General features: G+C 38.8%; 1 protein-coding gene across 2 annotated transcripts; it reads right to left on the bottom strand.

Annotated features, from left to right (window-relative positions):
- Positions 1–6,493: 6,493 nt before the first annotated feature.
- On the bottom strand, positions 6,494–31,320 carry LOC135200813 (tubulin beta chain-like). Of its 2 annotated transcripts, none has more exons than XM_064229480.1 (5): positions 31,151–31,320; positions 11,571–11,683; positions 9,774–9,895; positions 8,867–9,111; positions 6,494–8,664 (listed from the first exon to the last, which is right to left on the bottom strand). In XM_064229480.1, the coding sequence occupies exons 1-5, from the start codon at positions 31,205–31,207 to the stop codon at positions 7,840–7,842; spliced, it is 1,362 nt and encodes a 453-aa protein (XP_064085550.1). In that variant the 5' UTR covers positions 31,208–31,320; the 3' UTR covers positions 6,494–7,839. The 2 variants fall into 2 exon arrangements, with proteins under 2 accessions (XP_064085550.1, XP_064085549.1); XM_064229479.1 differs by lacking the exon at positions 9,774–9,895 and adding an exon at positions 11,077–11,198 and having other exon boundaries at positions 31,151–31,318.
- Positions 31,321–62,500: the final 31,180 nt, after the last annotated feature.

Genomic DNA, 62,500 nt, shown 5'->3' with positions numbered 1-62,500 from the left:
TTAGTCGATGGTAATGCGACAGGTCTGCAGTAATATAGGTTTCTTTTATGTGATACTGACGGACTTGATTCTCTTTGTAACGCCTTACTACTTTCGTTTAACTTTTTATTTTTTTTTGCGCCTTTTCGTAAAATAAGTTATTTCATCGAATATTTATGGTGTTCATTTTCATCTTCAGGGAGGAATTTGGTTTCCTGTTATATTCCTTGGGTTTTGTTTTGTTTCTGTTGATATCTTGAGATTGACATTTGAATCTGTATGGCAAAAATTATGCAGTTAAAGTATGAACGTTACAGTGACCGTTGTGTCATTTCTCTGAAGCCAACCGTTGTTCGGGGGGACATTTCAGTAGTGAACAATATCCCAGTATACACATGCATATATCTATAATTCGGGTAGGATAGTTCCACTACTATGCGTGATTTTAATGGAATATCACGGTTGTCATTCAGTAGAGGTTGTTCTGTTTTGTTAGGTCTTTTTATTTTTCTACCTATGGGCTTTTAGATTTATGAAACGTTGATTCGTAAGCAGATCATTGTTTATTCCGTTTGAGCCAATGCAGATTTTGTGACAATAATAGTAAACACAAGCGTTTTTTTACATGGTCTCGTAATGAAAAATAAACCCACAGTTATATGCTTTTGATATCTCGTGTGCAAGGAAGCTTTCTTCGCGTCAATTTGTTGGCCACACCCGACTAAGAAACGCATTATGAAAATACGAATACGTAAAAACCCACAATATACTGCCGAGTTGAATGCACATCAACGGAATTATTTTGTCTCTCGCATGATTGAACGTTTATGCCGATAATGCCGCTATAATCCTGACTTATTATATACCTTCCAAGGTCTAGACCTTGATACCTTCGGCCTCTCGTGCGCGATCGTGTCGTCCGCTATTGGTCGTCCTTCCTCCTGCATATGTCGGTTGAGGTTGGTATCCCTGAAATGGAATGATTATTTTTATTGGTTACCAACTTGATTCTTCTTCACCGTCATGATAACGATTTCTGAAATTTGCAGGTGTTATAAATCCCTGGTCCCCGTAACGGGTGGAAGTGCCGTCAGTGTACCACACATGGTGCATTGTAGGCATTACTTGATGGGCTTTGTAGCGTCCCTTCGGCCTCCTGGCTTCAACCTCTCTCATTGCTTTTACTTTACTTCCATTCGTATTCTATTTGCTCCGTAGGGGGTTAGTGCCGTCAGTGCACCTCAGTCGGTGCAATGTAGGCATTACTTGAGGTTCTTTGCAGATCCCTTCGGCCCCTAGCTGCAACCTTTCATTCCTTTTACTGTACCTCCGTTCATATTCTCATTCATCTTATTTTACACCCTCTCCGATAACAGTTGCTTCATAGTGCAACTGCGAGGTTTTCCTCCTGTTAAACCTATCACCTCTTTTACTGTAGGTTTCTATTTCAGCACTGAATGGCCTAATAGGTCCCAGTGCTTGGCCTTTGGCCTAAATTCCATATACAATTCAATTCAATTCATATTCTCTTAATTCCATCTGATTTTCCACCCTCTCTCAAAAATTATATCCTCGTGCAACTGCTTTGAGGTTTTCCTTCTGTTACATCTTTTAAAACTTCTGTCAGTTTCCCCTTCAGCGCCGAATGATATCATAGGTCCCAGCGCTTGGCCTTTGGCCGAAATTCTGTCAGGTCGTCCGAGATCTAGATTACTGTTAGTAAGCTTTTATCGTTTATGATTTTATATTCAGATTTTTGAGTCGAAATAATTTTATCCTTTATTGGGCAAACCTACATACTATAGCAATTAAGCAGATAGAATATATACTTGCATTCGCACACGTAGGTATGTATAGCTGTGACTTGATAAACGAAACCAGAATAGCATCGGGTGCATTCGTCAATCTATATAGTCTCTCTAGTGTTATAGTCTCTACGTCATCATTATCTTATCTTTTCTGCTGAGCCGCGCCTTGCTAGGGAAATGGCTTAATGATATATATATATATATATATATATATATATATATATATATATATATATATATTACAATATGTATATTCATACAGTTACAATGTATATATATGTGTATTAGAGCCACGCCTTGCTAGGGAAATGGCTTTAATGTTATATATATGCATATACAATATTTATTTAGCATGTATATTTGTGGTTTGAGGCAACGCCCTTGCTAGGGAAATGTTTATGTTATATATGCATATACAATATGTATATTCAGCATGTATATTACATGTGTTTAGAGCTACGCCTTGCTAAGGAAATGGCTTAATGTTATATATATGTATATACAATATGCATATTCAACATGTATATTATATGCGTAGAGAGCCACGCCTTGTTAGGGAAATGGCTTAATGTTATATATAGTATATTCAACATGTATATTATGTGTATAAAGCCACGCCTTGCTAGGGAAATGGCTTAATGTTATATATATATATATATATATATATATTATATATATATATATATATATGTGTGTGTGTGTGTGTGTGTGTGTGTGGTGTGTGTGTGTGTGTGTGTGTGTGTATACAATATGCATATTATATGTTTATATAGTTATGTGTGAATAATTATCATATCACCGTGATTCATATAAAATATCCGAGCTACAAATGTCCTTTAATATCTAATTTGCTCTACCTCGGAATTGATATATTTTCATATATGTAAACCGAAGGGAATTATATAGTTGATAATAATTTCGTCACACACACACACACACGCACAACGCTTGTGAATTTTCCATTATATACCAGGCAAATACTTCTGCATGCTTCTAAAACACAGCAATTGCTTGAGATTAAAATATCAAGTAACTCACAGTACCGCATCCAGAACTTGAAGACAGGGTTAAATAAAGAGTTAAAAAAAGAAAGAAGTTAAAGGTCGCCCAAACTAAGCCACCCATGTAATGTCTACTTTAAGGGTATTGTGTTGGGGGGGCTTGTTGTGCATTGTCCAATTGCTAGAGGGAAGGTAGGCGGCGGCTAACTATCTCTAATAGGGTAATTGGCAAAGCTTGTGGGTGGTGGGCGGCTGGGGCATTTAACAAAAGGAAAGCTTCGTTACAGTCTCTCTTCTCCGGCTGGTCCTCTCATTCATTTCTTTTATGTCGGGGGCAGCAAGTTACACTCTTTCACATTTACAGGGATACCTACCTACCTACCTACATACCTCCGTGTTCATGTTCTCTCTCTTCCATCTGACTCTCCACCCTCTCTAACAATTGTTTTCTCGTGCAATTACAATGAGGTTTTCCTCACGTCAAAGTTTTCAAACCACTTGTTTGCTAATTTCCCTTTCAGTGGTGAATGACCTCATGGGTCCCAGCTCTTGGTCTTTGGCCTAAATTCTATATTCTATCTATCTATCTACCTATCTACTCTCTCTCTCTCTATCTATCTATCTGTCTACTCTATCTATCTATCTATCTATCTATCTATCTATCTATCTATCTATCTATCTATCTTTCTGTCTAATCTCTCTCTCTCTATCAATCTATCTATCCATCTATCTATCTTGTAAATTCGAGGTTACACCTGGAACCGCCCCAATAAGGAAGCAGACACATCATGTTAATATTTACTGTAGCGCGGTCGTTACACCGCTGGTTGCTCAATCAGGGAAGTTCTGTGAAGTTGGGATCTGTACAGTCTTTGGATTGGTGACCATTAACAAAAAAATTCATCAAACAGAAAAATTTAATATGTTCCTGTATAACGTTCTTTCATTCATTGTGCTGGTCGCCGTTTTCTCTAGGAGTTCCACCTCACATTTATCAACATCCCCCCCCCCCCCCCCCCCCCCCCCCCCCTGCCCTGTAAAAAGATTACCCTCGTAGGTAGGTAGTGCCGTCAGTGCACATCATGCGGTGCACTGTAGGTATTATTTAAGGTTATTTGCAGCGTCCCTGCGACCCCTAGCTACAACTCATTTCATTCCTTTTACTGTACCTTCGTCTATATTCTTTCTTCCATATTACTTTCCACCCTCTAATAACAACTGATTCACAGAGCAACTGCTTCGAGGTTTTCCTCCTGTTGCCCCTTTTCAACTCTTTTGACTGAATTTCCGTTTCTTCGCTGAATGACCTCATAGGTTCTAGCGCTTGGCCTTTGGCCTAAATACTGTGTTCTATAAAAAGATGGCATTATTTAGGAATTAACCATTTTCAGTTTCAATGGCCTTATAGTGCATCATAACCTCCCCAACTCCTGGGGCTCACCCTGGCTTTTGTGGGTAGTCCCATTCTGTTGTAATTGATTTCCAGGCTTCCTTAGCGGTGCACTGTAAGCATGGCCTAGGGTTCTTTGCAGCGTGCCTTCGGCCCCTAGCTGCAACCACTTTCGTTCCTTTTACTGTACATTCTTTCATATTCTTTTTCTTTATCTTACTCTCCACCCTCTCCTAATACTTGATTCATAGTGCAACTGCGAGATTTTCCTCCTGTTACACCTTTCAAATCTTTTACTGTCTATTTCCATTTCAGCCCTGAATGACCTCGTAGGTCCCAGTGCATGGCCTTTGGCCTAAAATCTATATTCAACTTAACTCAATCCAGGCTTCCCTAGGACCAACAGAAGAGGCGACCCCTCTTGCCAGACCAGGGACACAAGGGTCCCTTTGGAAGCCGTAGAGGATTTTGCTTCTGGTATTTAATTTGGTTTCCTCTAATCCTGGAAAATTCCAGGTGTGTCTTCAAGGACCCACGAAATTGGAGCCGACTTGTCTACCTTTTGTCAGTTTTGTTTGTTTGTTTGTAAGGTGTTTTTACGTTGCATGGAACCAGTGGTCATTCAGCAACGGGACCGACGGGTTTACGTGACTTCCGAACCACGTCGTCTATCACCAGAAATGCACATATCAGACCCCCTCAATAGAATGCCCGAGAATCGAACTCGCGGCAGCCGAGGTGGCAGGCCAAGACCATACCGACCATAACACACTTACTTTGATACCACCATTAGTAAAGCATTCAGTGACAATAAACCTCTATAAATCTACCTGAAGCTTTCTTTATTTTACTTCGATATCGCTATTAGTGCAGCATTCATTTACATTAAAACTATAAATCGCCTCGACATGGCTGCAGATCTACCTTCCTTTGTCTCGAACCAAAACCCAGCACTGATTGATTTAATAGCACTAGATAGCGTCACGTAAGTCATCAACAATATGCCAGACGCCCAAACAGACACCCCTCTGGTCATTTGAGGAAAATAGGTAAGGTCTCGAGTCGCCGAGTTGTCGTAAGGCTTCGTCTTAGGAGGAGGAGGAGGAGGAGGACTTCTAGTTTGACCTTCTTAAGGGAGAGTCTCACAGAGAAAGAAACGACCTTCATTTCACAGCCTTTGTGAAAGCTGCTGGTCGTTACTTCAAGGCCTCGTCCCCAGGATTGATCTGGGTCCTGTTACGTGATCCGAAGCCGTTGTGTGACGTTACGCCGCCGGTGTTGTCGTATATGCGCTGTGAGGCGCTGGAAAAATAAAAAAGGAAGACTGCGCCGCCTGTTCTTATTGAGTTTTTGAAATTCTGCGGTTATTTGATGTCATAGTTTACGTAAAACGTAAATCAGATTTGTCTGTCGGATTCAGGATTAAAGTAAGACATTCCCTCATAATTGGATTTGTAAATAAAATTAGCCTCATCCTGAGAAGAAGTGACCTTAATTTTAATCAAGCAGTTGGGCAAAAATAATGTTCTTACAATCTATATTTACTCTAGAAAGTAATTGAGAGAGAGAGGCATAGTAGTCACATACTGCACGCCAACCAGATCATGTGACAAAACCGGGTCTCGAACATTAACATAATCATTCTTATCAAACCCTTTATCATCATTAAATACCACACGCTGTCGTGCCCCCGAGAATCTTCTGAAATTCCCTCAAGTTCCTTTTAATCCGATTATGTTTCTTTCTCTCCGTTGAGCAGCCACCACGCTAAGCGTATTTGGAAGACCAAAAGGTAGTTCACATGCCATTCTTCAGAAGAGAGAGAGAGAGAGAGAGAGAGAGAGAGAGAGAGAGAGAGAGAGAGAGAGAGAAACCCAGCAGATATAATCCGTGTTACACGCGCCCCGTGATTTTGACACGGAAGCAGCCGGCGGCGGTCGGAGACGGCCTTTGGTCAATGTCAGTCGACTACTCTTGGTCTCTCTCGCTTTGTGTATGCGTGTATGTATGTATGTATATGTCTTCTATACATAATCACTGGCTGGCTTCTGTGCTAAGTAACCTGCTCTTTTGTCTCTTCTGTAGAGACAGAAGAAACTGGTTTGTCCAGTCATCGGGTTAATCTGAATACCTCGAACCTCGATTTCTACTCCGGTTAAGAAAATTCGTCCATTTGAATTGTCTTTTGGCAAATTTGATTTACAAATATATGAGAGAAAAATCGCGTCATACTCAAGACTTGTTTCTGGTGATTTACCCGCGGCACTGAACCTCCAGTCTTTAAAAAATGGGGAAAAGGGTAATGAAAAGAACCATTTAGAATTTTGTGACTTTATTTGTGCCGTATTAGACTGGCGTGAGCGTCAGATAGGCATGGCAACATGGGTGGGTCTCCCGGTTGATGATTCACCCTTTCAACCCCCGTCCATTGCCATGGGCCTGAAACGCCCACACTGAAAGCTCCTTGTAGCGCGAGGAATGTGAAGAGGCGTATAGTAGTGTGTTGGCGTCGACCAAGGCGATAGTCTTGACCCTTCTCTTGTCAAGTGGGTGGAAGAGCAGGTCCATACTGCCCACAGTTCCAGGGTCAGGATTCCTTTTATAACATTAGCGTAGGTGGGAAATTGGACTGGGATGTGAATACGTGTATTAAAGGGACTTTTAATGATGGTCTGGGCGGTGGGATGGAAAAGATAGCAGCCTTTCTCTTGACGTGTGTGGGAGGGACAGGTCAAGGGAACCATACCTGGTTTTTTAAAACTTTCTTTTAAGGTTTGTAGATGCCATTCAGTGAAGTTTAGGAGGAACTCTAGTAGCTACTCCAGAGGAAAGGGAATGGAGATATCCTAATCAGAGGGATGTCTGGAGGAATTGCCTCAGGGTCTATGCCTACCATCCTCACAGGACCAAGGTCAGCACACACTGCCTTCCTGGCATATTCTTTGAAGGCTTGACAAAGTGGAGAAATCCGACATCAAAACCGTAACATAATTTGTATAAAAGCTATATAATTCTACTCTTGTTTGATAACTCACTTAGATTAAAGCACAAAGGGAACGAGAAGGACTCCTGCGCTGCTGTGAGTTAAAGCGACATGAACCTTCGACTTATTGCTACAGAATCAAATAACGATGAGCGAATGAGAGATCTGAACAGCCACTGGCTCAACCCTTCATCCTAGGCTGAAGCACAAAGACACCATCATCTCCAACTTTTTATTTCTATCTTACTATTTTTTCTCCAAAGACAAAGCTGCTGATGATAATGGCAGTGATGTAAGCAACACCCACGAAAGAGAGGGACATCGCCAAGAGTCCCTGAATGGGTCATGGCAAGTAATCCTCTTCTCGGTAGAAAGTTAGTGTAGCCGTTTGCTAGTTGAAGACTGAACCAATTGAAAAAAACTTCCTGGCTAATAAGAATGATCTAGTGTATTATGATGTTTATGAATGATAATTAGCAAAAAGCACATCGATTTACGTACTTGGTATATGAAGCATAAGTAAAATGTCAACATCTGCCATGCTTGAAACAAACTTATGTCTTTCTTTTATAGTCAAGGATGACAGAATATTTTAGATTACTAAATGCAAACTTGGATTCAGCACAGCAAATCTATGTGACAGGTTGCCATTCGAGTTTGATTAATGCAGCTTTTAGTTTAGGCAGTTTCTGGTTCAGCATCTTCTTCGTATTCGCCAATGTCATCTTCATCGTCAACGCTGGCTTCTTGGTACTGCTGGTATTCAGATACCAAGTCATTCATGTTAGATTCTGCCTCGGTGAACTCCATCTCGTCCATTCCCTCACCAGTGTACCAATGAAGGAAAGCCTTTCGCTTGTACATAGCAGTGAACTGCTCAGAGATGCGTTTGAAGAGCTCTTGAATAGCGGTTGAGTTACCAATGAAAGTGGAGGCCATCTTGATGCCTCTTGGTGGGATATCACAGACAGCAGTCTTGACATTGTTGGGGATCCATTCCACAAAGTAGGAGGAATTCTTGCTCTGGATGTTGTACATCTGTTCGTCGACTTCCTTCATGGACATCTTGCCTCTGAAAACTGCAGCGACAGTGAGGTAGCGGCCATGGCGCGGGTCACAAGCCGCCATCATGTTCTTGGCATCAAACATCTGTTGGGTGAGTTCGGGGACTGTGAGGGCACGGTACTGCTGTGACCCTCGGGCAGTGAGTGGAGCGAAGCCTGGCATGAAGAAGTGCAGACGGGGGAAGGGTACCATGTTCACAGCCAGTTTCCTAAGATCTGCATTGAGCTGTCCAGGGAAGCGGAGGCAGGTCGTAATACCGGACATTGTGAGTGAGACCAGATGGTTCAAGTCACCATAGGTTGGGTTCATGAGCTTGAGAGTTCTGAAGCAGATATCGTAGAGAGCTTCGTTGTCAATACAGTAGGTCTGGTCAGTATTTTCTACCAACTGGTGAATGGAAAGGGTGGCGTTGTAGGGCTCAACGACAGTGTCTGAGACCTGGAAAGAAAAGGGATATAACATGAAGCTTTGAAAGTTGCCCAGACAACACAGTATTCAATGAACTATGTGAGTTGCAAAATGCACTGCAGACATTTTGCAGCCTTTCATTGTACTTGCTCCCAAGTCCTCATGTTTAATTTACAATACTAAACTAATAAAAACAAATTTAGCTTTTTTCCCCATAAATTGGGTCCCTTACCTTAGGGGAGGGTACGACAGAGAATGTGTTCATAATCCTGTCGGGGAATTCCTCTCGGATTTTAGAAACGAGGAGGGTGCCCATTCCCGATCCGGTGCCTCCACCAAGGGAATGTGTCAGTTGGAATCCCTGTAGGCAGTCGCAGTTCTCGGCTTCTTTCCTTACAACATCTAATACAGAGTCGACTAATTCAGCACCTTCAGTGTAGTGACCTTTTGCCCAGTTGTTACCAGCACCAGACTGACCTATGAGGAATCAACACGAGATGTATTAGTTACACATTCTGAGAAAGTTATCCGTGGTATAAATTGATTAGTCTACTGTGTCAATTTGGACTGCATTATTATATACATTAGAGAATAATACATTCTGCAGATTCTAAACTATGGGAATGTTTAAACTCAGTGTAAGCCTCTGGAAACACAACGACATACTTCATGAAGGGAAGTTCAAAGTGAAGTTTAATATATTAAACGTGAGACGTGTTACACAAATAAACATAATCTTTCATTGCTAAATAGTCATGCACTTTCTTAAACTATTAAAGCCAGCATCATCAGTCTCAGGCACGAGCTTAAATACTATACATGCATTTGTAAAATATCTGCTAATTGGCAAAAATCTTATAAGAGTTATCAGATGATGCAAGGATTTCATTTAATAGGAATTAATTTTAAAGATATTCTTAGGGCCATTAAGAACCTTTCGGTTAAAATTTGCTCAAAAGAAATTATTAGTGTTTTTGCAAAATTTGTAATTGTTCTGTTAAGAATGGTATCAAAGAGGAATGAAAAGACGCAACAGTTTTGAACACGTTGCACCCGAAGGTAAAAAGGACTTGACAAATGGAATTCAGGCTGCTCACAAAGTTGCCCCATTCCGAGGGGCAGCTCGACTTTCTACTAACCAAAGACGATGTGCTCGGGCTTAAAGAGGGGTCCAAGAGGTCCAGATCTGATGGAGTCCATGGTGCCAGGTTCCAGGTCTACCAGGACAGCGCGGGGCACGAACTTGCCCTTGTTCCCTTCGCTGTTAATAAGCAGTAATAAAATCTCAGACCGTCTGCTCTTGGAATCTTTAATTACCCATTTGTGGCCGTGAAACATTGCCTTTGCCGTTGATGCACAGTCTATTGTTTGGAAGCCAGTCTAATGTGATCTACTATCTCACTATGCACTAAGTCCTATCAAAGTATAAAACCCTTGCATTTTTCTTTGTTTTGTAAGTCCATGCAATACATCATCACAGCTACTGAATCTTAAAAGAACACCAATAGGCAGCGTTCTGGTTGGGACTATGATCTCCTGGAAGATGGTGATAACTGTATGTTTTTTTGTAACATCCTTGCAGGCAGAAAGACTTAAAGGTTGTGTTATTTTCCACTGAAACTGTCTTACTAAGATCAATCTCGAATCTAATTAAACCAAATGTTTTCTATGTCAAAGATGCTACTCGTGTGTGGTCAGGCGTTTTTTTTTTTATACAATTACATGCAACAAGTAGACAAAAAAAAAAATGTGCTTAAAATTGTGTATCATTCAGTAACACTATAGACTGTGCTCACAGCTAAAGCAATGTTACACAGGTCATTATAATGCAAGCTGCTTCAAACACCTCCAAACAAATATAGAGATAATTGTGTATAATGAAAGGTGACAGTGACCATACTTGGGGCATCACGCTGTTCAATAAAGGAAAGTCTCCGTATTTTAGAATGTAAGATTAAAACCATGATTTCTAATCTGTTTGGAAGTACATGAAGGTATTAACTGACATCTAGTAAAACATTTAAAGCTGCAAAGCAAACTAAGATCTAGATTAGTAGAACATATTAGAAATGTGTCGAAGGCCTTGAATGTTAAACCACCAGTCAACAACACCTGTTACCCATCAAGGGGCTCGGAGGGTTTTTTAGTGGTTTGGTCATTAAGGACAATTTTAGTGTCGTTATTGTAAACTCCCGGAAAGGTCCGTTCCCGTGAGTGAGTGTGCATTAAGTGCAATTGTTAAAAGGATTATGACCCCTGCTGAGTTCAAAAGACTGCTGAATTCCGCAGGGGTCGGGTATAGAGGTTTTAGACATCGCTTAGTGGTTACGATCCCTAGAATTTCCATAGCTCCTCGGAAAGTGTTAGGTCATTGCTGTGTTAACATCCACCAGAGCGGGGCTCGGGGAAGGGGCGTGGTGACTGACAGCAGCTGTGACATACCAAAAACAAAGTGGCTTGGTTTGAAGAGTTCTCCCAGAGGTCCTGCTTTGACAGAGTCCATTGTGCCGGGTTCAAGATCCACCAATATAGCCCTGGGCACATATTTCCCGGGGGCACCCTCACTGCGAAGGGGCAAAGGTTATTTCTCATGGGAAAATGGGTAGCGCACCTCGAAACATTGTGATACAAGTACAGATTTGAATACTAGGATCAAGAGGAGTGAGGGGAATTGGGTAGGGGTGATATAGAGGGTATGATGATTTCTAATAGTCTTTAGTTTGTGATGCGCTAGTCATCCTTTGTACTATTTAGTTCCAAGTAATACGTTGAACTTAAGGGTAATATAAAAATGGATGTAATAATTCACATTGACATAAAACAATTCTATTAAGGCCTAATGAACTGCATTGACCAACGCTACGAAAACATTGAGAGAGGAAATCTATATAGATATGATATGAGGAAACAAGAGACGTCTTGAACTGCTGCATTACCTGTAGTATACATTGATTCTTTCTAGCTGCAGTTCTCTAACGTCGTGGGGCACGTTCTCCCTCAGGGTACCCGCAGGGGTGAGGCCATGTTCGTCACTGATGATCTCCCAGAACTGAAAAGAAGAAGGAGGAGATATATTTAGTACAATTGTTTATACCTTATTCCTTCAGCGCATGAAAATGTGAGACTGAGATAAATGTGTAATATGAAATTCATCCCCCAAGTGCACGAATGAATCCCAGCAAAATTCCCCAGCATGAGGAGCTAGACAAAAACACACAGTTCATTCTCCCCAAATTTACTCGGACATTACTCCTCTCCCCACCCACCACTACCTCTCCCCCTACCTCTCCCCAAGGGACAATAACATTACAAGCTGGGTAAAGGCGTATCATTTCTAACACCTCTATAATAAAGGTCCATTCTTCAAACTCCACGAAACTGCCTTGGATTATAGTGGCAGGCTATTCTACCAAACAAAGGGAAGGTACGTGTAATTTTAAACGAAAACAAAAAACGCGATTTGCAACATATACTTTTTCTCCTCGTGTCCGTGAGACAAAGTAAATACTCGGCGTTTAAGACAACATGTCTTGAAAATGTAATGTAATTTGTATATCATATACCCATCTGTGTTGAATGTACATTTGAAGCTTTGTAATAATCATCAAGATATAGCAAGTTATTTATGTGAATAATTCTCTATTCAAGAATTATGTAATATTTTGGTAGTGTTTAAATGCCATCAAAATATACAGTAATTTATGAATAATATGTGAATATTCAGAACGTGTATTTGAAATGTTTAATGCAACAAAATATACAGCAATTTGTGAATATGTAACCATTCAGAATGTATATTTGAATTTTCTAATCCAACAAAATGTACAGTAATTTATGAAAGATATTAACTATTCAGAATGCATTTGAAGTGTTTAATGCAACAAAATCACAGTAATTTATGACTAATATGTAACCATTCAGATTTTATAGTTAAGTGTATAATATATTAAAGTATTGAAATATACAGTAATTTATGAATAAAATGTATAGCTGCTCAGAATGTATGAAGTATTTTATATACCGGATTACAGTTAACCAACAAAACACACGGCTGAGAGGCTCAGCAACGCATTGAGTAGAGCGTCCGTGTGTGTATGTATGTATGTATATACGTATGTATGTCTGTACATTATCAGCACCAGGGTAATGTGACCGTGACCGTCCCGAACAGCTCTGGAGCCTCTAAATTATTCATGATAACTTCCGGTGGGGCGAGCGAGCGAGCGAGCGAGCGATACGGATCTCTTGATACCGTAACTCCTCCGTCATCGCGGCTGCCTCCTAATCCCCGGCGTCGCCAACACTACCTGGCTGAAGGGGGCGATTTTTTACTTTCTTTGTTTCCCTCGGGTTCCAGGGGGCGGAAGCTTTCTAGTATTTCCAATTTGGATTTTGAGTATTTATTTATTATTTATTTTTTGCTAGATCCTATTTTTTTTTTGTATAATTTAGGTCTGCGTATGTGTTTTCTATTTGGATTTTGAGTATTCATTTATTTATTTATTTTTAATTTATTTTCTAGATACTTTGTTTGTTTTGATAATTTAGGGCTGTGTGTATGTTTCCTATTTGGATTTTGAGTTTGTTTATTGATTGATTGATTTATTTTCATTTATTTTTTCTATATTTTTTTTGGGGGGAGGAGTGTGTATGTTTGGTTGGTTCATAGTTTGTTTAAAAAGTCGTATGACTGGATGGAGGTGTTTAGGAAATCATGTTTTGCTTCCTCTTTGTTTATCGTAAGAATATGTTCTACGCTATTTTGTATATTTACTTTATATAGGTACCTATTCAACCCCCATTTTTTGCAGTTTTTCTGATTATTAGTTCATTCCGAGTAATCTTTCCAACGCCACTGAAAGCTTTCTCGGTGACATTTTCTCTATCATCACTTCTTTGGCGCTCGTTCTCTCACCGATCTGTCCAAGCAGAAACGAAAGAGGCGCTAACCGCTGGCGAGAGCTTCCTTCGAAGTTGCACGTAATGAAATACGTCGGTGAATCACGCGTCCGAGACAGATATGCAATAGCTCAGGTTTTATCGTCCACACTCCTCGTCTTCGTACACGGATGAACGATCTTACGATCTTCCCCACCCTCGCTCCCACCTTCCGCGACGGAAGCGAGAGATGTTTTCGTAAATACTTTTAGCAACTGGCGTTGGATGGTCCAGCGACTGGTTAATGGTGTGATTAGGTGTAGATAATTCTCAGACCTCAGTTGATTTTGATATAGTTGATTTTCCCCTATAAATTACGCTTGCTTTTAGCAATTGCTGGTTTGTTTTGCCGTAGGTCTAACATGTACCCCCAAACACACACACACTATATAATATATATATATATATATATATATATATATATATATATATACATATAATATATAATATAATATATATATATATATATATATATATATATATATATATATATATATATATACTCTAATAAAAGGAGCCCATAAAAACACCAAAATGTAGAGAGAAAAGTACTATATTTCAGAGACTGCTGTCTCTCTCGTCAGGTATATGAATATACCTGAAGAGAGAGACAGCAGTCTCTGAAATATAGTACTTTTTCTCTCTACATTTTGGTTTTGGTGTTTTTATGGGCTCCTTTTATTAGATGGAATTCTGTTGTTACAGAACATTTTACCAGTCATATATATATATATATATATATATATATATATATATATATATATATATATATATATATATATATATATATATATATATAATCATATCCTGTTACAGCAAAATACTTGTCAGCGAGAAGTTATCACCAACGAAGAAACAAAAACAAAAAAAAGAAAAAAATAAAGAAGCAGAAGAAACCTCTGTTATGTCTATTATCCATCGCCGTTATTTTCACACACAAACTAAAAAGAAAATAACTTCGTTACCGCAAGCGTGCCGGTGTAACCTTCTGGCCAAGGTTTGCCTACACTTGTTGACAAGGCTAGAGAGAGAGAGGAGAGAGAGAGAGAGAGAGAGAGAGAGATTAAAAGAAGTGGTTATTGGCACACAATGCGTAAACGATGACACAGACATTCGTACGAAAGCAACAAATAGAGTATGTTAAAGATAAAATGGTTGTCAACCCACTGCCTTCCAGTCCAGTGCATTTAGTTATAGCAACAACGACATTGAGAGAGAGAGAGAGAGAGAGAGAGAGAGAGGTCTGGGTCAAGTAGGAGTGGCAGGAATCTGGCCGGACCTTCTCCCAACTGGTTTCGGATGACCTGAAGTTAAGGATGGCGTCCTCGATTTTGACAGAATCTCTCTCTCTCTCTCTCTCTCTCTCTCTCTCAAGGCTATAATGCTTATATTTATGCATTTGAATATGTTCCCAAGATTATCTTTCAAATAAAGTGTTTCGATCATACGAGAGAAAATCCCAAGCACGAATTCCACCACTTCCTTAATTTAGCTTCATTAGACCATCACTTTATCAAACCGCTGCTAATTAAAGATGATTATCAATTATCCGTTGCGATAATTAAGTAGGCAAGATTTTCGGATTAGTCACTTCTTAAGAAGCGTTGGTTCATGTCGAAGATAAATTGGCTGGGTGGTTTTGGGGTAGTAGGCCGATGTGGACTGGCCCTAGAACATACGACTAAAAGACCTTTTAGACCAAAAATCCTAACTCCCTCCTGTCGTGTCCCTCTCATTATCCCTAAACAGGGCACAATTTTGCAACAAGTTAGGCTTATTCCCTGTGACACTATGGAAATGAAGGCTGCTGAGGAAGGACGGACTACTTACGCATCCAATAAAGGCATATGAGTTGTTGCCAACTCGAAGCGCGAAAGTTCTGGAAGGGTGGGGAGCTGGTGAACCCACACCTACACCCCCCCCCCCCCCCACCACTCGTAGGACGATATATCGCGTTCGGGTCATAGGAACTAAACTCATAGTTCATGCTTCAGGCAAAGCTCAAGCTAAAGTTGGAATTTTAACCTAATTTAGCGATAGTAAAATCTGTATATTTTGATATATAAAAGAAATAAAATATTATGTGGGTTTGGAATTGGGCATGAGTGATATATACAGAGAGATGACAATTGTTTTACATTTCACATGAATAAAATGTATAGTTATGTGAAAATCGACATACGAATGGAACAGATTTGAGCAGAGGAACGAAAATGTCTAAAACTTGATCACGAAAAACGAAAAATAGAGCAAAGTTCCATTTGTAGTGAGTCAAAAGGCTACGGCATTCTCGGCATCTTGAATACCTTCCGTCGCAAGTTGCGACGGAAGTTGGCTCAGTCTACCAGTAACTACGGAGCACTAATCACAGATTCACCTGTGAAACGAGATGGAATGTGCTTGGTTGGTGGGGTCGTAACGGCATTTAAAAACCTCCCGTCTTTCAAGCTTAAGATGATGAGAACGCAACTGTCTTGTGGTCATTCTCCGCTAACCAGAGCTAGGACTTCTCTCTCTCTCTCTCTCTCTCTCTCTCTCTCTCTCTCTCTCTCTCTCTCTCTCTCTCTCTCTCTCTCATGCCTCAAAATACACTGAGCACATACATATTTCTTTGAGCGATCTGTCATTTCTCATGTTCATTCCTGCTATGTAGTACTAAGGCGCGCTCTCTCTCTCTCTAAGTACGCTGAGTACATGCATATTTCTTTGAGCGAAATGTCATTTCTCTTTTTCATTTCTGCTGTGTAGTATACTCTCTCTCTCTCTCTCTCTCTCTTTCTCTCTCTCTCATATTACTGTGTCGTCTTACCAACCTTCTTCCTCTGTTGTTTCTCGTTTACACACCCAAAGGCACGAATGCAACCAACGAATATGCCAGCCATGATGTCATAGGGAGGAGGAAGCGGGAGGTGGGTGGGAGGAGGGAGGGTCCACACGTCCGCCCCAACCACCCCTCGACTTCCCAACCCACAACCACCCCTCGACTTCCCAGCCCACTCCATCCACCTCAATCATCCCTGGGTAAAGGACTCTTCTCCGCCATCTTTAAATACCTTCTCATCATTATCTCGTCCCTTCTATTAGTTTGTTTTCTTCGGTGGTTCTTTCTTGCATGGATGTATTTTGCTTCCCTTTCTTGAGGAGGCATTATTATTATTATTATTATTATTATTATTATTATTATTATTATTATTATCATCATAGTTCAGTGGAATTTATTAGTTTTTCGGTAGCTGTTTCGAGGGATATTGCAGAAATGTAAAGTTACCCAGTTAGCTTTAAATTTTCTCTCTCTCTCTCTCTCTCTCTCTCTCTCTCTCTCTCATATGTTTTAACCACTCCGCCCAACAGTGTGGAAGAGTTTTAAAAGAAAGCTAGATAAAATGATCAGGATACTGTGGATGAGCAGTAAAACCTGCTCCTACAGATAAGTGAGCGCACGATGTCTCCACGGATGGACTAACAAGTCTTTGAGACATCCTAATCCTTGTACTCCTGGTAACTCCATTAGCATTCTCGATGTGTGACTTCCTTTCGTTGTGCCAATCTTCCTCTCTCGAAAAAGGTCAAGTAGATAAAACAACAATCAGGGAAAAAAAAAATAGAAAAAATGAGAATATAGGTCACGACCTTCAAACATATGGTTTCAAATGACAGTCTTCACTTCAGGTCGCACCGTTAGAGCGCTTAATGGCTTCGTTCAAGAAGATAAAACACCGCAGCGGAAAAAAGAAAAAAAATAAGTGTCTTGAGGAATAGCTCCGTTGATGAACGGAGCTGCGCTCATTTTTTTTAGTTATTTTTATTGGCCTATTAAATTTTTTAAAGTGTTATTTAATAGAACTTTGAAATCATTGTTTTATTACATGTTCTTATGAATTTCTTTGTTTAAAATCATTGTTTGATTAAGTTTTCTTATGGATTGCTTTATTGTTTAGTCCTAAAACCGACAGTGAAGATTAATTAAAGATAAAATAATTATTTACCATTGTGTAGATGTTTTTCGGTCCAGAACTCCGTTCATCCTAAACAATTCACCCAATCAATATTATTCCAGTTTTCGTGTTTATGGAGAGCTAAGATAGTCAGTCCGTTTGTTGATCTTAACTATGAAGGACAAGCAGAAGCTGAGAAAGCTCCCAAGGTCGCCATTTCTTGGAAGGTGTACCGTGGAGAGAATAACATTAAAAAGAAAATAAATAAGAAACTAATGACTCTTCTAAATTCATCGACAGGCACCTGTGACAAAAAGACAAGAAAAAGTTTACGACTACGAAAGTTTTTATTTATTTATTTTTTAATTTTTTTAAAGAACGCAAAAATTTTGGTGGGTGAAATGCTATCTCCGTCGTCGATATTCGTGATAAGGCGTCAAGTGTCATCATCATCATATTATTATTACTAATAATAATAACCAAGATTAAATTTCCGCCAGCTTTTAAGAGCCTTCCGCAGTGGCGCGTGAAAACAAAAAGGCAGTTATTTGCGACGACCACCAAGGTAAACATCAGAATTTGCAAACACATATCTTTGTCGAGTGAAGCAAAACAAATGCTTCCTTGCAGTGCTTCCCGGCGACAACACGCGATTGCATTGGTAGTGCTTCATAACAAGTGAAAATCGACATATTAAACAGAACACATTCGCGTGTATGTATGTATTTCTGTCTGTATATATAAAAATTATAATATATATATATATATATAGATATATATCATAATATATATCTATATAATATCTTATATTATATTATAATAATAAACGTATAAAAATTGAAAAAGCAAAAGCTATAAATATTGGAGCCAAGACCCGGGTCTTGGCTCGAATTTTTATAGCTTTTGCTTTTTCAATTTTAAAGTCAATGCCGTTTATACGCTTGTATATATACGTATACGTATATATGTTTATATATAGTATATATATCTAAATATATAATTACCCATTACTAAATGATAGTTATTTGCAAGGGCAAAGTTGCCAGAGAGAGAGAGAGAGAGAGAGAGAGATAGAAGCGAGGAGAGGATAGGAGAGAGAGAGATTCCGTGCCCCGCGGGATCCGTGTTTGTGGAAGGAAACCACTGAATAATGACATAACTAATGTAGGATTTGGGTGGAGGGACAACGTCAGGGAGCTGGCCAGGACTAGGACACAGTAGAAAATAGGGGGTGGGGGGGAGGAGGAGGAAGAAGGAGAGGGAGTAAGGATGGCTGAGGGGGGGAGGGAACAGGACTCGTGTAGAATTTGCCGGTCCCATTTTGTGTCCGCCCCTCTAAATGCAACCTTAGGTGAGTTCAAGGGCCCACGGACGACTCGTGGACTAAAGGATTCCGATTGAGGATATGTAAACCAGGAACTTCCAAGGCAGGTGGAGTAAGTGCAGATATTTCATTTTTTTTGTGGGTATGGTGTGTGGGCGATTGATATACATCCTTTTGATCATTTTTTGTGTTGTATTCTTTACAGACTTTCATAAAATCGTAAAAAGTGTTTTTGGATCACAAATGAAAACACATTTCTTGAACGAGTTAGCTACTTGAAATATCCCAATTTTTACCTGATAACTTTTTTTTTTGTTGGGGGGCGTATGGGTAATTGATATACATCCTTTTCATAACTTTTTGTGTTGTATTCTTTACAGCCTTTAGTAAAATCGTATAAAGTGTTTTTGGATCACAAGTAAAAACATTTCTTTTAACGAGTTACTTGATATAACCCCACTTTTACCAGATAATTCATAGCAAACACCTTTGTTTCATGTGATGATATTCTTAAGCTTCCTACATTCTTAGTGCCTACATACTTAAATTGTGCCTCCTCATTCTTGTTTTTAGTTTTAAAGAACATTCATTTGCATAGTAATAATTACAAGTACAAAAAGTACCTTTCAGTACACTAGAACTTTCCACCAACTCATTATTATTAGCTGCAACTTAACAAATTCTGAGTTCAACTAATTACATGTCATTCTTAGCCAGTGTCTTGTCATGATAACCCTTCGGCCATCTTGAGTCGGCGCCGCAAAAAAAAAAAAAAAAAAGGCAGATTCATAATTTATGGAAATAAGCAACATTAACCCCAAACACCTGCCGTAGCTGCTGCTGCTACACCTGTTCTCTTGATGGATGTTGTGAAGGTCGAGCTTGGAAGATTAAGGATGGGAAAGGGGGTTTGGGTTTTTATGGAGGGCAGGCAATTGCTGGAGGGGGTTTTGTTATATTAATAGGGGAGATGAGGAAAGCTTCGGAAATAAGCGAAGAGGATTTATTTTTTTATTTTTTAGTGGGAACAAACTATCGAAAAATGTTTGTACTCTTTCTATATATATGCAAGAAGATCCAAACACGGTTTTACTTGTTTTGGGGGGTGGGGTTACGAATCATGTGGGACCATTTATAAATCCTTTCTGCTTTTGTTGACCTAAGCAGTGAATTAGGGAACAAGTGGGCGTAGCCTGGGTATGGGTGTAGCAGTCGCATCCCAGGTAAGGCTTGCTGGAAAGCAGGAGGGCTCACCCCTCAAGGCCACCTCTTAATGGAAAAGGGCATATATTACATATATTATATATATATATATATATATATAATATATATATATATATATATATAATATATATATATATTGCGCGAGTGTATATTATACATTATACGATATACATACATACATACATACATACATACATACATACATACATACATACATACATACATATATATATATATATATATATATATATATATATATATATATATATATATATATACACACACACGTATAAGCATATGTATATACGTTTATGCATGCTGATAGCAATAATGTGATAATGTTTTAGTACAACTGTAGTAACTCAGAGAGAGAGAGAGAGAGAGAGAGAGAGAGAGAGAGAGAGAGAGAGAGAGAGAGAGAGAGAGAGAGAGAGAGAGCAAATATATTTCGGAAAGGAGCGAAGCATGTCACAGAACCTCTGACAGAGCCGAAATCCACCATTGTATTGTTGCGAACGAAATCTCGACTCCATGGAAATGACTGCTTCCCTTGACCTGGTTTTCGCTTTACTGGAGGCAGATAGAACACAGGCTGGGCTGGGCTGGGGGGTGGGGGGACATCTGCAATGGACGTTTGTGTGTGTGTGTGTGACGCGGTACAGAAAATGATATTTTGCACAAAATGGTTTGGTGTCGGTTTATAGGCCTCAGTTTTTATTATTATTATTAATATTATTATTATTATTATTATTATTATTATTATTATTATTATTATTATTATTATTATTATTTTAGAAATTGTTGTCTTTCTTTTTTGTTTTTTATTAAAAATTCTTTTGTTTTTTTCCTTTTAGAATTAAAAAAAAAATTTTTTTTTAGAAATCCGTGTTTTTTATTTTTATTTATTTAGAAATTCGTGATTTAGGATTTCTAAAAAAAAATTACTAGATAAATAGTTGGTGGGAGAATGAATGGAAGGCAAAGTAGGCGTATGAGGAAAGCAGAAAAGGAACAACACTAACAGCATATCAATCTTAGGGCGTTAGCGAATGTAGTACTTGACAACTGGAGAGAGAGAGAGAGAGAGAGAATTAATTATTTTCGGGTGGAGATGACGGAAATGTCATTTCAGTGGTTAAGAAACACGGGTTTGATGGGTGGGTAGCCACGGACGTATAAAACTGGGTGGAGTCACTCGAACCAACCACAAACCTGTGTTTGTTACGTCGGTGGACAAAGAGAGAGAGAGAGAGAGAGAGAGAGAGAGCGAGAGAGAGAGAGAGAGAGAGAGAGAGAGAGAGAGAGATATTGGCAGAGGATTCACCTGTACATCTTGAGTCAAGATAACCTGTGGGAAGGGGCACAGATCTTGTTAACAAAGGTTTTTATTTTTATCAACAAGGGAGAAATAAATTTCTCTCTCTCTCTCTCTCTCTCTCTCTCTCTCTCTCTCTCTCTCTCTGGACAATGCTGTACTATTTATTACTAGACTTCTCGCACGGGTGGTCTGAGTAAAGAACAGAAGAATATGTCGTAAATGTTTTAATGTCAATCCAGCTGCTGTAACTATAGTAAATTTTTATGTAAATAACCAATATGAATTGGAAATAAACATCTGAGTTTCTCTCTCTCTCTCTCTCTCTCTCTCTCTCTCTCTCTCTCTCTCTCTCTCTCTCTCTCTCTCTTATCCTGTTGCTGACAAGTTTGAAATTAAAATTGCCCACGGTTTTCACATCGAGTGTTGAAATATTACTGAGAGAGATTCTTAACTAACTCTTGATTCTCATCGCTTCCTTTCAAATCCGAGAACCGCTATCGGTGTCTTTTACAGAGGATCCACAAACTCCAGGAACAAGTTCCGATAGGGAACAGGAATGACAAGTCCAGCCGCCCGAACAGGGAAACGATTTCAGCTCGACGAAGGATGATGTAGGGCAGACACGCGTACGTACGGACACGCACGTACGGCGGCGGCGAGGACGACAACGGACGTGCTGTACGTCTACGAGAGAATAGCGGTTGCTGTGACGAGAGAGAGAGAGAGAGAGAGAGAAGAGAGAGAGAGAGAGAGAGCATCTCTCTCTAGTCAGCCAGTCTGGCGCCGGTCGTTTTGTTATGTTTTTATAAATATATATATTGCCGACATCTAACCCCCCAATATTTAGATGGACAGCCAGACGAGACACGTAAAGGGTCATTTAAAGTCTGGAGGAAAGGTTGTTTTCGTGTCGTTCCCGGATGCGAAGGTTTCAGTAGAGAGAGAGAGAGAGAGAGAGAGAGAGAGAGAGAGAGAGAGAGAGAGAGAGAGATTTTTTGCCCAGCAATTCTGATTCAGTAATTCGACACACGCGCGCGCACATATTTTCGGGCGAGAAGATAATACTTGCCGAGGAAATCTGAGTCATTCATCCCAACACAGAAGTTTATCTCGATGAATTTTGAGAGAACAGACTGCTTGCCGTATTAAGTGCAACTCTGACCGAACAAAAAAGCCACTGTTCCCACGCCAGCCCATTCCAGATGCGACATCAGTCCAGGATACCACTGGAAAATAGTCTTGAGTAATCTCGTCGCATGCTAATCTCCGCGTTACGTAACCGCTGGCGCGGCGGCTACATAACAGAATGGAACAGGAGAGAGAGAGAGAGAGAGAGAGAGAGGGAGGAGAGAGAGAGAGAGAGAGAGAGAGAGAGAGAGAGAGAGAGAGAGAGAGAGAGAGAGAGAGAGAGAATTTCGGAGCTCTTGTATCTGACGGGTTCAATTTTGGGCTACAGAAAATGACTGAAGAAGATTGGAAAATGCCGGATTTTGGAGGCTCGAATCATGCGCAGGAGAGAGAGAGAGAGAGAGAGAGAGAGAGAGAGAGAGAGAGAGAGAGAGAAGGGGGTGTGGGTTGGAGTATATGCTACCACCCCTTATGTTTCTTATTCCTTATGTGCCCAACCCATAATCTACTGTCATCTTATACTTGTGCTTGAGACATCGTCTGACAATAACAGTGAAAAGGATAGATGTAACATGCAAGGCACGAACACAACATAGTGACATATGATCCTTTGAACTACAAATATTTCAGTATTATATAAATGTTTCTAGTGATGCCGTATCGAAAGTGGAACTTTTAAGATGAAGTAATGATCATGGAAGCTTAGAGTGACAGTTACGTCTGGCCCTCGCTGACAGTCTGCACATACAGAATGACGTTGAATACTGGTTTCGGGGATATTAGCCCATCCTGAAAGCAATTCCGCGATATTGGAATATCTATCATGCAACGGAGAGAGAGAGAGAGAGAGAGTCAGTCTTGGGAGATACACTATCAGTTGCAAGATCTCCCATCTTGGATGTCGTAAAGAAGGAATTGGCTCAAGATTCGTATCATAAGTACATACGAGCCGGTGGTAAAGCGATGAATTTGCATACATTCTCTCTCTCTCTCTCTCTCTACTCTCCTCTCTCTCTCTCTCTCTCTCTCTCCTCTCTCTCTCCCCGTGATTTACTCTATCATCCCACCTCAATTTTTGCAGAAGTAAATTGACTATATACTTCAGCAATTTAATTCCTTGTTACTGTTAACTCTCGCAAGATTGTGACGACGTAATTTGCAGATGGCGCTGGGTGAAGTAGATTATGAACAATAAATGTAGTCGCTTAGGCATGCCACGCGTTTAATGAATGATGAATCTGTTGATATCAGCTGCTTGTTGTCGAAGTTACTTGTGTGCGTTTAAACACTCGTAAAAACAAATGGAAAGAAAAACATCTCGTAGTTTCAGAATTGGGGTTTTGTTCTTGCTTATTCTGTATGTGCATTGTTTCACTAAAAGATTTGATCACGTATACCTTAGGATATACGTGATAAAATGCAAAATTAAGTCGTGGTCGGAAAGCAACACTCCTCAAGAAGTATCCTAGAAATGGAAAACACCTTGGAGGATACCCACTTAAAATGGAAAAATGCAATCTTTGTAAAGTTGCTTGTGATGCGGGTGCTTTAACAAAGCGAAATATTAGGTAAAAGTCTTCGATACACAAAATTCATCTTAGAATCAACCATGAACAAGAGAACCTCTGCAACTGCGACAGGTAATGCTTTGCCAAACACACAAAAGCGCCACTCCTTGTGACCTTCGTGAATTCCACCCAGGTCTTCAGAGGGCAAAGGCTTTCCCTGGTTGGCTCTTCCACCGGCTAGCTAGACCCATGCGGGTAGGGATCCTTGACGCCCCCCCTCCCCCTCCCAATCCCCCCACCCTCTATTCACTCCGCTCCACCCTAACCCATAAATGTCCTTGTAAGACCTCTAGACCAACCGAGGGAAGGAAATGTACTTGGCCCATGAAAGTTTCATTTCAATAAACAAATTCAACCGTTTCGAGGAAGCTCTTGCCAGTCAGCTGAAGGCAAGACCTTTAAAAGGAGACCGTGACGTCACCGGCTGACACAGATGAGATAGAGGGAGTTGTCGCGTCGTTCCATTCGGGCGAATTTTCGGGGAAAGACCGAACACGACATGCTAGCCTCACCGTAAGCAGAATGATGTCATATCCTCTCCTTCGCTAAGACAAGTGAGATCACTGATAACGACGCGTTAGTCATAGTGTCAATGAAATCTGTCATAATCGTTAGTCATAATGTCTCATGACATGAATGCCTTGTCTGAGGAGCACTGGAAACACATCTCGAATCTCCCTTTCTGGACAATGAGCGTCATTCAGATGATAAAATCTTGTCCCTTGTAGGAATATATTGGGTTTTGTCCGCCCCGACTCCGCAGACATTATCCTCAATAGGCACCTAATTCGTTCTAATAAAGTTATTGCTGTAACCAGCCAAGGTACTTGAATGGACCAGCTGCTGAATGAAGTGGAGGGGCCGGTTTGGGTGTTTGTTGTTTTGGATGATCAAAGGGGTTTTGTATTTTATCTGAAATCACACGGCTTACAAGAAGCTTGGGTGGTGATAATTGTGCCAGTTGTATTTCCCCGTTATCGAAGTAAGGAATGAAACCCGTAGGGGGGTAGTGCCGTCAGTGGACCTCATGCGGTGCAGTGTAGGCATTACTTAAGGTTCTTTGCAGCGTGCCTTCGGCCCCTAGCTGCAACCACTTTCATTCCTTTTACTGTACTCACTTCGTTTCTTTTACAGTACCTCCTTTCATATTCTCTTTTTCATCATCTTACTTTCACCCTCTCCTGGCACTTGATTCATTGTCAACTGCGGTTCCTCCAGTTACACCTTTCAAACCTTTTACTGTCAATTTCCATTTCAGCGCTGATTGACCTCATAGGTCCCAGTGCTTGCCCCTGACCTAAATTCTATATCCAACTCTGTTCAACTCAGAAATGAGTAATAAAAAGGTAGGTCGATCAAATGATAATTACTTTTGAAACTTGAGCCAACTCTCTTAAACATACGATGAAGAACTGCTAAAGTAGTCTAGAGCGATTTTTGCTTTTACAAAGGCACAAATAGGAGGATTCAATTAGGTAGTGAAATATGGCAATTAACCGCCGCAGAGTTTATGACCTCTAAACCGTTTTGACTTTCTCATCCGAAATACAAGTCCTGGAACGTAACCCTGAACGCGAAAAGAAAATTAAATTTCTCTCTTAAGGCCTGACATCTGGACGTAATAGTTGTCCATGACGACGATATATTATACGAATCTAAAAATATTCGTAGTTCCAAAACCATTACGTTGACGTTTTGATTTTACGATATGCATTTCCGCCGACAGTGTTGCAACCCTAACCCAGAACAGGTATCGAACAAGAGCTGCAATCAATGGGCGAAATAACAAAGTACATTGTTGCATGTATTGTGTGAACTCGCATTGAGACAAGCGAGCACGCACTTGGCCGAGAGGGCGCGACACAGGAGTGCGCCCGTCTAGACAAAGTCGTCGTCGAGGAAAGGTAGCCATTAATCAGCTAAAAAAGAGCAGAACTGGAGGGGAACTGTAGGCGGTTGGCATACTAAACCTGTTGCCGGGGGGGAACAGTTACGCTTCTTCGGGACGAAGGGTTTTCTTGGCTCTTCGCATAGACCCAAAAGCAGTCGGCCCAATGACTGGCAGTTCAGGAGTATTAGACGAAAAACCCACTTCAGGTACAATAGGTTATCAAAACACTGCCAACAAATAAGCACCGTTATATAAAGATTGGAAATCAATTTCAACCAGTAGACATAAATATCAGCGTTCGACCTTTGGGAGACATAATAAATACTGTTCCTTCTCTTTCAGACGAATAGACTCACGCTGCTGCAGCAAAGGAGAGAGAGAGAGAGAGAGAGAGAGAGAGAGAGAGAGAGAGAGAGAGAGAGTGTTGGAACTAAGGATGAGAAAGAGGCCGAAGGCACCATGTCAAGGGCCAGAGGGGGTTACACCACGGGGTTAAATGAGGGCCTGTGCATAGGAAATAAGCTGACTTGACAAAGGGTTGTTTGCCGTTATTTAAACAAAGGGGTATTTGCCGTTATTTAAACTGAGGGTTTGCCGGCTACATAATCTGCCTTTCATCAGTGTTACATTGTAAATATGGGGATCCTCTAGTGCTATCTCGGAGCAATAATCGTCATCGAAAATTATATACCGTCGACCTCAGGTGTCCAGAGTTGGTCACCTCCTCACTGGCCAGCTCAAATGCTATTTAATTGACTATTCTAGAAATAATAAGACATTAGGTTACCGCCAGGCCCATGAACAGGAAGCACTGTTCAGTGAACGAAGGTTGGCATAAAAACAATGGAGTAGGGAGGATGAGGCTGAGAAATTCACTCTTTTTAACCACCTTCAAGGAACTAAATGACAGGAATTACATCAATAGATATTCGAGTCAATGTGTAATGCATTTTCTTCAAATCATTCAATGACGAGCAGAATTGACATTTAAATTTGTGTAAAGTACTCTTGCATTATGGTTGCTTGGCATATTCATTTTGCATCATTCTACGTAATCTCCGTTTATGAGATTTAACATCGGAGCGGAATATTGACAGCACGGCATCCTGCTGTCTCCAAGCGCCCCTTGAGGAACTCCGCGCCACTTCCGGGCTATAAAGAAAACGGCGACGACAACTTGGGAGGGGTGACGAAAGGAAACTGAATAGAGAAAAACTCGCCGGGATGTGTAACTTATTCTGCTCAGACGATTGTGCAAGACAGTCTCGCGGAGCTCTTAATAATGGTCCTGCCTCGCTTTGTCAATAAGGATGAATTTACGAGACTCGGGGCAAACCGACCCTTCACAGAATGCTCCTGCTAACATAAAGACGTATGCAGAGCTTCATTTGTATGTTCGCCTGCGAGATGGGACCTCAACCTTGCTTATATATTGAGGACTGAATAGAATCTTAATAAGGATGCGTCGCATTTATATGCTTCCTTCTACCGCTTCTGCATACAGCAGTGCCCTACGAACGCACTGCTTGCAACAGAAGCTGACTCAGTCGCCAACATCGACTTCGTATATGTGAAGCTGGTTTTTTTCTTACCTGCAGAAGCTATGCGATTTAAATGACAACAGATTCCATGAGGTGGAATGAATCGTGATGCTAAAAAGAAAGAAGATGGAAGAGGTGTGAAGGAGCCGCAGTTCTTATCAATTCGAAGATATACAGGCGTCCTCGTAGGGAATAGGAACGCCTGCCTTTTCGTGGATATTCAGGATAAGTGCTTGCTTGGAAACAAGGACACAGTAAAGTAACACTGACCAATAAAAAGGCTAAATGTACCGGCATGCAAGATTGTGCAACATAACCCAGTCCTTTGGATTGTGGAAAGAGAAAGAACAGAAGAGATAAGGCCGTAAGGAGAAAAACGAAGCAGAAATTCAAAGAAAAACAGCGAGACAGCGGCTTAGCGATGGCTCAGCCAATCATCTGTGCGGTACGGAAATTCTTGGGAACCGCCGAGCGAAGAAACGCCGGCGTTGATTGGCGAAGTCCTCATGAAACCACATGATGACATCATCTCGCGTTACACCCACTCTCTCAGATGAGAGACGTTCCTTCAATATGCCCTGATTTAAAAGATTGAATAATTCGTCTTCTACTCTCATTTTTTTTTTTCTGAGAGGGGAACATTTAGGACTACATGAGAGCTGTCCTATTTCAGTGACTTGCGATGTCGTTTAAAGACACTCCCTTGTAAGTACTATTTCTTAGTTTAGTTGAGCAAAACGGCCTCTTCCGTTCTCTCAAGTCGGAGCTGAGGTTGTACTATTCTCGTTACATCTCAGTTTTAGTGTCAAGGAAACTTGATTCATACAGTTTTGCAGTTAAACCTTCATGGCACGAAAAGGGAAGCGTGGAGACTTGATTCTACTAAATGCAAGCGGAAGCCATAAGTAAACACAAACCATGGATGGCTTCGTTTAGACGACTGTGGAATCAGTGTAGAGTTTAATGTATGCAGCTGATACTGTATGTGCTGCTCATCATCAACATTGAGATTTTGTAAGTATTAGTGCAGCACATAGACCACTGGTTATGACTTTAAAAGTAACAAACTCTCAAAAACAAACATAAGTAACTATAAATAACTAAACTTGCTGCTTCTTTCATTATTCCATTTATATCATTGTGTTTAAATTGTCTCAAATTAAGTGCTATATTTCGTAATGTGGGTCACCTTAATTGAGCGCAATAAAGCAATATACATTCAAAATGGACTTGTCATGCGAATACTTTCCTTAAAACAACTTAAGCATAAATTCAGATAAAAGTAATACATTAAATAAATTTAAATGTCTCAAGAGATTGATACACACACCACACTCACGTCCCCAAATCCCCACCATCCTTTTAAAAATATAAAAAAAAAAACTCCCGTGCAACCTTAAATAACAAATGATTTCCGTCAAAGAAGAAGCAAAAGAATAAAAATAAGCAAATAAAGTCCACCTTGCGCGACTGTTTAAAATCCACAGGGACTTCGCTGACGCTCAGAGCAGACTATCAACACCAGCTTTGTATCTAACCAGACCGAGAGTATGGATGACTCTCCTTTGGTTAATTGGCTTAAAAGCGCCTTCGTTTATCTGTCTTTCACTACGCCAGTCAAAATAGGCGATAGATCAACATTAAAAGGGTTGAAATAGTTACGTTGTATCGGGTATGATCTTAGTATTGAAGAGAATCTAATTGATATCACGCACAGGCATGGTGAGACGTGATTGGATACGATCAATGATCAATTCATTACATCACGATAATGAAATCTTATTAAGATAAGTGCAGCGGGACGTACCTTAATGGTTCTTTAATATTCCTATGTTTACAGTGCGATATATTATTTGTGTTGATAAGTAATGTGGAAGTATGGGTCTAATGTAGAAGGCTGAGAAATGTTTCTTTTAATATATACTTAGTTGACTCCTCAAGAAACTGGCATTTTAATTATGGCACTCTTAATAATTATATTACTCAGCGCTTTCGTATTTTTATGAAGTAAAGTGTCATTTGGTTTAAATTCATACATAATGATCCCCAGGAGTTTACATAGCAAAAATACTCATCTTTACAGAAAATAGGTAATGAAATGCGGTCACATATTGGCTTTTGCAGTAATTTTAATCAAGTCTTCACCGTAAAAAGTAAAAATCGTAAAAAAAACAATCCTTGGAGATATATATATATCTATCTATATATATATATATCTCATATATATATATTATATATATATATCTATATATATATATATATATATCTATATCTATATATATATATATATATATTATATATATATATATATTATAATATATATCATATATCCTATCGTGGAGAATGTCTAAACCCAAAATGGAAGCCAGGTTACAGCGCAAGGCAATGAGGAAAGCGAAGACCAGGGAGGTTGAATAAGGAAAGTAACTGAGGGAAATGCTGAAGAATTCGTGGGGGGGATGAATGCGAGGGAAGAGAGGAGAAAATGGGGGGAGGAGGATAAAAAGGGAGGGGGAGGTAGTTTCGGGATTAATAGGAGAAGGTTGCGAGGGAAAGGGGGCGGGGGGACGGTAAAGAGAGAGAAAGACGTGAGGTGATCATTTCCTTATAAGGTAAAGAAGTCAAGGAAAGCCTCTCTCTCTCTCTCTCTCTCTCTCTCTCTCTCTCTCTCTCTCTCTCTCTCAGTGAGTCACGGAAAAGACCGGACAGAGGAGAGTGAACTGCTTTAGAAAGAAAACGTGAAATCAGGAAAATAAACAAAATGAACTTGAGGGGTAGTTGATTTGAGCCAACGTCATCAAATAAAGCGAGGAAGAATACTAGGCTGATAGTATGAGTTAAACAAAGTTTAGACTAATAGCATACGATCTTGCGTTCGTCGTCAACTAACATATAAAAAAGTGAGAACAAAACTTGTATGACATTTATCCAATTAAAATGACATGAGAAAGTGAGACAAGAGCTAGAGGTTAAGCTTTAAGGGTCAAGGCGACGTGAAATAAGTCGGGCTTCCTTTTAAACAAGTCGTGAGAGGTTATCAGAGAGACGACTCTTTCTACCGGCTCCCGTAAGGAAAGACTAAGGATTTTATTCCCTAACGTCTAATGATCACATTTCAGGAATATTTTTTGCGTAACTTCTAGCGAGCAATTTTTTCCCCCTCTAATGGCTCAGAGACTAGGTTAGTCTTTTGGAGAAGTTGAACCTTCAATAAAGTTGATCTGAAACTTAATATACTATTACTATTTAAAATTTTGATCGCTTACATTTATCTTAAATTCAAGGCCCGACCAATTTAGCGTTAGTGTCAGCATCACTTGAAAGTTGATAGTGAAGTTATATATATAGCATTTTCAGTCATGCACCCATCTTTCATCTAAGTCCTGTCTTACGTAAGTTACGAAGTGTGGCGTATTGATCTCTATAGTCATAACATCTACTACAGTGTCAGATTTCCTTCTAAAACCTGAAGAGGCCGAAATATAGGTGGCCCTGCCTCGACTTTAGAAGGTATCAAATAACACGCCCCCCTTTTTGCAGTGATCACTAGAACAGAAGCCACACTTGCCGGCAATATCTATCACACAGGCCATCGTGTCATATTTTCCCACTATGGATTAAATTCTCAAGCTCAAGTGTAACCACGTACCTTTGTACCAATCTGGTTGCCACACTGGCCAGTCTGTACGTGGACAATTTCTCTCATTTTGGTGGTGGGGATGTGTGTGCGCGAGTGAGGGAGAGTTCACGGAGAGGAGCTTTATCGTCCTTCCTCTACGACACTGATCTGTCAACTGAGGCTCGGCTCTCTCGCTTCGCACCTTTTCTCTCCTGACCGCAGCCCACACGAGTCAGACAAGCTTCCAACGTCTGGTTGCCACATTACAATTCCTATTTTCCCTTTAAACTCCGAAATTATATTCTCAGTTCAATATGGCATCGCGAAGGGCAATTGAGAATGACTCTGGATGATGTGTTTTCAACATATATCACGAAACGTACTTATTAATGGGAATTTAAACTCTCGATTTGCCGGCGAGTGTAGGTGGGGTAGTTTAGACCTGAGTGGGAGGAGACTTGACACAGGCCACCGCACTCCCTCCTGTCTTTCTGTCAGCCACTTCTGAAGGCGGTGGATGGAAAACGCAGATGCACGCTAATGGGAAATAACCCAAAAATGAATAGCAGGTCATTTGCAATTAGTTTATTAAAGGTCCCCCAGACGGAAAAGGCAATTTTCCCTTCACATGCTGCTAGTACTACATTGTCAACTCTATTCATGTGCCAACTTAGACATGTATATAGTCGCATATACTCCTTCCGCATGCTTGACCACGCTTCTTCTGTTTCTTAAAGATCTGAGAGCAAAGGAATATCTCGGACATTATTCCATTGTAAGGGGCATTATATCATGAGAGTTGACTTTATCATCAAAATGGTCATGGCTTGAGTTTTATGGGTCAAAAGGACGTGACTTCACAATAATAGATGGGGCCACACCTAAGAATTATATACATTTACTTATGCACATAATAGGACACACAAACTTGATTCACTTAGCATTTCACTATTCTAAGTCGTTTGTGAAAGATTTATGCTGTTTGCTATAAAAATCATGCAGGCAAAACACTACTGATTTCAGTAAATATTTGTATTTGTTCGTACACACATATAGTATATTTATTATATCTATCTATCTATCTATCATCTATCTATCTATCTATCTATCAATCATATATATATATATATATATATATATATATATATAATTTATATATATATATATATATAAGTTATAATTTGCACCTGCATATATACAAATCATTCATTAATTCATTGATGAAATCAGTTGCATTACTCAAAGAAAGATAAATGGAAAAGAACTATAAATGTAAGCATCATATTTAGCAAACAACACGCAAGTTACCAAAAGGAAAGGAAACCATTTTAATTTTAATTAAACAACAACAACAATGACGCACGCATATCCACATAATTCACATACGAGCCTGACGCACACAATTCGTCATCATCATCATCACCATCTTCACCATCACCACAATCTTCGTGCAAACGAAGAAAGGAAACCCCAAAATAGGAGGTGCAAAACGGCCGTTGCATAATCGTGTTGTCATTATGCTTAGGAAATGACTCATTATTCTCGAGGAGAGAATTGAAGCTCCGTAAGATCCTCGCAGTCAGATCAAAGAGGCGAGATAGCAATTCGCCTTTATCTTCTGACCGTTAGCGCCTCAGTGGCGTGATCGGTATGGTCTTGCTGCCTGCCACCTCGGTGGCCGCAAATTCGATTCTCGGGCATTCCATTGAGGTGTGAGTGATGTGTATTTCTGGTGATAGAAGTTCACTCTCGACGTAGTTCGGAAGTCACGTAAAGCCGTTGGTCCCGTTGCTGAATAACCACTGGTTCCATGCAACGTAAAAACGCCATACAAACAAACAGACAAATCGTCTGAACGTTACGTTTACGGCGACAGGTTGAACTTAATCAATTAGTAATCACGGAGATGGGTGTTTGATCATATTGGTTTTTAAATTTAGTTACTATTTTTTTTTTTTTTTTTTTTTGCTTGTTTAGAAGATTTTGAGATTTTCATATAATCTTTCACATTGTTATTTGTAATTCATGATTCATCGCACTGGTATTTAAATGAGCTATGTTGTAATAATAAAGGTAATCTGTAGTCATCATCTGCGGACTCATGTTTATTTTGATGAAAAATTATTATTTAGATTGATTTAAAATCCACAAATGCTACTAATGCAATTCCTTATGTTTAAAGTATTTTTTTCTTCTATAATTTGGAATACAAGTGGTTTAATGGGCAGTTCGGTATTTGACTGTTTCATTTGTACTGTGGGAATGTTATTCATTAGATCAGTTTACTTACCTTTCTATCTATATGTATATCTGTATTTCTACATCTCTGTCTATCTCTGTATGGTACAAAGTGCAAGGATTAAGATGTCTCAAAGACTTGTTAGTCCATCCGAGAGTAGCATCAGTTTGTAAGAAAAACCCAAAAGAATTCTTTGCTCATGTAAATAGTAGGAAGGCAATAAAAAAAATAGCATAGGGACGTCCCCTAAGAGACAATGGGGGAAACCTAGTGAACACAAGACTTGGAAAAAGCAGAATTGTATACCAATAAAAACCAAACCGATGTCAACGATAAACGCGAAAAGACCAAGAAAATGCAGGCAGACAGACCAACGTATATTGATTCTATGGTGGGACTTAATTCCTCCATGCGTCTGGCGGGAGTCCAGAGGATAATAGGGCAATGCGGAGGACACCCAGGGACAGGAGGGGTAACCATGAAGGAAGGGAGGGAGGGAGGGTTTAAAGGCCCGAGAGAGAGGGTGGGAGGGAGAGCGGAAGGATGGCTGGGTTTAAAGTCCCCAGAGAGAGAGAGAGAGAGAGAGAGAGAGAGATTGTCGCCCGGGGTTAAAGAATGACCTGACCCACTGCCAAATGGCCCGGTGGCACTCGGGCCCGAGAATGGTGACCTCAGGCAACGAATGGCTGGACGTTTGTCTCTGGCAGTTGTTCCGTCCGGTGTTGATTGGTACATTGGAAGTAAATAGGTAATAATAATAATAATAATAATAATAATAATAATAATAATAATAGTAATATAAATTATTAGATATAATTTGCTTGCAATGTTGCGTAGAACATTGCAAGTAAATAGATGATGATTTATGTACTTGCAGTGATCTTGAACATTGCAAGTAAATAATGATGATTTATGTACTTGCAGCGTTCTTGAAGAACATAGCAAGCAAATAGATGATGATTTATGTACTTGCATTATTCTTGAACATTGCAAGTCAGTAGTTAATAAATTATATACTTGCAGTATTTATGAGGAAGATGCAAGTAAAATTAATAATTTATATATATTTGCAATGCTATTGAAGAACATTGCAAGTAGACAGTTAATCATTTATGTACTTGCAGTGTTCTTGAACATTGCAGTTAAATAGATTATTATTCATATTCTTTCAATGTTCCTTGAAGAACATTGTAAGTAAAAATAATAATAATAATAATAATTCATATACTTGCAATGTTCTTGAAGTAAATGCAAGTTAATTGTTAATAATTTATATTCTTGCTAGTAAACAATTTGTGTACTTGCAATGTTCTGAAAGAACAATGCAAATAAATAGGTAATAATATTATATACTTGCAATTTTTCTTAATGAACATTGCAAGTAAGTATTAATTTACATACTAGCAATGGTTTTGAAGATATTGCAAGTAAATAGCTAATCTTTTATGTGCTTGCAGTGTTCTTAAAGAACACTACAAGTAACTAGTTAATAATAAATATACATTCAGTGTTCTTAACATTGCAAGTAAATATATAAAAGTCTAACAGTGGAGGGGCGGAAGTTTGGCTTTTAAGTTTTGTGATTTCGCCATGAAGGCTGGTTTCGTTAAGCAACTGAGATTTTAAAAGTTAAAAAAGGGACATTTGAACAATCAGTCGAGCTCGCGAGATTGCACATATGTGAGTCACGTCGATTTTAAAAAATTATCAGGAATTTCAGAATGACAACCTTGGACAAACCTAGATCCTTTGAAGGTGACTTAATTTCATGAGAAATGTTATCCCTCTGGAAGTCTGTTTCCATTTATTTATTATTATTTTTTGTTTTTGCTTTTTTTTCTTTTAATCTTTCCTTGCTGCACTTCCCATTACCTTCTCTTAATTCTTCATGAATACCATATTCTTTGGAAGATTGAATTTCAAGTCGTTGGCCCCTGTGGACTTGTTCCATATGATGCTCATAAGAATAAGGTTCATCTTTTTAATAATAATACAGGGTGTCCATAAAGTCCCAGTACCATTACAAGCAATGAATACTTGTAATGGTACTGGGACTTTATGGACACCCAGTAATAATAATAATAATAATAATAATAATAATAATAATAATAATAATAATAATAATAATATGGGTATTTCCTAAACAGTGACCTCAAGGGTTATAACCCGGTATGTACGTATTCACCTTTGCGGCGTGTTTAGTACAAACCCTGTAAATATAAAAAAGTAAATATAAAAAAAGTAAATATAAAAAAGTAAATAACCAAAAAAATATTAGTCCTAGCTAACGACCCCCGAACTTAGCTGGGTGTCACTATCTAGGGGAAAAAATAGTTGAGAAATGTTCAAAATATCGGAGAAAAAAAAAAAAAACAAAACTACGTTAAACCCGCAAATGATGGAAAAAAAATCCTTCTGCCTCGTCATATCGTTTGTTATGTAAACTTTACCTACCGACACATTTTCATGACGAGGACAAATCTGACTCAATTGGTTCGACGATTGAATCATGCGTCAGATATTTCCAACTGTCGACCTGTCAGTCGTGGAATACGACCGAGTTTATAAGCAGAGCAAGACGATATTGAATGAACCCTATTTTACTGCGCTCACACGCATTATATGTTATATAATTATATATATATATATATATATATATATATATATATATATATATATGTATATATATGTGTATATATATATATATATATATATATATATATATATATATGTATATATATGTGTATATATATTGTATATATATATATATATATATATATATATATATATATATATATATATATATAGATTTATACATATATTTATACACAAATTGTTAACAGATCTGTGCTAGGACCCAAGGGAATTCAATAGAGGTGCTGCAATATTGTTGCAATAGAATGATTAAATCGCTAACCAGAAAACTTAAGCTTAGTAGACCTATATGAGGGATGGTTACAAAGGTGATTGTAAAAGCCATAATATCACCTGGTATCCAGGTGGAAGTGTTTGGTGTGATTATGATGGAGCAATTAAGGCGGGAAACAGGACTGGTAGGATAACATCGGTGTCTGCAAAGAAAATATGAAGATATGTGTATGAGTTGTGTGAGAAATTTATAAGTAAAGGAATACAGCTGTAAGAGAAATTTATAAGTAAAGGTATACAGCTGTAAGAGGCATACTTGGACTTAAAAAAGTATGAAGAAAGCAGCGATAGAAATATGATACTGAACTGTCGAGGATATACAGGGTATGAAATCATTTTCAGAGAACAGTTAGAATATTTGTGTGAGAGTATATTAAAGGGAGATGCTCTCTTGGTTGAAGGTAGAAATGGGTGGGGAAATAAGAGATAGCTATATTTCTAAAGCTTTTTGTTTTACATAATAGATGGAATGTTGTGAGAACGCTTGAGATAGTACAACAGATGAAGGTGCAAATATGTAAAATAGGTAATCGATATATATTTATATATACATTATATATATATATATATATATATATATATATATATATATATATATATATATATATGTCCTTTAATTCGCTGTCTCCAAATCAACGAATACCTGAGCGCGAAAGGTAATTGAGTGTGAGAAACGGCATAAACTTACAGCCTCTTGCGGTGGTGGAGTGGGTAAAAGCTTCACTGACGTCCTGGATTTGTATGGTTTCACGGGTTCGCGTCCGGGAGCCGACAATTCTCTTATCGCTTAAAAAAAAAAAAATTCCCCTTCGGTTAAGCATATATGGAAAAATATTAATTCAGAGTTAGAGCGAATTAGATATTAAAGGACATTTGTAGCTCGATGTACGTATATGAATCACGGTAATGTTATATGACTCATATATATATATATATATATATATATATATATATATATATATATATATATTTATAATGTGTGGGTGTGTGTGTTTGTGTGTCTTTAGATAGTCACGGATAGAGACAGCAAGGATAAAGATGAGTAAATAAGTGAGTCCCTTTAAACGCTGGATCTGTACCCATGGCCATACATGGCAAAGGAGAAGAAGAATTGGAGGGGGACGGGGCGTCAAAAACTAGTTATTGCTTGCTGAAATGTATCAGATTTATGTCCGCGTACCTCCCCCTCCCCCTCCCCCCTCCCCCCCAACCCCCGAAACGAAAGAAGCGAGAGAGGCGAGAGATAGAGAGAGATGAGAGAGTGGAGAGAGAGAGGAGACGAGGAAGGGAGGCGAGGCTGCAAGGTTTATGGAGATATATCTATATATTATATATATATATAATTTAAAATTATATATATATATATATATATAATAGTATATATATATATCACTACATACATCTTACATACATACATACATACATACCATACAATAACATACATTAACATGCACACACCAAAAGTTTCAGTAAAAACTTAAATTCTGAGAGTGGGGAAAACCTCTCGGTACAATTACTTTCTTTTCTTTTATTTGTTCCTTGTTGTTTTATTTGTGGTATGAGGAAGTGGTGGAAATGACTTAAATTCGTGACTTTCGTTTTGTCGGTCCTTAATTGGTGGACAAAAACCTTATTATTGCCAAGGGTTATTGGTAGATCTTTAGCTCCTTTGATCAGGCATGGCATCAGAAATGCACCGAAAATCTTATTCCATAATTTTAAAAAAAAAAAAAAAAAAGTATTAACAAAAATACTTAAAACCTTTCATTGTTCGGATAGATTTGAACTGATGTGGTGCCCATAAACGTAGCCCGCGCACATGCATGTAGCGGGTTGTTAATGTTGGCCCCAGGTTAAGATTTCGCCCCGAAAATGTGTTTTATGACTCATAAAAATGGGTTGTTAGGAAGAATCTTGCCCAGGAATTTTTTTTTTTTTCCATTTTGTGTCCATTTTCGAGAGAGAACGAGACTTGAACGAGTGTTGTAAAGTCTCTTATTTACATCATCGACAAAATACCATTTGCTTCTCTGGACAAAATACCGAAATAGACAAGTAAAAAAAATGCTGCACAGTTTCTTCTGCGCATTCGATTTTCTGTACTGGGTATAATGCTGTATGAAACTCAAAGCTACGTCCCATGAAGATCTCAGCCGCTGCCCATGAAACTTTCAGCCACGACCCGATGGTAGCCTGTGTTGTTGGCACGATCATGGCTAACTTTAGCCTTAAATAATATAAAAAAAAAAACTACTGAGGCTAAAAGGCCGCAATTTGCTATGTTTGATGACTGGAGGGTTGATGATCTACGTACATACCAATTTGCAGCCCACTATCCTCAGTAGTTTATAAGATCTGAGGGCGGACAGAAAAACCCTCGCAATAGCTTTCTTTTACAGAAATAAAGATGGCGTTAAAATAGTAATAAAAATCTTTCTTGCTCAGTAACTCTCCGTCAGATAACAATAGGAAATTGCGCATCATAATTCCTCAGAGTGATGCCAGGCGATGAAATATCCTACCGATAATTGTCAGCAGATCCAAGCGGAGGATAAGAGGGGGGCGTTCGAGTTCGTTGCACACACGGAAAGGTGTCCTTCCTAATATGGACCAGCGTAAGAGGAGAGAGAGAGAGATAGAGAGAGGAGAGAGGAGAGGTACATATAAGATATGTGGTTCCTCGTCTTGAATTCCAACCAGTGTACTAATGAACTGGGAAAATTCTTAACAATTGTATATATATAATATATAATATATAATATATATATATATATATATATATATATATATCTAGTAATACATATAGCATTATGTATTTATTATTATATATATATATATATTATATTATATTATATAGTATGTGTTTGTGTGTATTCCCTGCTAATTCTTTAAGTTATAGATCCTGGCAACTTATTTGAATTTATGGGGATTTCGAAAAAAAAAAAACAAAAAAAAAAAAAAAAAAACTTAAAAAATAAAACAAAAAACAAAAAAAACAAAAACAAAAAAAAAAAAAAAAAAAATAAAAAAAAAAAAAAAAAACAAACTAAAAAAACAAAAAAAAAAAAAAAAAAAAAAACTAAACAAAAAAAAAAAAAAAAAATACTAAAAAAAAACTTGCGCTTTCATAAATAGAAGAGCGCTTCAGGTGGATGTATTAACACCGTTATTCAGCAGATAAACCCTATACATATAGAACATGTTATTCAGCAGATGGACCCTATTCATATAGAACAAGCCCACAGGAGACACTTGACTTGAAATTCAAGCTTGCAAAGAATATGGCGTTCGTCAGGAAGAAGTAAAAGGAGGTAAAGGGAAATACAGAAAGAAGAGATAAAAAAAAAAAATCCACCACGCCAAACCAACCTGTCGGGGCAGAATTGCAGTCAGTTTTGGAAGATAGGAGGTCTTTCATGAAACTCCTCGGATGCCAGAGAATGTATAACATCGGTTGACTAAATTGCGCAGGACGAAACTGATCTGGCATTGGAGGGATGCCGTTTCGCAGGAAGACATCAGATACCTAGACTGTAATGCGTGTACTGCGGCTAGTCACAGCTGGGGGGGTTTTGAAGTACGTTTCTATTTACAGAGGAGAGGAGATATTCTTCGAATACTTGAAGGATTCAGTGCTTTCAAAGCAGGAGTAAAGAGAAGTTGTCGATTATAATTATTATTACTTCCATGTTGATAATAATAATAATAATAATAATAATGGAGAAAAATTCACAGTGTTATGTATATTTTTATATATTTCAAGTTGAATCTGTACAAATTTATCTTTAAATATTTGTGTACATAATACATAACTGTGCATTTGTTTCTTCATTTCAGGACTCATACTGCAATAATAATAATAATAATAATAATAATAATAATAGAGACAAATCCATAGTTATGTTATTTTTATATATTTCAAGTTAAATTGCACAAATTTATCGTTAAATATTTGTACATAATACAAAATTGTGGATTTGTTTTTTCCCTTTCCATTTCAGGAACTCGTGCTACAAACAACATAACAACCAACAAACAATAACAACAATAATAATAAATAATAATAAAATAATTAATAATAATAATAATAATAATAATAATAATAATAAAAAATACGTGATATACCTTGAAGCCATTATTATTTAATAATTGCTTTGATCGTGTTTAGTGTAAGCCACATATGGAATGAATTGAATAATCTCATTCAATAGGATACATTTGTCATGGCGAAAACTGCTCGTGCTATCACATTTCCTTGCCCATCTCTGTCTCTTGACTAAAAATGGAGAGCAGTCTTGAAGTGATGACAGACCGCCCCCTTCCTTCGTTGATATCCATCTTGAGACACCCACTGCAAAGAGAGCACGGCTCTTGGCCTACGCTTTAGAAAACTATATAGATATATGATAATAATAATAATTAATGAAATTGTGGCAACATGACTAATCTTATCCTGATTTCAAATCACTCATATTAAGCTCCTCTTAGGTAAATTGTCAATTTCCGAGTATCTTCGATTATTTTCTAATCCGTTAACAGATAGGTATGAGACAAAAACAGAGTTGATAATAAGGCAGGACACTATACGCCAGTTTTCGTCTGAAATATGAATGAAATGACTAATGGGGTCACAATGTTAGGTTGCACTTGACATTATGAATGAGGTGAATGATAGTATTTGTATACGTCTTAAATTACCTACTAGTTATGAAATTTATATTTATGAAGTTCGTCAACCTTTTGGACTTGATTTATTGCCAAATCTCCATTTCGTATTTAGCCCTCTGGACCTGACTACTGTAACCACCCAAGGCCTCTAGCCGAAATTCAATTATATGCAATCTGCTCACATTTTTTTTTTCAACTTTTAATGCTTTTTTAACTATTCTCAATATTACTGTTATTACCATTATTATGATTACTACCTTTTACACTTCCTAAATAACTGTGTGGATATTGCCGATTATTAATTGTTTTATCATGTTATTTGTCTAGATTGTGCATGTTACTGTACTTTGTATACTCCATGTATATGACCTTGAGCAGAAAATAAAATTTATTACTATTACAATAACTAATCACACGTTAAGGATAAACCGAATACAATTTCTCAAGATCCTAATCAGCTGGCAGGTGTTGATCTCTCAGCTCATAAACAAATGACAAAGAGCAGTCATCATCGTCCGCTATTGAGACCATAAAGAAAGAAAGTGTCAGAGTTCACCGTATGCAGATTCCATCCCGCGTGGGCAGTGACGAATCAACAACAGGTCACATCGAGGAGGCAGGTGTCAGGATGTCTTGGGATGGCCGAGTGGCGATATAGTCTAAGTTATTAGCATTCGCTAATAATGGACAAAGACCAGGATCGAATGCAAATTGACTGTGGGTTTTCATTAGCGAAGAAGAAGTGATTTTCACGATTTGTGTAGCGAGTTTTTGAGCGAAAACAAACGAGCATACACGCTAATCTTGAAGTTGCTTAACCAACCTCCCTTCCCCCTTCCCCCTCCCTCTACCTTCCCCTTTCCCTTGAGTTCCCGTTTCCCCTCACCTCCCCTCCCCTCCCCTTCCCCCCTTTCCCAATCCCCTCCACTCCCCTTATCCCCCTCCCCCTTCCCTCCCCCCTCCCTACCTCATTGCTCCTTCCCTCCCCTCCCCCCGGACACTTTGCCAGGAAAATGGGAGTAGCAGCCAAAGCTCCCGGCGAAGCTTGTTTTTTGTTTATAGATTGATTTGGACATAATCGGCGGATGCGCATGTTGCGTTACAGCGGCAAAGGTCGTCGTCGTCGTCGACACAATAATAGAATGAAAGTTATATTCGCCGAATCGCTGGACGGGTATAATTGGAAAGCCGCTTCGAGTTCTTCTGGAATGGTGTCATTTCACTCCCGCCAATATGTACAGACAATATATAGATATCAATATATAGATTATATATATATAATTTATATTATATTATAATATATCAAATATATATATATATAACTATAATTTGTGTATATATAAATATTTATTGTTACAATAATAGAATTTGTATATAACTACACAATACATGCAAGCTAACGTTGCTGCTGATGAAACTAAATCAGTTAGTCCTCTTTTGTTAATCAGAAGAATGAAAAAATTATTCCTTATAATCAAAAAACATTGGAAACGATCATTACCTCTTCCTCATGCCCGGGGCTCTCAGAACATCGACGCCCTCCGACGGATTCTCCAGGGAAAGAAAAAAACGAACAAGCAAATGGCCAACGTTTGAAAATACGGGAATCATTATGCCCAAAAGCTGGCGGTTGGACCCGCGTTTGTCCTGATTCATGCCAGCGTGGTGTAATCCTGTGGAGGCAAAAGTACTTACACGTCGGTGCAACAGTCAGGACTTCATAGCAATCTTTTACTTTCTGTACCCTGTATGGTGGTAAGGCCTCCAGTGCCCACCTTCATCGCGTTGGGCTGATGATTATATATATATATAATATATAATATATATCTATATTATATATATATATATCTATATAATCTATACTATATCTAATATATGATAGGCATGACTCGATGTTCTTTGCAACTTACCTTCGGCCTCTAGCTGCCACCACTTTCATTCCTTTTACTGTACCTCCGTTCATATTCTTTCTCTTCCATCTTCCTTTTCAACCCTCTGCTAACAGTTGATGCATAGTGCAACTGCTTTGAGGTTTTCCTCCCGTTACGCCTGCAAAACCTTTCTGCTTTCAATTTTCCATCTCGACGCCGAATGACCTTATAGGTCCCAGGGTTTTTGCCTTTGGGGTAAATTCTGCAATCTATTCTATTCTATTCATTTTCTGTATTAATTTTTCTACTAAGCACACATTTATGAGAGCTGTCGATATCCCTTTATTCCTTTTTTTTCCTTGTCCTTTTTTTTTCCTTTTCCTTTTTTTTCCTTTTCCTTTTTTTCCTTTTCCTTTTTTTCCTTTTCCTTTTTTCCTTTTCCTTTTTTTCCTTTTCCTTTTTTTCCTTTTCCTTTTTTTTTCCTTTTTTTTCCTTTTTTTTTTTTTTTGGTATTTTTTTTTTTCCGGTTTCCTTTTTTTTTTTCCTTTTCCTTTTATTGCCCGTGATTGCTCTAGAATGAGACGTAATCTTTGCCGCTTATTCTTCTTGATCGTGCGAGAACGAGTCACCACGGTGTCACAGTGAAGCACAAACAGAACTTAATTCGCTTAAAATACAGTAATTCCAATCCCTGTTATTTTGTGCTGTTATAGCTGTTTACACCATTTTAGAGTAGTTTATCCTTTTACGGTCTTAATTCGGCGGTGTTTAGAGTTGTCTTTTTGTCTTGATGCTTTTGTTTTTACGCGATCCTTTCGTGGACTCGAGTGTTGCTTTCATTATGCCCAGTTTAAAACTGAATTGTATGCCGCAAGTTGTTTATTTGCTTATTATCCGCTTGGCATCATCATCATCATCATCTTCATCAGGATGAGAGGAGACACAACCTTTATTTATTTATTTATTTGATTATTTTAATGACCTAAATAGTGTCAACGATAATTGTACGTGGGACTGTGGTTTAAGCAGACGAGTACATTTCATATAATGCTGAGCATTCCATCTACCGTAGGTTCTCTTCTCTGTATCATCTACCGTAGGTTCTCTTCTCTGTATAATCGAATTAAACGTATTTTTTAAAATCTTCGCTATAACTCACTATAACTTGATCTTGCTGACAACCAGACAAGCTGTTAAACAGACAAACGGCACCAAAACTACAACCACCCTCCGGTTGGAAGGGTAAATTATAGGCAAATTCCAGACAACTGTTATATGGTGGGGCCGGTGCCCTCGGAACTAATTAAGCAAAACGCTGTTTTTGTAGGAGTAAACCTGGAAGTTGTTGTTGTTTGGAATGCATTAGCTGCCAGGGAGCACGTTTTAACACTTTTGAACTTTGAGTAGTTGATGACATTGGTGATATATCTATATTATATTATATATATATATACTATAAATAATATATAATATATAGATTTAAATATTATATATATATCTTATATATAGTTGTTTTTAAGCCAGCTTATTGCTGCGTTTCAGAATATATATATAATATATATATATATATTATATTAAAAATAAATTAATCTATATACACACAACATTATACACATATAAATATAACGAATGTGGAACACGAACGGTTTATGTAAAACGGTTTTGTGCATGTAAATCTACGTGACTAAACATTTCTAGACGAGAAAGCTTGGGAGCAGGAGACAAAATAAACAAAGCGATACGATCTTTGATTGTCACCCCGTACCACCCAAGCAATTAAAGGTGATTGAATCATTAAGAAGGAGAAGGCCAGGCAGTTTCTTTTTTTACCACTAAGGCCAATAATATTAGTAGTGCTCACCACTATACCAATGCTGACATAGCTCATGACCACTAGTACTTCCCAATTGCTACCAATATTTAGCACAGATATTTCGGCTTAGTTTCCTGTTTGATACTACTAATACTACTACAAGTAGTACTTAAGTCAAAGCTCGGATATCGATGACGCTTGCTTGCTGGCGCCAGTTAACTGTATCGGTCGGTCTTCTCAGAGCCACACCTTGACGAGTCACCAACGGAGTAGAAATGAAAGGCAGATCAGGTTGCTCCCATAGAATTAACTTATATATATATAATATCTATATTATATATATATATTATCTAATATATATAATATATATATAATATATTCTATATATAATATAATAATTAATATATATATAATATATATCGAGCCAATTACGGTTCACAGGACTATTGATGGTTGTAATGAGAACGGTGATCATATATATATATATATATTATATATATATATATATAGATATATATTATATATATACATACAATAATACATATACATGTACATATAACATGTACATACATACATACATACATATCACCAAAATAGCCCCAACAAATTTCAGTATTATATTCTAATATATATAATCTATATAATATATATATATATATTATATATACTATATATACTAGTATATATTATATTAGTATGGTATATATATTTATCATATTTTCTTGTATTAGGTTTCCAGTAAGGCGGGCGGATGGTTTTTTAGATTCCGCAGATTATTTAATTTACATAGTCTCTTGCTTTCAAAACAAGCGTGCACCGATACCCTGAACGAAGGAGACCGGTGGGTCTTTGAAAAGTTTGTACTATGTAAATTAAAAGAGATTCTTGGCATCTAAAACCATCCCGTATTAGTTGAAGTATAATACGAGTAATATGTTTGTAATATAATATATTTATATATATCTGTATATATATGATTATTATTTAATATATGTATATATATGTTGTATATATATCTATATATATATATATATATATATATATATATATATATATAATATATATATATAGATAGATATCTCGTTTAGTATTGAGGTTTAACTCTATGTCTGGGAATAGCATACTACACCCAAGCGGGAATCAAGTACTTATCAATTGTAATTCCTCCTTGGGTGTATGTTATTCCCAGGACCCACTGGTTATTCCCTGGATAGAGTGGATTAGATATTAAATTACTTGTGTGACTTTTTATTTGTGAATATTGTGAATTGGGTTTTCAACGACATTTGTAACTTTATATTTGTGAATATTGTGAATTGGTTTTTAAACGAAATTTGTGTTGTGTGTGGGTGTGTATGTCACAATCAGAATAAGGGGTTACCTTGAACTTTATAGCAATCAATAACCGTCAACGAGGAGATTCAGGAAATATGATATTTCACACATAATTCTTTGCCTTTTCATCTCTTCCACAAGGATCACGCCAAGGTGTGGCACTTTGATACAATCTATTGATTGATACAGTTAGCTGTCGCCAGGCTGTCAGTGTCATCGACACACACTAACTCTCACGAAAATAGTAGTTTATTTTCTTGTTTCTCTTTTGTGAGAGAAAGACGAAGGTTCGCTGTGGTTCAAGAGCCAATTTGGAGCGGAATAGCACCAGGAAAAATAATTTACCGTAACAAATAAAAATGTAGTGTTAGTTTAGTGGAATAGTTAGTAGTTGAGAAAAAAAACAAACTTCTATCGCGCAGAATAATATATATATATGGTGTGTGTGTGTGTGCTGTGTGTGTGTGTGTGTGTTTCTAGGAGTTTCCACAGTAAAAAAATAAAATGTTGCGAGGTTCGTGTTATTTTTAAAAACCCTTTTAAAAAACCCTTTACAAGGCTTCTTTCGAAACCTTTCGAAACCCTTCCCTGGGTTCATCTTCAGGGAAGGGTTTTGAAAGCCTTTGTAAAGGGTTTTTTAAAATTTAATACACGAACTTCCAACATTTTTTTATTATTGTGGAACTCATAGAACAAAACAAAATTGTAAGTTATTAGTAGTAGTAGTAGTAGTATGTAGTAGGTAGTAGGGGTTGGTGGTCAGTAGTAGTTAAGTATAGTTTTTGTTGTTGTTTGTTGTTTGTTGCTTGTTGTAATAGCAAAAGAAGAAACGGTAACAAACGCACGAGAACTTGGAGCCCTAATTACGTAATTTCCTTTAATGAATGTAATCACCTACGCTGAATCACGGCGCGCGGTCGAGGTGACATTGACAATGAACGATACGATATACTATCGCTCGTCTTCTTTTGTTTTTCCTCTCTCTGCTCAGACAGTATTTGATCGATTGCTGCTGTCTGGTTTCCGAGTGTAGTCGGTTAGTCTTGAAAGGTTATAGTACTGTTCGATAGGTTCGCATGGATTTGCGCGCGTGTATGACACTTCTCTTTTATGCATGCACTTATACGCACAGTCACAGAGACTCAAGTCTGTGGTTGAATCTGTAGTCGCTAGGTATTATGGCGAAAGTGTTACCATTTGTTCTACGTATTTAGGTTTATTTTTGTGTGTGTTACAGACGACACGGCCTATCGCGAATGCATGCATTCACATTTCATGCACGAACAAGCACGTACATCTTTGATTGAGTGCATGGCTACTAGCTAATAAGGCGATCACGTGTGATTTAACTTTTGTGTTTGTTAGAAGTATAATACGGGCTCTCGTGTATGCATGCAATCACACACACACACACACGACAGGCGAAAAAGGCAGCACAGACGTACGCACAGCGATACACGTAGGTAGACCACAGGAAGTGCCTTGGAATGATAATACCGTAAATGGTTGCCTCGAGGAGAGAACTTTATTGTGTGGAGACCACCGGGGCTCGGGCCAAACTTGAGACCGAGAAGATGCTTATATTCCTTTTGTTACTTTTGGGTACTTCAAAGGGCTTTCAATTTTTGTGTGCGAGAATCGCAATTTAGAGTTGTAATAATTCCTCTCTCTCTCTCTCCTCTCTCCTCCTCTCTCTCTCTCTCTCTCTCTCTCTCTCTCTGTGTGGTTCCAGACTTCCAGGAGGGGTGTATTTTGGACCACCGCATTGTTTTTTCTTCTCTGTCTCCTCCAGATATACCTTAACCTTTCGTTAGATCCGGATAGAAGTTGCTAAGCTCAGTCGATGTGATTGTAATCGTGTCCGCTTCTGTGAACTTTAGCATGAATCCTTGGAATATAGCTACAACGCAGAATCTTGACTAAATTTGAGGGAATAGCTGAAGTAACAAAGTATATTATATATATATATATATATATATATACTATATATATATATTATATATATATATATATATATATAGATATACTAACAAAAGATCACAAATAACACGTCATTTGATGATCAGCTGAAGCCACAGGAAAGGTTTGAAAATCAACGGCAGAGGACCAAGTCCTTCGTGTAATCAAACACATCTTTGTAGAGGCACAGAGTGAAGCAAGCATATAATACCAGCGAGCAAGAAAGGTTTTACAAAAAGAAACCGTCAAGTAAAAAAGAAATCTATTATTTTTAGTCATTACAAACAGAAGCAATTATTTGGTTGGATTGACATTGTTTCTGTTTGTAATGACATGTGCGTACATATAACGCTGTATACTTTTTATATGTATATGCCTACATATATAATACGCTATATATATCTATAATGATGTTATATAATATATATATATATATCTATATATATATCATATATATATATTACATATTATATATATATACTATATATATATATATATATATCCATTCAGTTATACTTATATACATATACATATATATATATATATATATAATATATATATATATATATAAAATATGTAATATATCACGTCCAATTATAGCTACGCCCTTCATGAACTCATTTACTTTATGCTAATGATTTTGGGGACGCGTGACGCCACCGTCACATTATGTCAGACGCTTGAAAAAGAAGTGGAAACCGTAATGATGCTTAATCCGGTCACTATCTCACTCTCGGTGCTTGTGAACGTTGAACAAAACCACCGCCCTCTTGGGTGTTCTTTGGTAAGCGTCGATTCATTCCATTGCCATTATAGCTGTGACGCCTGTCAGTTGACTGATTGATGGATTGATTGAGAGCGGTCATGGCGTCACGTTGGTCAAGGTCGCCGATGGAAGGGTTTTTAAAGTGGTACTGTGTTCAGTGGTAGTATTTTACGGTTATCACTGTACTTGGTGAATTTCTGTTTGAATAACTGTTTAAAATTACGTTGGTACTGTGACTTACATTTCAAACAGACAGAAATGTACAGAATTACTCAATAATTTGTCCGTGCATTGATATATAGATATAAGCATACTAAATAGATATATAGTCAGACATAAAGATATAGATAGATTGATATATTGGCTTGGATAATGTTACTGAAGCTGAATCACTGATATTCTCAAGCTGTTAAAATGACGTGGGTAACAAACAAGGTTAATTTCAGTAGAAGTTCAGCAAATTATGTCGACCTACGAATATTAAGTATGACATTTAACGGTTGATATGATTACAATCAGGTGCAGGAAAATTAACATTGAATGCTCGACTCGATCTTAATTTACATTCGAATTGTATGCTGACATCTTAGAAAACACACAAACACACACACACAACACGCACACCAACCCACACACACACACCACACGACACACACACACACACACACACAGGGAAATTCAAATTTACAGGGTCGTCTATACTGGCTTGCAGACCGACGCTGACTTCCGAATGGAGTAATGCTATGTGCGTATATGTGTGTGTGTGTATGTATATATATATATATATATATATATATATATATATATATAGATATATATATATATATATATATATATATTTTTAAACGATGTGTATTTTGGTCGATCGCCTACCCATCTCTAATTGCATAATCTCAGTGAAACTTCCCAAGAGAGAGAGAGAGCGCGTGACAAATCACGTTACGGCGAATGGTAAAAAAATTTCACTGTCCTTGGCGAAGTTTCCATACATTACCATCGATTTTCACGATTAGATATAGGTGACATCAAGGCTGAAATTCTCTCTCTCTCTCTCTCTCTCTCTCTCTCTCTCTCTCTCTCTCTCTCTCTCTCTCTCTCTATTGTGTAGCTCGAATAATAGGCCCGCTTCTTGATTTTGTCTTTGTAAGGTGTATATTATGTATTTTGTCTTCGTATTAATGTAAACAACGAATGAACTCGTCATATTAGCCTCTCTCTCTCTCTCTCTCTCTCTCTCTCTCGTCGTCTCTCTCTCATCTCTCGTCATCCTCTCTCTCTCTCTCTCTCTCTCTGTGTGTGTGTGTAGCTATATAGAATAACAAATGTAAACGACAATTGGAAAATTTCTGTGTGTGTGTGTGTGTGTGTGTAGCTCTATAGAATAACAAATGTAAACGACAAATGGAAAATTCTCTCTCTCTCTCTCTCTCTCTCTCTCTCTCTCTCTCTCTCTCTCTCTCTCTCTCAATAAAACTCTTCCTCTTCTTCTATGAACAACATTTCAATTTCCTCACACAACCTTTATCCATCGTTATTAAGCAAACCATCTCCCCCTCACGACCACTCAGTGACCCCGTTATTAAAACTGACTCATGCGTTCCGCCAAAGGTATTGAATCCCTCGGTAAATCATCGTATACAGCCATCCACGCATACGTCAGCAGGCGACGCGTATGGAAATCTGTTGTTGCTTTAGAATAAGCTGACCTTATGCCAGCACGGGCTTTTGCTCATAGAGCAGCCCGTAATATATTGGCAATCTTCGTTTTTTTATTTTGTATCTTGATGAATGACTCGGTTAAGTGGATTGTTTCATATGGGGAAACTACGTGAATTCTGGATGGCTATTGTGGTAATGTTTATTTCTTAATATAATTATGAGGTGTGATTGCAGTAATGACATGATAAACAGGTGGTAAGCCAAGGGAGAGTCAAAAGAAAGAGAAAGGCAATTTGAAATCATTCCTTATAAATACTCAAAATATATTTATATTTAGTAAACAAGTAGTAAATAATAGGATGGGTAAAGAAATATGTAAATTAATTTTAGATTTTGCCTTATGAATATTTAAATATAGTTAATAAACAAATGATTAAACAGTCAGTTAGAGGCATACACGTGTGTACGATTAATTAATTTATGAGGAAGGTCCCCATAAAGGCTAATTAAGCCCAACATCAGCAGAGACAACTCGAATAGGTGCTCAAGAATGACAAAAGGAAATGAAGGGACATTACAAAAGGCCGTGAAGAAAGAGATAAACTTAATCCTCTTTATCCTCTTAAAAATAAGTGGCAGAAAATTCCTCTAATCGACAGTGAGTCACGTTTGAAACTCTTCTGACGAGATTGAGTTTTTTTTTTCTTTTCTATTTCTATTACCAAGAAATTTTTCTGTGGATGATGACGTATAAGTTTTAAAAGTCTTGGCAAACTCGTGAACTATCGACCCCCTTATGGGGGTGATGCCGTCAGTGCACCTCGTGCGGTTCACTGTAGGAATTTAATTAGGTTCTTTGCAGCGTCTCCCTTCGGCCTTTAGTTGCAACCCCTTTCATTCCCTTTTATTGTATCTCTTTTCATATTCTCTTTCTTCCATCTTACTTTCCGCCCTTTCCTAAACAATTGTTTAGTTTCAGTTTCAGCGCTGAATGGACCTCATAGGCCCCAGCTCTTGGTCATTGACCTGAATTCTCTGTAAATTCCTAAAATGAAAGATAATCACGATGAATAGAAGAGTAGAGAAAGATGGATGATGAACCCCCCCGAGCTCTTAAAGGTCACCACCGCTCGGGAACACGCAGCCCTATACCAGACACCCCGAATGAGACCCTGTAAAGAATCCCTAAAAGAGAGGAGAGAGAGAGAGAGAGAGAGAGAGAGAGCATGTGCTGGTGTGTATGTGGGATAAAGGCTCCACAAATAAGGAACGCGACAGGGATGTGTTTACGTCCTCCTCCTTGAACACGCTTCGTTTGCCTGGCCTCTCCACCCACGCGAATCAGTAATGTCACAAGATTAGTGGAGAAAAAAAAATGGTTATGGTACTGTATTTTTGTTTGTTGGGATGCTAGGGAAATGGTTGCCATATACTTTCAGGTAATATATATATATATATATATATATATAATATATATATATATATATAATATCAAGAGCCAGCAGGAAAAAGGAAAAGCAGTAGTACCCTGATGAGGTGTATCAAAAATACACGAAAGCACTAGGTACTGCCTGCTTTTTATTTTTGTTCCTGCTGGCTCTTGACATACAATCTCACGTGTACTTGTGATATTATATATATATATATATATATATAATATATATATATATATATATATATATATATATATATATTGTGTGTGCGTGTGTGTGAATTTTGGCTAAGTTATACCCAAGTGACTTTTTTTATATTCACAAATATTAAGCCACATATATCTCTTGACATCTTATTTGATGGTCGGGTGGTCCAAGTCACTGTGTGTCGTTTCTAAACCATGCAGTGGTTCGAATCCCGCCTGGGAGGAAGCACTTATAAATTACAGATGTCCTTGGGTTGACGTCATTCTCTAAGTATAGTACATTGGATATTAAACGATATTTTGGCTTAATATGTGTGAATGTGTGTATTAGCATGTGAAATATGAATGAAAAGAGAGAACAGATATTCTTTGACAGTAATGTGGTCAAATAGGAATAAATACAAAATGGAAACCGATGATAATATGGGGATTTGGAAACAGTATTTGTAGCGAATTAGCCTTTTAAAATTTAGGCAAGAGAAAGACTTCTGAGTGGTTGTGTATATCATACATGAAGGAGAGGAGGGAGTAGGTTGAGAAGAGAATGGTACCAGATGCGTTGGTGACCACGGTATTTGTGACGACAGTTTTATTATCAGATCAGGCCATCTCTTACATAAGAATGAGGGCTAGCACGTGAGAAGGTTGCAAGAAACCAACGCAGGATATGAGATAATCAAAGAAAAGAGATGCAGTCATGGGTGTTGCAGAAAGCTCAAGAAATACCGTATAATCTAATACATTTTTATACAGTTATTTGTACTTTCTGCACAGATGGAATGCCTTCGTAACCTCCCAGAGGGATCATATGAATAAAACAAAAAAGCCTGGGACATTAGAAGGATTATGACCAAAGGTTACGAGTTAGGTGATGTTCTACATGAGAGAGAGAGAGAAACAGCGTAAAAATATTTGCTCATCAACTATCAGAATTAAGTCCTTCGTTGAGAGAGAGAGAGAGAGAGAGAGAGAGAGAGAGAGAGAAGCGTAAAAATGTTTGCTCATCAGCTATGAGAATTAAGTCCTTCGTTGAGAGAGAGAAAGAAGAGAGAGAGAGAAGCGTAAAAATGTTTGCTCGTCAGCTATGAGAATTAAGTCCTTCTTTGAGAGAGAGAAGCGTAAAAATATTTGCTCATCAACTATCAGAATTAAGTTCTTCGTTGAGAGAGAGAGAGAGAGAGAGAGAGAGAGAATGTTTCCTCATCGACTATCAGAAGAATTACCGGTCCTTCGCTGAATGGTGGAATCAGTAATTCCTGGGATGTCCCTTTTATCGAAACGAAGGGTGAAATTATTGCTCCGGTATGGGGGGGGGGTCTCCTTCGCTCTGATTAAACTTGAACATGAAAACCAGAGCTCCCGTCGTCGGCAAGGTCCCCGATGAGCGCCACGGCTCTTCTGAGGGGATACAGTCTCTGGGCGCCTCTCAGGGGATACAGTCTCTAGACTCTTCTGAGTGGGATACAGTCTCTGGGCGCTCCCCAAGGTATACAGTCTCTGGACTCTTCTGAAGGGGATACAATCTCTAGTCTCACACACACGCGGGGATACAGTCTCTGGCCTCTTCTAAAGGGGATACAGTCTCTGGGCTCCTCTGAGGGGATACAGTCTCTGGGGGGTGTACAGTCTCTGGCCTCTTCTAAAGGGGATACAGTCTCTGGTCGCTCCCCAAGGTATACAGTCTCTGGACTCTTCTGAAGGGGATACAGTCTCTGGGCGCCTCTCAGGGGATACAGTCTCTGGGCTCTTCTGAGGGGGGGATACAATCTCTGGTCTCACACACCCGGGGGATACAGTCTCTGGCCTCTTCTAAAGGGGATACAGTCTCTGGTCGCTTCCCCAAGGTATACAGTCTCTGGACTCTTCTGATGGGGATACAGTCTCTGGGCGCCTCTCAGGGGATACAGTCTCTGGGCGCCTCTCAGGTGATACAGTCTCTGGACTCTTCTGAGGGGGATACAGTCTCTGGTCGCCTCTCAGGGGGTAGTCTCTGGACTCTTCTGAGGGGATACAGTCGCTGGGCGCTTCTCAGGGGGGGTACAGTCTCTGGACCCTCCTTTGGGGGGGGGGGTATAGTCTTTGGGCTCTTCTGAGGGAATACAGTCTGGGCACCTCTCAGGGGATACACTCTCTCTGGACTCTTCTGCGGGGATACAGTTTCTGGTCGCATCTCAGGCGATATAGTCTCTAGTCTCCTCTCATGGGGGTACAGTTTCTGGGGCTCTTCTGAGGGGATACAGTATATGGACTTGCCTCTCTCAGTGGGATACAGGTTCTGGGCTCTCTCTGAGGGGATACAGTCTGTGGACTTTCCTCTCTCAGGGGGGTACGGTTCTGGGCTCTTCTGAGGGGATACAGTCTCTGTACTTTCCTCTCTCAGGGGAATACAGTTCTGGACTCTTCTGAGGGGATAAAGTGTCTGTACTTTCCTCTCTTAGGGGATACAGGTTCTGGTTGCTGTCTGAGGGGATACAGTCTCTGGACTTTCCTCTCTCGGGGGGGATACAGGTTCTGGTCGCTGTCTGATACAAGTCTCTCTTTCCTCTCAGGGTGATACAGGTTCTGGTCTCTCTCTCTCTCTCTCTCTCTCTCTCTCTCTCTCTCTCTCTCTCTGAGGGGATACAGTCTCTGGACTTTCCTCTTGTGTCATCTGCGAAACTACTAGTGAGTAGTTTCGCAGATGACACAAGAATAAGTAGAGAAATTACTTGTGATGAAGATAGGAAACGCTCTACAAAGAGACCTTAACAAAGTATATGATTGGGCAGAGGTAAATAGGATGGTATTTAACTCTGATAAATTTGAATCAATAAATATGGAGACAGAGAAAGAAAGCTATATGCATATAAGGGACCTAATAATGAGACCATCACAAAATAAGGAAGCAGTTAAAGACCTTGGTGTGATGATGAATAGGAACTGTTATGCAATGATCAAATAGCAACTCTGTTGGCAAAATGTAAAGCAAAAATGGGAATGTTGTTACGGCACTTCAAAACAAGAAAAGCTGAACACATGATTATGCTTTATAAAACATATGTTCGTAGTCCACTTGAATATTGCAATATGATATGGTACCCACACTATCAAAAGGATATTGCACAAATAGAGAGTCTACAAAGGTCCTTTAACAGCTAGAATAGAAGAAGTTAAGGACCTAGACTACTGGGAAAGACTACAATTCTTAAAATTTATAGTCTAGAAAGGACAAGAGAACGCTACATGATAATTCAGGCATGGAAACAGATAGAAGGAATAGCAGAAAATATCATGGAACTAAAAATATCAGAAAGAGCAAGCAGAGGTAGATTAATAGTGCCCAAAACTATACCAGGAAAAATAAGGAAAGCACACAGGACATTAATCACTACGCACCAGCATCGATAATGCAGCGTCTATTAAATGCTTTGCCAGCTCATCTGAGGAATATATCAGGAGTGAGCGTAGATGTGTTTAAGAATAAGCTCGACAAATATCTAAACTGCATCCCAGACCATCCAAGATTGGAACATGCAAAATATACCGGAAGATGTACTAGCAACTCTCTGGTAGACATTAGAGGTGCCTCACACTGAGGGACCTGGGGCAACCCGAACAAGATGTAAGGTCTGTAAGGTAAGGTAAGGGATACAGGTTCTGGGCTCTCTCTGAGAGGATAGTCTCTGGACTTTCCTCTCTCATCTCTCAGGGGGATACAGTTCTGGACTCTTGCGAGGGGGATACAGTCTGTGGACTTTCCTCTCTCAGGGGGATACAGTTCTGGACTTGTGAGGGGGATACAGTCTGTGGACTTTCCTCTCTCAGGGGGATACAGGTTATGGGCTCCCTTTTTGCGGGGATACAATCTCTGAACTTTCCTCTCTCAGGCGGATACAGGTTCTGGGCTCTCCTTTGGGGGGGATACAGTCTGTACTTTTCTCTCTCAGGGGGATACAGGTTCTGGGTTCTCTGAGGGGATACAGTCTCTGGACTTTCCTCTCTCAGGGACATAAAGTTCTGGGCTCTCTCTCTCTCTCTCTCTCTCTCTCTCTCTCTCTCTCTCAGGAGGATACAGGTTCTGGGCTCTTTTCTGAGGGGGTACAGTATCTGGACTTTCCTCTCTCAGGGGGATACAGGTTCTGGGCTCTTTCTGAGGGGACACAGTCTCTGGACTCTCTCTGAGGGGACACATTCTCTGGACTTTCCTCTCTCAGGGGGATACCGTTCTGGACTCTTCTGTGTACTGATGGGATAGATAGAAAAAAATAGAAAAGAAAGGCAAAGTCTGCACCCTTTTGAAAAGAGGGAATTGCAGATTCGGTGAAAGATGTGACTACAAACATCCCAAGGTATGTCACAACTATGAAATCTATGGTAAATGTGCATTCCTAGATGGCTATGAGGATGAATGCAGAGATATACATCCAAAAGTATGCAAAAACCTAAAAGAAGGAAAAGGATGTAAGTTTGACCAAAAATGTAAATATATGCACCCTGGAGCCATGAATCAAAATCAATTAAGTAATCAATTAAATAATAAAATCCTTAATAGAAAAGAAACAAATAAAGAGAGGAACAAAGAACATGAGGTGAAGGGAAAAAGCAAGCCATCACTGCGATATGGAGTGTCAGCAAAGAATTTCCAAGCATCAGATCCAAGATACAGCCCAAGATACAGCTCAAGAGATAAATACTGTATATACGATGCTAGGGGATGGTGCAGATACGGAGAAAAGTACAAATTCAGACAAAATTAATAATTATAATGAAGGAAGATCAAATATTATGGAAAAGTTAGATTTTTTAATATGAGAATTTCTGGAACTGAAGAAAAGAACAACATACCAGAACAGGAAAGACATTGGAAAATCCTTATTATTACCCATATTAAATAAAGGAGATAACACGCAGACCATCATAGTGATGAATGCGCAGGGTTTAGTTACTTGTAACTCTAAAAGAAAAATAGAGTTCTTAGAAGAACTAACCCAAATTGAAAAAAATATAAATAATGAATATAAGTGAAACCTGGTATTCCCAAGAGACTGGTAATGACGATCAAATAAAAGGGTTCCAAACTTATAGATCAGATAGAAAAAATAGGAATCAAGGGGGGAACCGCGATATATGGGAAAGACAAAAAACAAGGAAAAATATATGAGAAATATAGTAACTCAGAATGTGAACTAATAGCAGTAGATTTTGAATCTGAAAAATTAATGAATATAGTAATATATAGACCCCTAATACTAAGGAGTTTGACACAATAATAGAAAAATTGGATGATACATGTAGAAATCACAAGGACTGGACTATTCTCTTATCCGGAGACTTTAACTTTCCTTTTGTAGACTGGAAGGAACGAATAGGAGATTCCGGTTGTATTTATACATATAAAAAAAGAAAGTAATAGTAGTGCAGAAGATAAGAGGCAATTCGAAAAGCTATTAGATATGCTACTAGAATACAACATTCAACAAATAAATCACCTGCCAACAAGAAAGGTAAATACTTTAGACCTAGTATTTGTGAACGAGGTGAATTATGTTAAAGAAATAATAGTTTATAATGCGATTATTTCAGACCATAATGTCATAGAATTAACAGTCCATTCTAAAGCAAGTGAAAACAGAGATAAGCAAGAAATGAAAAAATGGGAAGGATATGGAAAATACAATGTCTACAGTAAAAATATAAAATGGTCAGAAATAAATGAAGAATTAAACAAAGATTGGGATAACATTTTCGTAAGTGATGATATACAGGTAGATACGAAGATATTATATAAAATATTAGAGAAAATAGTGAATAAATATATACCGAAGAAGAAAAGTAAAGATCAGTCATGCATACCAATAGATCTTTTTCCAGAAAATCAGAAAGTGGAAAAAAGGTCTTGCAAAAGAAAAAAATGCATGGAAAGTGATGGAACTAAAAAGTAAGATAGAAAATGCAGAACAAAAGAAAAAACCCTAGTAAATATCAAGCAAAATCCCAAACTATTGTACTCGTATGCAAAAAAAGATGAATAAAAGAAGAGTAGAAATAGGCCCTCTGAGAATTGAGGGGAGATTAACGAATGAAAAAAAGGAAATATGCAACATATTGACAGACAGATATGAGAGAGAATTTCCCCCTAGAATTGATAATGAAAATAATGATACAGAAATAAGGGATGAGAATAGTGAATATTTATCAGACATAGATATTAATGAAGCTGATATTGTGCAGGCTATTAATGAAATTAAAAATGGAGCTGCAGCTGTGTCTGATGGTGTCCCTGCTATTTTGTTAAAGAAAGTAGTTCATTCTATCGCAAATCCACTTGCAATATTATTAAGACAAAGTGTAGATACAGGCAAGATTTATGATGAGCACAAATTAGCATATATTACCCCTACTTTCAAAAGTGGATCAAGACTAGAGGCAAGTAATTATAGGCCTGTGAGTCTAACATCACATATTATGAAAGTGTATGAAAGGGTAATGAAGAAAAATATTATGAAACATCTAATAAAAAATAATTTGTTTAATATAGGACAACATGGTTTTGTACCCGGAAAAGTACACAAACCCAACTGTTAGTCAACCGTGAGAACATATACAAAAATATGAAAAACGGAAATGAAACAGATGTGGTTTATCTAGACTTTGCAAAAGCTTTTGACAAGGTAGATCATAATATATTAGCAAAGAAAATTAGAAAAAATAATATAGTGGACAAAGTAGGAAGATGGTTAAAAGAATTTTTACACAACAGAAAACAGATAGTATTGCAAATGATGAGAAATCGGATGAAGCTAAGGTAATTTCCGGTGTGCCACTAGGTACGTTGTTAGCTGCATTACTGTTTGTTATTATGATTGCAGACATAGACAGCAATGTTAAGGACTCGGTAGTGAGTAGTTTCGCCGATGACACAAGAATAAGTAGAGAAATTACTTGTGATGAAGATAGGAACGCGCTACAAAGAGACCTTATCAAAGGATATGATTGGGTAGAGGTAAATAGGATGGTACTTAACTCTGATAAATTTGAATAAATAAATTATGGAGACACATAAGGAAAGCTATATGCATATAGGGGACCTAATAATGAGACAATCACAAATAAGGAAGCAGTTAAAGACCTTGGTGTGATGATGAATTGGAACATGTTATGCAATGATCAAATAGCAATTCTATAGGCAAAATGTAAAGCAAAAATGGGAATGTTGTTACGGCACTTCAAAACAAGAAAAGTGAAAGCCTGAAACATGAATTATGCTTTATAAAACATATGTTCGTAGTCCACTTGAAATATGCAATATGATATGGTACCCACACTATCAAAAGGATATTGCACAAATAGAGAGTCTACAAAGGTCCTTTACAGCTAGAATAGAAGAAGTTAAGGATCTTGACTACTGGGAAAGACTACAATGTTTAAAATTATATAGTCTAGGAAGGAGAAGAGGACACCACATGATAATTCAGGCATGGAAACAGATAGAGGGAATTGCTGAAAACATCATGGAGCTAAAAATATCAGAAAAGAGCAAGCAGAGGTAGATTAATAGTACCCAAAACTATACCAGGAAAAATAAGGAAAGCACACAGGACATTAATCCACTACGCACCAGCATCGATAATGCAGCGTCTATTAAATGCTTTGCCAGCTCATCTGAGGAATATATCAGGAGTGAGCGTAGATGTGTTTAAGAATAAGCTCGACAAATATCTAAGCTACATCCCAGACCATCCAAGATTGGAAGATGCAAAATATACCGGAAGGTGCACTAGCAAAACACTGGTAGACATTACAGGTGCCTTACACTGAGGGACCTGAAACCTGAACAAGATGTAAGGTAAGGTAAGGTCTGAGGGGATGCAGTCTCTGGACTTTCCTCGCTCAGGGGGATACAGGTTCTGGGCTCTCTCTGAGGGGATAGTCTTTGGACTTTCCTCTCTCGGGGATACAGTCTCTGGGATCTCTGAGGGGATACAGTCTCTGGACTTTCCTCTCTCTCGTGGATACAGTCTCTGGGCTCTCTCTCTCTCTCTCTCTCTCTCTCTCTCTCTCTCTCTCTCTCTCTGAGGGGATACAGTCTCTGGACTGCCTATCTTGGGGGATACAGTTCTGGACTCTTCTGAGAGGATACAATCTCTGGACTTTCCTCCCTCAGGGGGGATACAGTTCTGGACTTCTGAGGGGATACAGTTCTGGACTTTCCTCTCTCAGGGGATACAGGTTCTGGGCTCTTCTCTGAGGTGATACAGTCTCTGGACTTTCCTCTCAGAGCGATACAGTTCTGGACCTTTTGAGGGGATACAGTCTCTGGTCTTTCCTCTATCCAGGGGATACAGTTCTGGACTCTTCTGAGGGGATACAGTATCTGGACGTCCCTCTCTCGGGGGATACAGAGAGTCTCTCTCTCTCTCTCTCTCTCTCTCTCTCTCTCTCAGGGGGCTACAGTTCTGGATTTTTCTGAGGGGATATAATCTCTGGACTTTCCTCTCAGGGGGATACAGGTTCTGGACACACTGAGGGATACAGTCTCTGGACTTTCCTCTGTCAATGGGAAACATATTCTGGACTCTCCTTGAGGGGATACAACCTCTGGACTTTACTCTCTCAGGGGGATACAGTTCTGGACTCTTCTGGGGGATACAGTCTCTAGACTTTCCTCTCTCAGGGGGATACAGTCTCTGGACATTCCTCTCTCCCAGGGGATATGGTGCTAGACTCTTCTGAGGGGATACAATCTCGGGACTTTCCTCTCTCAGGGATACCGTTTTTTTAAAGGGGATACAATCTCTGGACTTTCCTTTCTCAGGGGGGTGCAGTTCTGGACTCTTCTGAGGGGATACAGTATCTGGACTTTCCTCTCATGGGGGATACAGTCTCTGGGCTCTCTCTGAAGGGATACAGTCTCCAGACTTTCCTTTGTCTCAGGGGGGTGCAGTTCTGGATTCTTCTGAGGGGATACAATATCTGGACTTTCTTCTCTCAGGGGGATACAGGTTCTGTACTCTTCTGAGGGGATACAATCTCTGGACATTACTCTCTCAGGGGGGTACAGTTCTGGATTCTTTTGAGGGGATACAGGTTCTGGACTCTCTTTGAGGGGATACAATCTCTGGTCTTTCCTTTCTCAGGGGGATGCAGTTTTTGGACTTCTGAGGATACAGTCCCTGGACTTTCCTCTCTCAGGGATACTGGTTTTTTAAAGGGGATACAATCTCTGGACTTTCCTTTCTCAGGGGGGTGCAGTTCTGGACTCTTCTGAGGGGATACAGTATCTGGACTTTCTCTCATGCCTCTCATGGGGGATACAGTCTCTGGGCTCTCTCTGAAGGGATACAGTCTCCGGACTTTCCTTTGTCTCAGGGGGGGGGTGCAGTTCTGGATTCTTCTGAGGGGATACAATATCTGGACTTTCTTCTCTCAGGGGGATACAGGTTCTGGACTCTTCTGAGGGGATACAATCTCTGGACATTACTCTCAGGGGGGTACAGTTCTGGACTCTTTTGAGGGGATACAGGTTCTGGACTCTCTTTGAGGGGATACAGGTTCTGGACTCTCTTTAAGGGGATACAATCTCTGGTCTTTCCTTTCTCAGGGGGATACCGTTTTGGACTCCTTCTGGGAGGATACAGTCCCTGGAACTTTCCTCTTCTCAGATACTTGGTTTTTTTTAAAAGGGGATACAATCTCTGGACTTTCCTTTTTTTCAGGGGGGGTGGGGGCAGTTCGATTCTTCCTGAGGGGAACAATATCTGGACTTTCCTTCTCCTCAGGGGGATACAGGTTCTGTACTTCTTCTGAGGGGGGATACAATCTCTAGGACATTACTCTCTCAGTGGACAGTCTGGATTCTTTCCTGAGGGGGATAACAATACTGGCCGTTCTTCTTCAGGGGGATACAGTTCTGTACTCTTCTGAGGGGATACAATCTCTGGACATTACTCTCTCAGGGGGGTACAGTTCTGGATTCTTTTGAGGGGATACAGGTTCTGGACTCTCTTTGAGGGGATACAATCTCTGGTCTTTCCTTTCTCAGGGGGATACCGTTTTTGGACTTGCTTCCCTGAGTCAGTCCCTGGATTTCCTCTCAGGGGATACTGTTTTTTTTTTAAAGGGGAACAAATCTCTGGACTTGTCCTACTCAGGGGGTGGGGCATTTTCGGATCTTCTTGAGGGGATACAGGGTCTGGACTCTCTTTGAGGGAATACAATCTCTGGTCTTTCCTTTCTCAGGGGGATACAGTTCTGGACTCTTCTGAGGGTATACAGTCTCTGGACTTTCCGCTCTCAGTGGGATACAGGTTCTGGGCGTTCTCTGAGGGGATACAGTCTTCAGACTCTCCTTGAGGGAATATAGTCTCTGGACTCTCTCCCTCAGGGGGATACAGTCTCTGGACCCTATTTTGGGGTGTACAGTCCCTGGGCTCCCCTTAGGGGATACAGTCTCTGGAAGTACAGGAGGCGTGGTGGAATGAAACCGTCAAGAACGAGTAAAATATAGGAATATTAAACTCTTAT

Source organism: Macrobrachium nipponense, chromosome 27 (genome assembly GCF_015104395.2).
Source record: "Macrobrachium nipponense isolate FS-2020 chromosome 27, ASM1510439v2, whole genome shotgun sequence".
NCBI lineage: Eukaryota > Metazoa > Arthropoda > Malacostraca > Decapoda > Palaemonidae > Macrobrachium > Macrobrachium nipponense.
The sequence above is the reverse complement of the archived record's forward strand: the minus strand, read 5'-3'. Positions and strand labels throughout refer to the sequence as shown.

Coding starts and splice junctions, on each gene's coding strand:
- LOC135200813 (XM_064229480.1), bottom strand. CDS start 31,207: ATGAGAGAAATTGTCCACGTACAGACTGGCCAGTGTGGCAACCAGATT. Junction 11,684..31,150: donor GCAACCAGATTGGTACAAAG/GTACGTGGTTAC, acceptor TCTTCTTTTCAG/TTCTGGGAGATCATCAGTGA. Junction 9,112..9,773: donor GCCCGAGCACATCGTCTTTG/GTTAGTAGAAAG, acceptor GATTCCTCATAG/GTCAGTCTGGTGCTGGTAAC.